The following is a 72,089-nucleotide window of genomic DNA, read 5'->3' on the forward strand; positions in this document are numbered from 1 at the left end:
TCATACACCTACCATATACCTTCCTCAAAACAGCCACCATACCTACCTATTATGGCATTTCCATAGCCATTCCGAGATATATTGCCATGCAACTTTCCACCGTTCCGTTTATGACACATTCCATCATTGTCATATTGCTTAGCATGATCATGTAGTTGACATAGTATTCATGGCAAAGCCACCGTTCATAATTCTTTCTTGTCACTCATGCATCATTGCATATCCCGGTACACCGCCGGAGGCATTCATATAGAGTCATATCTTGTTCTAAGTATCGAGTTGTAATTATTGAGTTGTAAGAAAAATAAAAGTGCAATGATCCTAATTATTAGAGCATTGTCCTAAGTGAGGAAAGGATGATGTAGACTATGATTCCCCCACAAGTCGGGATGAGACTCCGGACGAAAAAAAGAGAAAGAAAAGAGGCCATAGAAAAAGAGAAAAGGCCCAAATCAAAAAAATGAGAGAAAAAGAGAGAAGGGACATTGTTACTATCCTTTTACCACACTTGTGCTTCAAAGTAGCACCACGATCTTCATAGTAGAGAGTCTCTCATGTTATCACTTTCATATACTAGTGGGAATTTTTCATTATAGAACTTGGCTTGTATATTCCAATGATGGGCTTCCTCAAAATTGCCCTAGGTCTTCATGAGCAAGCAAGTTGGATGCACACCCACTTAGTTTCTTTTTGAGCTTTCGTATACTTATAGGTCTAGGGCATCCGTTGCATGGCAATCCCTACTCACTCACATTAATATCTATTGATCGGCATCTCCATAGCCCGTTGATACGCCTAGTTGATGTGGGACTACCCCTTTTTGTCTTCTCCACAACCACCACTCTATTCCACCTATAGTGCTATATCCATGGCTCACGCTCATGTATTACGTGAAGATTGAAAAAGTTTTGAGAATGTCAAAAGTATGAAACAACTGCTTGGCTTGTCATCGGAGTTGTGCATGATTTAAATATTTTGTGTGGTGAAGATAGAGCATAGCCAGACTATATGATTTTGTAGAACTTTCTTTAGCCATGTTATTTTGAGAAGACATAATTGCTTTGTTAGTATGCTTGAAGTATTATTATTTTCTATGTCAATACGAACTTTTGTCTTGAATCTTTTGGATCTAAATATTCATACCACAATTAAGAAGAATTACATTAAAATTATGCCAAGTAGCAGTCCGCATCAAAAATTCTGTTTTTATCATTTACCTACTCGAGGACGAGCAGGAATTAAGCTTGGGGATGCTTGATACGTCTCCAACATATCTATAATTTTTGATTGCTCCATGCTATATTATCTACTATTTTGGACATTATTGGGCTTTATTATCCACTTTTATATTATTTTTGGGACTAACCTATTAACCGGAGGCCCAGCCCAGAATTGCTGTTTTTTTGCCTGTTTAGGGTTTCGAAGAAAAGGAATATCAAACGGAGTCCAAACGGAATGAAACCTTCGGGAACATGATTTTCTCGCCGAATACAACTCAGGAGACTTGGACCCTACATCAAGCCAACTAACAGGAGGCCATGAGGTAGGGGTGTTGGAAATATGCCCTAGAGGCAATAATAAATTGATTATTATTATATTTCCTTGTTCATGATAATCGTTTATTATCCATGCTAGAATTGTATTGATAGGAAACTCAGATACATGTGTGGATACATAGACAACACCATGTCCCTAGTAAGCCTCTAGTTTACTAGCTCGTTGATCAATAGATGGTTACGGTTTCCTGACCATGGACATTGGATGTCGTTGATAACGGGATCACATCATTAGGAGAATGATGTGATGGACAAGACCCAATCCTAAGCCTAGCACAAAGATCGTGTAGTTCGTATGCTAAAGCTTTTGTAAATGTCAAGTATCATTTCCTTAGACCATGAGATTGTGCAACTCCCGGATACCGTAGGAATACTTTGGGTGTGCCAAACGTCACAACGTAACTGGGTGGCTATAAAGGTACACTACGGGTATCTCCGAAAGTGTCTGTTGGGTTGGCACGAATCGAGACTGGGATTTGTCACTCCGTGTGACGGAGAGGTATCTCTGGGCCCACTCGGTAGGACATCATCATAATGTGCACAATGTGATCAAGGAGTTGATCACGGGATGATGTGTTACGGAACGAGTAAAGAGACTTGTCGGTAACGAGATTGAACAAGGTATCGGGATACCGACGATCGAATCTCGGGCAAGTATCGTACCGATAGACAAAGGAATTGCATACGGGATTGATTAAAGTCCTTGACATCGTGGTTCATCCGATGAGATCATCGTGGAGCATGTGGGAGCCAACATGGGTATCCAGATCCCGCTGTTGGTTATTGACCGGAGAACGTCTCGGTCATGTCTGCATGGTTCCCAAACCCGTAGGGTCTACACACTTAAGGTTCGGTGACGCTAGGGTTATAGAGATATTAGTATGCGGTAACCCGAAAGTTGTTCGGAGTCCCGGATGAGATCCCGGACGTCACGAGGAGTTCCGGAATGGTCCGGAGGTAAAGAATTATATATAGGAAGTGCTATTTCGGCCATCGGGACAAGTTTCGGGGTCACCGGTATTGTATCGGGACCACCGGAAGGGTTCCGGGGGTCCACCGGGTGGGGCCACCTGTCCCGGGGGCCACATGGGCTGTAGGGGTGTGCGCCTTGGCCTATATGGGCCAAGGGCACCAGCCCCAAGAGGCCCATGCGCCAAGAGATAAGGAAAGGAAGAGTCCTAAAGGGGGAAGGCACCTCCTAGGTGCCTTGGGGAGGAGGGACTCCTCCCTAGCCGCACCCTTCCTTGGAGGTGAAGGAAATATGCCCTAGAGGCAATAATAAAGTTATTATTTATTTCCTTATATCATGATAAATGTTTATTATTCATGCTAGAATTGTATTAACCGGAAACATAATACATGTGTGAATACATAGACAAACAGAGTGTCACTAGTATGCCTCTACTAGACTAGCTTGTTAATCAAAGATGGTTATGTTTCCTAACCATAGACAAAGGAATTGTTATTTGATTAACGAGGTCACATCATTAGTTGAATGATCTGATTGACATGACCCATTCCATTAGCTTAGCACCCGATCATTTAGTATGTTGCTATTGCTTTCTTCATGACTTATACATGTTCCTATGACTATGAGATTATGCAACTCCCGTTTGCCGGAGGAACACTTTGGGTGCTACCAAACGTCACAACGTAACTGGGGGATTATAAAGGAGCATTACAGGTGTCTCCAAAGATAGATGTTGGGTTGGCGTATTTCGAGATTAGGATTTGTCACTCCGATTATCGGAGAGGTATCTCTGGGCCCTCTCGGTAATACACATCACATAAGCCTTGCAAGCATTACAACTAATATGTTAGTTGCGAGATGATGTATTACGGAACGAGTAAAGAGACTTGCCGGTAACGAGATTGAACTAGGTATTGGATACCGACGATCGAATCTCGGGCAAGTAACATACCGATGAAAAGGGAACAACGTATGTTGTTATGCGGTCTGACCGATAAAGATCTTCGTAGAATATGTAGGAGCCAATATGGGCATCCAGGTCCCGCTATTGGTTATTGACCGGAGACGTGTCTCGGTCATGTCTACATTGTTCTCAAACCCGTAGGGTCCGCACGCTTAAGGTTACGATGACAGTTATATTATGAGTTTATGCATTTTGATGTACCTAAGGTTGTTCGGAGTCCCGGATGTGATCACGGACATGACGAGGAGTCTCGAAATGATCGAGACGTAAAGATTGATATATTGGAAGCCTATATTTGGATATCGGAAGTGTTCCGGGTGAAATCGGGATTTTACCGGGTTACCGGGAGGTTACCGGAACCCCCCGGGAGCCATATGGGCCTTCACGGGCCTTAGTGGAAAGGAGAAAGGGGCAGCCCAAGGTGGCTGCGCCACTTCCCCCTCCCCTAGTCCTATTAGGACTAGGAGAAGGTGGCCGGACCCCCTCTCCCTCTTTCCCCCTTTGGGGAATCCTAGTTGGAATAGGATTGGGGGGGAATCCTACTCCCGGAAGGAGTAGGACTCCTCCTGCGCCCTCCTCCTTGGCCGGCGCCCCCTCCCCCCTTGGCTCCTTTATATACTGAGGTAGAGGCACCCCAAAGACACACAAGTTGATCCACGTGATCTATTCCTTAGCCGTGTGCGGTGCCCCCTGCCACCATATTCCTCGATAATACTGTAGCGGAGTTTAGGCGAAGCCCTGCTGCTGTAGTACATCAAGATCGTCACCACGCCGTCGTGCTGACGGAACTCTTCCCCGACACTTTGCTGGATCGGAGTCCGGGGATCGTCATCGAGCTGAACGTGTGCTCGAACCCGGAGGTGCCGTAGTTTCGGTGCTTGATCGGTTGGATCGTGAAGACGTACGACTACTTCCTCTACGTCGTGTCAGTGCTTCCGCAGTCGGTCTGCGTTGGGTACGTAGACAACACTCTCCCATCTCGTTGCTATGCATCACATGATCTTGCGTGTGCGTAGGAATTTTTTTGAAATTACTACGAAACCCAACAGTGGCATCCGAGCCTAGGTTATTTATGTTGATGTTATTTGCACGAGTAGAGCACAAGTGAGTTGTGGACGATACAAGTCATACTGCCTACCAGCATGTCATACTTTGGTTCGGCGGTATTGTTGGACGAGACGACCCGGACCAACCTTACGCGTACACTTACGTGAGACCGGTTCCCTCGACGTGCTTTGCACATAGATGGCTTGCGGGCAACTGTCTCTCCAACTTTAGTTGAACCGAGTATGGCTACGCCCGGTCCTTGCGAAGGTTAAAACGGAGTCTATTTGACAAACTATCGTTGTGGTTTTGATGCGTAGGTGAGATTGGTTCTTACTTAAGCCCGTAGCAGCCACATAAAACATGCAACAACAAAGTAGAGGACGTCTAACTTGTTTTTGCAGGGCATGTTGTGATGTGATATGGTCAAGGCATGATGCTGAATTTTATTGTATGAGATGATCATGTTTTGTAATCGAGTTATCGGCAACTGGCAGGAGCCATATGGTTGTCGCTTTATTGTATGCAATGCAATCGCGATGTAATGCTTTACTTTATTACTAAACGGTAGTGATAGTCGTGGAAGCATAAGATTGGCGAGACGACAACAATGCTACGATGGAGATCAAGGTGTCGCGCCGATGACGATGGTGATCATGACGGTGCTTCGGAGATGGAGATCACAAGCACAAGATGATGATGGCCATATCATATTACTTAAATTGATTGCATGTGATGTTTATCCTTTTATGCATCTTATCTTGCTTTGATTGACGGTAGCATTATAAGATGATCTCTCACTAAATTATCAAGAAGTGTTCTCCCTGAGTATGCACCGTTGCCAAAGTTCGTCGTGCCCAGACACCACGTGATGATCGGGTGTGATAAGCTCTACGTCCATCTACAACGGGTGCAAGCCAGTTTTTGCACACGCAGAATACTCAGGTTAAACTTGACGAGCCTAGCATATGCAGATATGACCTCGGAACACGGAGACTGAAAGGTCGAGCGTGAATCATATAGTAGATATGATCAACATAACGATGTTCACCATTGAAAACTACTCCATCTCACGTGATGATCGGTCATGGTTTAGTTGATTTGGATCACGTAATCACTTAGAAGATTAGAGGGATGTCTATCTAAGTGGGAGTTCTTAAGTAATATGATTAATTGAACTTAAATTTATCATGAACTTAGTACCTGATAGTATCTTGCTTGTTTATGTTGATTGTAGATAGATGGCTCGTGTTGTTGTTCCGTTGAATTTTAATGCGTTCCTTGAGAAAGCAAAGTTGAAAGATGATGGTAGCAATTACACGGACTGGGTCCGTAACTTGAGGATTATCCTCATTGCTGCTCAGAAGAATTACGTCCTGGAAGCACCGCTGGGTGCCAGGCCTGCTGCTGGAGCAACACCAGATGTTATGAACGTCTGGCAGAGCAAAGCTAATGACTACTCGATAGTTCAGTGTGCCATGCTTTACGGCTTAGAATCGGGACTTCAACGACGTTTTGAACGTCATGGAGCATATGAGATGTTCCAGGAGTTGAAGTTAATATTTCAAGCAAATGCCCGAATTGAGAGATATGAAGTCTCCAATAAGTTCTATAGCTGCAAGATGGAGGAGAACAGTTCTGTTAGTGAGCATATACTCAAAATGTCTGGGTATAATAATCACTTGATTCAATTGGGAGTTAATCTTCTGGATGATTGCGTCATTGACAGAATTCTCCAATCACTACCACCAAGCTAAAAAAGCTTCGTGATGAACTATAATATGCAAGGGATGAACAAGACTATTCCTGAGCTCTTCGCAATGCTGAAAGCTGCGGAGGTAGAAATCAAGAAGGAGCATCAAGTGTTCATGGTTAACAAGACTACTAGTTTCAAGAAAAAGGGCAAAGGGAAGAAGAAGGGGAACTTCAAGAAGAACGGCAAGCAAGTTGCTGCTCAAGAGAAGAAACCCAAGTCTGGACCTAAGCCTGAAATTGAGTGCTTCTACTGCAAGCAGACTGGTCACTAGAAGCGGAACTGCCCCAAGTATTTGGCGGATAAGAAGGATGGCAAGGTGAACAAAGGTATATGTGATATACATGTTATTGATGTGTACCTTACTAGAGCTCGCAGTAGCACCTGGGTATTTGATACTGGTTCTATTGCTAATATTTGCAACTCGAAACAGGGACTACGGAATAAGCGGGCACTGGCAAAGGACGAGGTGACGATGCGCGTGGGAAACGGTTCCAAAGTCGATGTGATCGCAGTCGGCACGCTACCTCTACATCTACCTTCGGGATTAATATTTGACCTAAATAATTGTTATTTGGTGCCAGCGTTGAGCATGAACATTATATCTGGATCTTGTTTAATGTGAGACGGTTATTCATTTAAATCAGAGAATAATTGTTGTTCTATTTATATGAGTAATATCTTTTATGGTCATGCACCCTTGAAGAGTGGTCTATTCTTATTGAATCTCGATAGTAGTAATACACATATTCATAATGTTGAAGCCAAAAGATGCAGAGTTGATAATGAAAGTGCAACTTATTTGTGGCACTGTTGTTTAGGTCATATCAGTATAAAGCGCATGAAGAAACTCCATACTGATGGACTTTTGGAACCACTTGATTATGAATCACTTGGTACTTGCGAACCGTGCCTCATGGGCAAGATGACTAAAACACCATTCTCCGGTACTATGGAGAGAGCAACAGATTTGTTGGAAATCATACATACCGATGTATGTGGTCCGATGAATATTGAGGCTCATGGCGGATATCGTTATTTTCTCACCTTCACAGATGATTTAAGTAGATATGGATATATCTACTTAATGAAACATAAGTCTGAAACATTTGAAAAGTTCAAAGAATTTCAGAGTGAAGTTGAAAATCATCGTAACAAGAAAATAAAGTTTCTACGATCTGATCGTGGAGGAGAATATTTGAGTTACGAGTTTGGTGTACATTTGAAAAACTATGGAATAGTTTCGCAACTCACGCCACCCGGAACACCACAGCGTAATGGTGTGTCCGAACGTCGTAATCGTACTTTACTAGATATGGTGCGATCTATGATGTCTCTTACTGATTTACCGCTATCGTTTTGGGGTTATGCTCTAGAGACGGCCGCATTCACGTTAAACAGGGCACCATCAAAATCCGTTGAGACGACGCCTTATGAACTGTGGTTTGGCAAGAAACCAAAGTTGTCGTTTCTTAAAATTTGGGGCTGCGATGCTTATGTGAAAAAGCTTCAACCTGATAAGCTCGAACCCAAATCGGAGAAATGTGTCTTCATAGGATACCCAAAGGAAACTATTGGGTACACCTTCTATCACAGATCCGAAGGCAAGACATTCGTTGCTAAGAATGGATCCTTTCTAGAGAAGGAGTTTCTCTCGAAAGAAGTGAGTGGGAGGAAAGTAGAACTTGACGAGGTAACTGTACCTGCTCCCTTACTGGAAAGTAGTTCATCACAGAAAACTGTTTCAGTGACACCTACACCAGTTAGTGAGGAAGCCAACGATAATGATCATGAAACTTCAGATCAAGATACTACTGAACCTCGTAGATCAACCAGAGTAAGATCCGCACCAGAGTGGTACGGTAATCCTGTTCTGGAAGTCATGCTACTAGATCATGATGAACCTACGAACTATGAAGAAGCGATGGTGAGCCCAGATTCCGCAAAGTGGCTTGAAGCCATGAAATCTGAGATGGGATCCATGTATGAGAACAAAGTATGGACTTTGGTTGACTTGCCCGATGATCGGCAAGCAATTGAGAATAAATGGATCTTTAAGAAGAAGACTGACGCTGATGGTAATGTTACTGTCTACAAAGCTCGACTTGTCGCAAAAGGTTTTCGGCAAGTTCAAGGGATTGACTACGATGAGACCTTCTCACCCGTAGCGATGCTTAAGTCCGTCTGAATCATGTTAGCGATTGCCGCATTTTATGATTATGAAATTTGGCAGATGGATGTCAAAACTGCATTCCTGAATGGATTTCTGGAAGAGGAGTTGTATATGATGCAACCGGAAGGTTTTGTCGATCCAAAGGGAGCTAACAAAGTGTGCAAGCTCCAGCGATCCATTTATGGACTGGTGCAAGCCTCTCGGAGTTGGAATAAACGTTTTGATAGTATGATCAAAGCATTTGGTTTTATACAGACTTTCGGAGAAGCCTGTATTTACAAGAAAGTGAGTGGGAGCTCTGTAGCATTTCTAATATTATATGTGGATGACATATTGCTGATTGGAAATGATATAGAATTTCTGGATAGCATAAAGGGATACTTGAATAAAAGTTTTTCAATGAAAGACCTCGGTGAAGCTGCTTACATATTATGCATTAAGATCTATAGAGATAGATCAAGACGCTTAATTGGACTTTCACAAAGCACATACCTTGACAAAATTTTGAAGAAGTTCAAAATGGATCAAGCAAAGAAAGGGTTCTTGCCTGTGTTACAAGGTGTGAAGTTGAGTAAGACTCAATGCCCGACCACTGCAGAAGGTAGAGAGAATATGAAAGATGTTCCCTATGCATCAGCCATACGATCTATCATGTATGCAATGCTGTGTACCAGACCTGATGTGTGCCTTGCTATAAGTTTAGCAGGGAGGTACCAAAGTAATCCAGGAGTGGATCACTGGACAACGGTCAAGAACATCCTGAAATACCTGAAAAGGACTAAGGATATGTTTCTCGTATATGGAGGTGACAAAGAGCTCACCGTAAAAGGTTACGTTGATGCAAGCTTTGACACTAATCCGTACGATTCTAAATCGCAAACCGGATACGTGTTTACATTAAACGGTGGAGCTGTCAGTTGGTGCAGTTCTAAACAAAGCGTCGTAGCGAGATCTACATGTGAAGCGGAGTACATAGCTGCTTCGGAAGCAGCGAACGAAGGAGTCTGGATGAAGGAGTTCATATCCGATCTAGGTGTCATACCTAATGCATCGGGTCCAATGAAAATCTTTTGTGACAATACTGGTGCAATTGCCTTGGCAAAGGAATCCAGATTTCACAAAAGGACCAAACACATCAAGAGACGCTTCAACTCCATCCGGGATCTAGTCCAGGTGGGAGACATAGAGATTTGCAAGATACATACGGATCTGAATGTTGCAGACCCGTTGACTAAGCCTCTTCCACGAGCAAAACATGATCAGCACAAAAGCTCCATGGGTGTTAGAATCATTACAGTGTAATCTAGATTATTGACTCTAGTGCAAGTGGGAGACTGAAGGAAATATGCCCTAGAGGCAATAATAAAGTTATTATTTATTTCCTTATATCATGATAAATGTTTATTATTCATGCTAGAATTGTATTAACCGGAAACATAATACATGTGTGAATACATAGACAAACAGAGTGTCACTAGTATGCCTCTACTAGACTAGCTCGTTAATCAAAGATGGTTATGTTTCCTAACCATAGACAAAGGAGTTGTTATTTGATTAACGAGGTCACATCATTAGTTGAATGATCTGATTGACATGACCCATTCCATTAGCTTAGCACCCGATCATTTAGTATGTTGCTATTGCTTTCTTCATGACTTATACATGTTCCTATGACTATGAGATTATGCAACTCCCGTTTGCCGGAGGAACACTTTGGGTGCTACCAAACGTCACAACGTAACTGGGTGATTATAAAGGAGCATTACAGGTGTCTCCAAAGATAGATGTTGGGTTGGCGTATTTCGAGATTAGGATTTGTCACTCCGATTGTCGGAGAGGTATCTCTGGGCCCTCTCGGTAATACACATCACATAAGCCTTGCAAGCATTACAACTAATATGTTAGTTGCGAGATGATGTATTACGGAACGAGTAAAGAGACTTGCCGGTAACGAGATTGAACTAGGTATTGGATACCGACGATCGAATCTCGGGCAAGTAACATACCGATGACAAAGGGAACAACGTATGTTGTTATGCGGTCTGACCGATAAAGATCTTCGTAGAATATGTAGGAGCCAATATGGGCATCCAGGTCCCGCTATTGGTTATTGACCGGAGATGTGTCTCGGTCATGTCTACATTGTTCTCGAACCCGTAGGGTCCGCACGCTTAAGGTTACGATGACAGTTATATTATGAGTTTATGCATTTTGATGTACCGAAGGTTGTTCGGAGTCCCGGATGTGATCACGGACATGACGAGGAGTCTCGAAATGGTCGAGACGTAAAGATTGATATATTGGAAGCCTATATTTGGAATATCGTAAGTGTTCCGGGTGAAATCGGGATTTTACCGGGTTACCGGGAGGTTACCGGAACCCCCCGGGAGCCATATGGGCCTTCATGGGCCTTAGTGGAAAGGAGAAAGGGCAGCCCAAGGTGGCTGCGCCCACTTCCCCCTCCCTAGTCCTATTAGGACTAGGAGAAGGTGGCCGGCCCCCCTCTCCCTCTTTCCCCTTTGGGGAATCCTAGTTGGGAATAGGATTGGGGGGGAATCCTACTCCCGGAAGGAGTAGGACTCCTCCTGCCGCCCTCCTCCTTGGCCGGCGCCCCCTCCCCCCTTGGCTCCTTTATATACTGAGGTAGAGGCACCCCAAAGACACACAAGTTGATCCACGTGATCTATTCCTTAGCCGTGTGCGGTGCCCCCTGCCACCATATTCCTCGATAATACTGTAGCAGAGTTTAGGCGAAGCCCTGCTGCTGTAGTACATCAAGATCGTCACCACGCCGTCGTGCTGACGGAACTCTTCCCCGACACTTTGCTGGATCGGAGTCCGGGGATCGTCATCGAGCTGAATGTGTGCTCGAACTCGGAGGTGCCGTAGTTTCGGTGCTTGATCGGTTGGATCGTGACGACGTACGACTACTTCCTCTACGTTGGGTACGTAGACAACACTCTCCCATCTCGTTGCTATGCATCACATGATCTTGCGTGTGCGTAGGAAATTTTTTGAAATTACTACAAAACCCAACAGGAGGAAGGGACAAGGCTGCGCCCCCCCTCTCCCTTGGCCCTATATATAGTGGGGGGAAGGGAGGGCAGCCCCATCTAAGCCCTGGCGCCTCCCTCTCCCTCCCGTGACACATCTCCCTCCTCCCGCAGCGCTTGGCGAAGCCCTGTTGGAATCCCGCTACTTCCACCACCACGCCGTCGTGCTGCTGGATCTCCATCAACCTCTCCTTCCCCCTTGCTGGATCAAGAAGGAGGAGACGTCGCTGCTCCGTATGTGTGTTGAACGCGGAGGTGCCGTCCGTTCGGCGCTAGGATCATCGGTGACTTGGATCACGACGAGTACGACTCCTTCAACCCCGTTCTCTTGAACGCTTCCGCATAGCGATCTACAAGGGTATGTAGATGCACTCTCCTTCCCCTCGTTGCTAGTCTCTCCATAGATAGATCTTGGTGACACGTAGGAAATTTTTTGAATTTCTACTACGTTCCCCAATAGTGGCATCATGAGCTAGGTCTATTGCGTAGATTCTATGCACGAGTAGAACACAAAGTAGTTGTGGGCATTGATTTTGTTCAATATGCTTACCGTTACTAGTCCAATCTTGATTCGGCGGCATTGTGGGATGAAGCAGCCCGGACCAACCTTACACATACACTTACGTGAGACCGGTTCCACCGACTAACATGCACTAGTTGCATAAGGTGGCTGGCGGGTGTCTGTCTCTCCCACTTTAGTCGGATCGGATTCGATGAAAAGGGTCCTTATGAAGGGTAAATAGCAATTGGCATATCACGTTGTGGTCTTTGCGTAGGTAAGAAACGCACTTGCTAGAAACCCATAGCAGCCACGTAAAACATGCAAACAACAATTAGAGGACGTCTAACTTGTTTTTGCAGGGTATGCTATGTGATGTGATATGGCCAAAGGATGTGATGAATGATATATGTGATGTATGAGATGATCATGTTCTTGTAATAGGAATCACGACTTGCATGTCGATGAGTATGACAACCGGCAGGAGCCATAGGAGTTGTCTTTATTTATTTATGACCTGCGTGTCAACATAAACGTCATGTAATTACTTTACTTTATTGCTAACCGTTAGCCATAGTAGTAGAAGTAATAGTTGGCGAGACAACTTCATGAAGACACGATGATGGAGATCATGATGATGGAGATCATGGTGTCATGCCGGTGACGATGATGATCATGGAGCCCCGAAGATGGAGATCAAGAGGAGCAAAGTGATGATGGCCATATCATGTCACTATTTGATTGCATGTGATGTTTATCATGTTTTTGCATCTTGTTTACTTAGAACGACGGTAGTAAATAAGATGATCCCTCATAATAATTTCAAGAAAGTGTTCCCCCTAACTGTGCACCGTTGTGACAGTTCGTTGTTTCGAAGCACCACGTGATGATCGGGTGTGATAGATTCTAACGTTCACATACAACGGGTGTAAGACAGATTTACACACGCGAAACACTTAGGTTGACTTGATGAGCCTAGCATGTGTACAGACATGGCCTCGGAACACAGAAGACCGAAAGGTCGAGCATGAGTCGTATGGTAGATACGATCAGCATGAAGATGTTCACCGATGTTGACTAGTCCGTCTCACGTGATGATCGGACACGGCCTAGTTGACTCGGATCATGTAATCACTTAGATGACTGGAGGGATGTCTATCTGAGTGGGAGTTCATAAGATGAACTTGTTTATCCTGAACTTAGTCAAAAAGGATTTTGCAAATTATGTCGTAGCTCGCGCTTTAGTTCTACTGTTTAGATATGTTCCTAGAGAAAAATAAGTTAAAAGTTGATAGTAGCAATTATGCGGACTAGGTCCGTAAACTGAGGATTGTCCTCATTGCTTCTTAGAAGGCTTATGTCCTTAATGCACCGCTCAGTGTGCTGAACCTCGAACGTTGTCTGTGGATGTTGCGAACATCTGACATACACGTTTTGATAACTACATGATAGTTCAGTTAAACGGTTTAGAGTTGAGGCACCGAAGACGGTTTATGAAACGTCACGAAACATATGAGATGTTTCGAGGGCTGAAATTGGAATTTCAGGCTCATGCCCACGTCAAGAGGTATAAGACCTCCGACGATTTTCTTAGCCTGCAAACTAAGGGAGAAAAGCTCAATTGTTGAGCTTGTGCTCAGATTGTCTGAGTACAACAATCATTTGAATCGAGTGGGAGTTGATCTTCCAGATAAGATAGTGATGTTTCTCAGAAGTCATTACCACCAAGCTGCTAGAGCTTCATGATGAACTATAATATATCAGGGACATATATGATGATCCTTGAGATATTCCCGATGTTTGACACCAAAGTAGAAATCAAGAAGGAGCATCAATTGTTGATGGTTGGTGAAACCACTAGTTTCAAGAAGGGCAAGGGCAAGAAGGGATACTTCATGAAACGGCAATTCAGCTGCTGCTCTAGTGAAGACACCCAAGGTTGAACCCAAACCCGAGACTAAGTGCTTCTGTAATAAGGGGAACAACCACTGGAGCAGAATTACCCTAGATACTTGGTAGATTAGAAGGCTGGCAAGGTCAATAGAAGTATATTGGATATACATTGTGTTGATGTGTACTTTACTAGTACTCCTAGTAGCACTAGGGCATTGGATACCGGTTCGGTTGCTAAGTGTTAGTAACTCGAAATAAAAGCTACGGAATAAACGGAGACTAGCTAAAGGTGAGATGACGATATGTGTTGGAAGTATTTCCAAGGTTGATCAAATATCGTACGCTCCCTCTACCATCGAGATTGGTGTTTGCGTTGAGCATAGACATGATTGGATTATGTCTATCGCAATACGGTTATTCATTTAAGGAGAATAATGGTTACTCTGTTTATTTGAATAATACCTTCAATGGCCTTACACCTAAAATGAATGGTTTATTGAATCTCGATCGTAATGATACACATGTTCATGCCAAAAGATAGTAATGATAGTACCACCTACTTGTGGCACTGCCACGTAAGTCATATCGGTATAAAACGCATGAAGAAGCTCCATGTTGATGGATCTTTGGGCTCACTCGTTTTTGAAAGGTTTGAGACATGCGAACCATGTCTATTGGTGTATATGCATGAACAAACTCCATGCAAATGGACCATTTGGACTCACTTGATTTTGAATCACTTGAGACATGCAAATCATACCACATGGGCAAGATGACTGAAAGCCTCGGTTTCAGTAAAATGGAACTAGAAAGCAACTTGTTGGAAGTAATACATTTTGATGTGTGCAGTCCAATGAGTGCTGAGGCGTGTAGTGGATATCGTTATGTTCTTACTTCACAGATGATTTGAGTAGATGCTGAGTATATTTACTTGATGAATCACGAGTCTAAATTATTGAAAGGTTCAAGTAATTTCAGGGTGAAGTTGAAAGATCGTCGTGACAAGAGGATAAAATATCTATGATATGATCATAGAGATGAATATCTGAATTACGAGTTTGGCACAGAATTAAGACATTGTGGAAATTGTTTCACAACTGATACAGCCTGGAACACCATAGTGTGATGGTGTGTCCGAACATCATAACTGCACCCTATTGGATATGATGCATACCATGATGTCTCTTATCGAATTACCACGATAGTTTATGGGTTAGGCATTAGAGACAACAGCATTCACTTTAAATAGGGCACCACGTAATACCGATGAGATGACACCGTATGAACTATGGTTTAGAGAAACCTAAGCTGTCATTTCTTAAAAGTTTGGGGATGCGACGTTTATGCGAAAAAGTTTCAGGCTGATAAGCTCGAACCCAAAGCGGATAAATGCATCTTCATAGGACACCCAAAACATTTGGGTATACCTCCTGTCTCAGAACTGAAAGCAATAAGGGATTGTTTCTAGAATCGGGTCCTTTCTCGAGGAAAAGTTTCTCTCGAAATAATTGAGTGGGAGGATGGTGGAGACTTGATGAGGTTATTGAACCGTCACTACAACTAGTGTATAGAAGGGCACAAAGAGTTGTTCCTGTGGCACCTACACCAATTGAAGTGGAAGCTTATGATAGTGATCATGAGACTTCAGATCAAGCCACTCCCAAACCTCGTAGGATGACAAGGATGCGTACTACTTCAGAGTGGTACGTAATCCTGTCTTGGAAGTCATGTTGCTAGACAACAATGAACCTACAAGCTATGGAGAATCGATGGTGGGCCTGGATTCCAATAAATGGCTCAAGGCCATAAAATCCGAGAGAGGATCCATGTATGAAAACAAAGTGTAGACTTTGGAAGAACTACTTGATGGTCGTAAGGCTGTTGGGTACATATGGATTTTAAAAGGAAGACGGACAATGATGGTAAGTATCACCATTAAGAAAGCTCGACTTGTCGTTAAGATGGTTTCCAACAAGTTCAAGGAGTTGACTACGATGAGACTTTCTCACCCGTAGCGATGCTAAGAGTCTGTTGGAATTATGTTAGCGATTACTGCATTATTTATGAAATCTTGCAGATAGGATGTCAAAACATTGTTTCCTCGACGATTTTCTTGAGAAAAGGTTGTATGTGATACAATTGGAAGGTTTTGTCAATCCTGAAATATGCTAATAAGTATGCAAAGCTCCAACGATCCTTCTAAAGACTGGAGTAAGCATCTCGGAGTTGGAATGTATGCTTTGATGAAATGATCAAAGATTTTGGGTGTATACAAAGTTTATGAGAAACTTGTATTTCCAAAGAAGTGAGTGGGAGCACTATAGAATTTCTGACGAATATATGTTGTTGACATATTGTTGATCAGAAATGATGTAGAATTTCTGGAAAGCATATAGGGTTATTTGGAAAGCGTTTTTTCAATGGAAAGCCTGGATTAAGCTACTTGAACATTGAGCATCAAGATCTATAAGGATAGATCAAAACGCTTAATGGTACTTTCAAATGAGCACATACCTTGACGTGATCTTGAAGGTGTTCAAGATGGATCAGTCAAAGAAGGAGTTCTTGCCTGAGTTGTAAGGTATGAAGTTAAGACTTAAAGCTCGACCACGACAGAATAGAGAGAAAGGACGAAGGTCGTCCCCTATGCTTAAGACATAGGCTCTACAGTATGCTATGCTGTGTACCGCACCTAAAGTGTGCCTTGCCATGAGTTAGTCAAGGGGTACAAGAGTGATCCAAGAATGGATCACAGGACAACGGTCAAAGTTATCCTTAGTAACTAGTGGACTAAGGAATTTTCTCGATTATGGAGGTGGTAAAAGAGTTCGTCGTAAAGGGTTACGCCGATGCAAACTTTGACACTAATCCAGATTATTCTGAGTAGTAAACTGGATTCGTATAGTAGAACAGTTATTTGGAATAGCTCCAAATAGAGCGTGGTAGCTGCATCTAGGAGATGACATAGAGATTTGTAAAGCACACACGGATCTAAAAGGTTCAGACCCGTTGACTATAGCCTCTCTCACAAGCATAACATGATCAAACCCAGATCTCATCGAGTGTTAATCACATGGTAAATGTGAACTAGATTATTGACTCTAGTAAACTCTTTGGGTGTTAGTCACATGGGGATGTGACCTTGAGTGTTAATCACGTATCGATGTGAACTAGATTATTGACTCTAGTGCAAGTGGGAGACTGTTAGAAATATGCCCTAGAGGCAATAATAAATTGATTATTATTATATTTCCTTGTTCATGATAATCGTTTATTATCCATGCTAGAATTGTATTGATAGGAAACTCAGATACATGTGTGGATACATAGACAACACCATGTCCCTAGTAAGCCTCTAGTTGACTAGCTCGTTGATCAATAGATGGTTACGGTTTCCTGACCATGGACATTGGATGTCGTTGATAACGGGATCACATCATTAGGATAATGATGTGATGGACAAGACCCAATCCTAAGCCTAGCACAAAGATCGTGTAGTTCGTATGCTAAAGCTTTTCTAAATGTCAAGTATCATTTCCTTAGACCATGAGATTGTGCAACTCCCGGATACCGTAGGAATACTTTGGGTGTGCCAAATGTCACAACATAACTGGGTGGCTATAAAGGTACACTACGGGTATCTCCGAAAGTGTCTGTTGGGTTGGCATGAATCGAGACTGGGATTTGTCACTCCGTGTGACGGAGAGGTATCTCTGGGCCCACTCGGTAGGACATCATCATAATGTGCACAATGTGATCAAGGAGTTGATCACGAGATGATGTGTTACGGAACGAGTAAAGAGACTTGCCGGTAATGAGATTGAACAAGGTATAGGGATACCGACGATCGAATCTCGGGCAAGTATCGTACCGATAGACAAAGGAATTGCATACGGGATTGATTAAAGTCCTTGACATCATGGTTCATTCGATGAGATCATCGTGGAGCATGTGGGAGCCAACATGGGTATCCAGATCCCGCTGTTGGTTATTGACCGGAGAACGTCTCAGTCATGTCTGCATGGTTCCCGAACCCATAGGGTCTACACACTTAAGGTTCGGTGACGCTAGGGTTATAGAGATATTAGTATGCGGTAACCCGAAAGTTGTTCGGAGTCCCGGATGAGATCCCGGACGTCACGAGGAGTTCCGAAATGGTCCAGAGGTAAAGAATTATATATAGGAAGTGCTATTTCGGCCATCGGGACAAGTTTTGGGGTCACCGATATTGTATCGGGACCACCGGAAGGGTCCCGGGGGTCCACCGGGTGGGGCCACCTGTCCCGGGGGCCACATGGGCTGTAGGGGTGTGCGCCTTGGCCTATATGGGCCAAGGGCACCAGCCCCAAGAGGCCCATCTGCCAAGAGATAAGGAAAGGAAGAGTCCTAAAGGGGGAAGGCACCTCCTAGGTGCCTCGGGGAGGAGGGACTCCTCCCTAGCCGCACCCTTCCTTGGAGGAAGGGCCAAGGCTGCGCCCCCCCCCCTCTCCCTTGGCCCTATATATAGTGGGGGGAAGGGAGGGCAGCCCCATCTAAGCCCTGGCGCCTCCCTCTCCCTCCCGTGACACATCTCCCTCCTCCCACAGCGCTTGGCGAAGCCCTGTTGGAATCCCGCTACTTCCACCACCACGCCGTCGTGCTGCTGGATCTCCATCAACCTCTCCTTCCCCCTTGCTGGATCAAGAAGGAGGAGACGTCGCTTCTCCGTATGTGTGTTGAACGCGGAGGTGCCGTCCGTTCGGCGCTAGGATCATCGGTGACTTGGATCACGACGAGTACGACTCCTTCAACCCCGTTCTCTTGAACGCTTCCGCATAGCGATCTACAAGGGTATGTAGGTGCACTCTCCTTCCCCTCGTTGCTAGTCTCTCCATAGATAGATCTTGGTGACACGTAGGAATTTTTTTGAATTTCTGCTACATTCCCCAACAAGGGGGCGCGCCCTCCACCCTCGTGGGCCCCCTGTTGCTCCACCGCCGTACTTCTTCCTCCTATATATACCCACGTACCCCCAAACGATCAGACACGGAGCCAAAACCCTAATTCCACCGCAGCAACTTTCTGTATCCACGAGATCCCATCTTGGGGCATGTTCCGGAGCTCCGCCGGAGGGGGCATCGATCATGGAGGGCTTCTACATCAACACCATAGCCTCTCCGATGAAGTGTGAGTAGTTTACTTCAGACCTATGGGTCCATAGTTAGTAGCTAGATGGCTTCTTCTCTCTTTTTGGATCTCAATACAATGTTCTCCCCCTCTCTTGTGGAGATCTATTCGATGTAATCTTCTTTTTGCGGTGTGTTTGTTGAGACCAATGAATTGTGGGTTTATGATCAAGTCTATCTATGAATAATATTTGAATCTTCTCTGAATTCTTTTATGTATGATTGGTTATCTTTGCAAGTCTCTTCGAATTATCAGTTTGGTTTGGCCTACTTAATTGATCTTTCTTGCAATGGGAGAAGTGCTTAGCTTTGGGTTCAATCTTGCGGTGTCCTTTCCCGGTAATCGTAAGGGCAGCAAGGCACGTATTGTATTGTTGCCATCGAGGATAACAAGATGGGGTTTTCTTCATATTGCATGAGTCTATCCCTCTACATCATGTCATCTTGCTTAAGGCGTTACTCTATTTTTAACTTAATACTCTAGATGCATGCTGGATAGCGGTCGATGAGTGGAGTAATAGTAGTAGATGCAGGCAGGAGTCGGTCTACTTGTCTCGGACGTGATGCCTATATACATGATCATACCTAGATATTCTCATAACTATGCTCAATTCTGTCAATTGCTCAACAGTAATTTGTTCACCCACCGTAGAATACTTATGCTCTCGAGAGAAGCCACTAGTGAAATCTATGGCCCCCGGGTATATCTTTATCATATCAATCTCCTGCTACTTAGTTATTTACTTTGCTATTTGCTTTGCCTTTATTTTACTTTGCATCTTTATCATAAAAATACCAAAAATATTATCTTTATCATATCTATCAGATCTCACTCTCGTAAGTGGCCCTATAGGGATTGACAACCCCTATTTGCGTTGGTTGCGAGGATTTATTTGTTTGTGCAGGTACGAGGGACCTGCGTGTAGCCTCCTACTGGATTGATACCTTGATTCTCAAAAACTGAGGGAAATACTTACGCTACTTTGCTGCACCATCCCTTCCTCTTCGGGGAAAACCAACGCAGTGCTAAAAGAGGTAGCATTATCAGAGTAACCCGAAACAGCTGAATAGCGGGCAATACCACGTCTTCACCACAAGCTTGTGTAAGCAGGATCAGAAGCTTCATAAAAGGGCATTAAACTCCGTTGAACCGGCAGTACACCGTTACTTGCGCTGGTCTGAGCAGCCCATTGTGTGGAGTCGAGAGGATCATCCGCCCCGGGTTGATAATCCGGGTCATCTGGCATTGGTGGTTGCACCTCAGGTTGGAGGGTATAAGTTCACCAAGGTGCTCATGGACGGAGGGAGCATCATCAATATCCTCTATTATGAAACCTTCCGTCGTATGGGGTTGACGGATAAAAATCTTAAACCATCAAACACTGTTTTCCATGGTGTGGTGCCTGGTAAGTCAGCATATCCAGTTGGTAAAATAGCTCTGGAAGTTGTGTTTGGGGATGAGTATGACTCTCGATCAGAGACATTGACCTTTGAGGTGGTGAAGATCAAAAGCCCTTATCACGCTCTGTCTGGACGGCCGGCTTATGCTAAGTTTATGGCAAGACCCTGTTATGTTTATCTACAGCTCAAGATGCCAGGTCATAAGGGGACCATCACGGTACATGGGAGCCGAAAGATAGCCTTGGAATGTGAGGAAGGTGATGCGGCTTATGCTAAGTCGGTTTGTGTAACAGAGGAGTTGAAATTTTATAAGGACAATGTTGATCCGGCGGATATGACTTCTTTGAAAAAGCCAACTACAAAGCATGATCCAACATTGAAGTTTAAATCGGCTGAGGAAACCAAGTTAGTTGATATTGTTCCTGGCGATTCATCCAAGCAGTTTAGCATCAGTGCTAATCTGGATCCGAAATAGGAAAGTGCACTCATCGAGTTCATATGTGAGAACCGGAACATCTTTGCATGGAAACATTCTGACATGCCAGGTGTACCGAGGGAACTCGCTGAGCACACTCTTAATATTGATCCTAAGTTTAGATCGGCCAGGCAGTTTCTCTGCCGCTTCAATGAAGAAAGGCGTAAGGCTATTGGTGAGGAGGTAGCCCGGCTCTTGGCAGCAGGGTTTATTGTGGAGGTTGTTCACCCTGAGTGGTTAGCTAACCCGGTGCTAGTACTTAAGAAGAACGGCACTTGGCGTATGTGTGTGGATTACACAGATTTGAACAAGGCTTGTCTAGCTGATCCCTTTGCTCTCCCTCGTATTGATCAAATCATTGATGCTACGGTGGGTTGTGAGCATCCGAGCTTTCTGGATGCTTATTCTGGTTATCATCAGATCAAAATGGCAGTTAAGGACCAGGAGAAGACAGCTTTTATAACTCCCTTTGGAGCCTTCTGCTATGTATCTATGCCTTTTGGGATCAAGAGTGCCCAGGCGACTTATCAGCGTTGTGTGCAAAATTGTCTTCATAATCAGATTGGGTGGAATGTTCATTCTTGCGTGGATGATATTGTGGTGAAGTACATAAAGGAGGAGACATTAATAGATGACTTAAAGGAAACTTTTGATAATCTCTGGGTCTATAAGATGATGCTTAATCCGGCCAAGTGTGTTTTTGGTGTACCGGCAAGCAAGCTCTTGGGTTTTCTGGTGTCTAACAGGGGTATTGAGGCTAACCCGAAAAAAAATCAAGGCAATTACTTCTCTGGCTAAACCGGTGTGCATCAATGATGTTCAACGTCTAGCAGGTCGTATTGCAGCATTGAGCCGGTTTATCAGCCGGTTGGGGGAGAAAGCTATCCCTCTGTATCAGATGATGAAAAAGACAGATAATTTTGTCTGGAGTGATGCGGCTAATGCGGCGTTTGAGGACTTGAAGAAACAATTAGCCGAGCCTCCCGTCCTTGCCGCTCCCATTGATAAAGAGCCATTGCTGTTATATGTGGCTGCTAATGCCCGGGCTGTCGGTGTGGCTATTGTGGTAGAGTGGAAGGAGGCAAGCAAAGAATATCCGGTTTAATGGTCGGTTTATTATATCAGTGGGGTACTCATTGAGTCCAAGCAAAGATACCCACATTGGCAGAAGCTGGTGTATGGAGTTTTTATGGCAAGCCGGAAGCTTAAACAGTATTTTCAGGGTCACCCCATCACTGTGGTCAGCTCTGCCCATTTGGGGGATATAATTCAAAACAGGGAGGCAACTGGCTGGGTTGCCAAGTGGGCCATTGAGCTTGGACCTCATGGGTTAAAGTATATGCCTCGGACGACAATCAAATCCCAGACACTTGTGGATTTCATCAATGATTGGACAGAATTGCAGACACCAGAGGAAAAGCTGGATAACACATATTGGACTCTTCACTTTGATGGGTCCAGGAAATTGGAGGGCTCGGGGGCTGGAGTTGTGCTAGCTTCCCCTCGAGGTGATAAATTTTGTTATGTCCTCCGTTTATTGTTTCCTTGCACTAACAATGCAACTGAATATGAGGCTTTACTCCATGGTCTTCGAGTGGCTAAGGAGATGAACTTGAGCCGGGTTAGGTGTTTTGGTGACTCAGATTTGGTAGCTCAACAAGTATTAGGTACTTGGGACTCTAAGGATCCACTCATGGCGGCTTATCGATAGGAGGTGGATATTATCGCTGGTCATTTCAAGGGTTACCAGGTTGAGCATGTGGACCGGAGGAAGAATGAAGCGGTAGACGCTTTAAGCCGGCTGGGTTCTCAACGTAAACCGGTGCCGCCCAATGTTGTTCTTGATGTCCTTCATAACCCGTCGGTCAAGTTACCCACAGAGGAGGATTTGGCTATTCCTGATCCAGAGGTTCAATTGGTGGCAGCTCTTCATGTTATCCCGGATTGGACGGTTCCCTATTTGGCGTATATGACCCGGGGCAAGTTACCTGAGGATGAGGTTTTGGCCAGACAGATAATCCAGCGGTCCAAGTCAATGACTATTGTCAATGGAGAGTTGCATCATTGTAGTGTTACAGGGGCGTTTTAGCGTTGTATGTCTCCGGAAGAAGGCTGTGAGATCCTCCGTGAGATCCATGAAGGGGACTATGGACATCATGCCGGTTCAAAATCTCTGGTAGCCAAAGCTTTTCGTCACGGTTTTTATTGGCTGATGGCTCATGCTAATGCTGAGGACTTGGTCAGAAGGTGTGATGGTTGTCAGAAATTTGCACGTCGAGCTCATGTTTCGGCTCAGGAGTTAAGGATGATTCCAATTACTTTTCCATTTGCAGTCTGGGGGCTTGATATGGTGGGGCCCTTTAAAATATCCAAGGATAAGAAGACCCACCTCTTGGTGGCAGTTGACAAGTTTACTAAATGGATAGAGGCCGAGCCAGTGAGCAAATGTGATGCAACGACGGCGGTTCAATTCATGAAGAAGGTGATCTTCCGCTTTGGCTTTCCACATAGCATTATAACAGACATTGGTACTAACCTTTCAAAGGGAGCTATTGAAGATTTTTGTCAACGTGAGCATATCCGGCTTGACATATCGTCAGTAGCTCACCCCCAGTCTAATGGTCAAGCTGAGAGAGCCAATCAAGAGATCTTAAGAGGTATCAAACCCCGGCTTATGGTTCCTTTGCAGAGGATGCCGGGTTGTTGGGTCGAGGAGTTACCTTCCATGTTATGGAGCATTAATACCACCCTAACAGGTCTACGGGTTATACGCCCTTTTTCATGGCTTATGGAGCAGAGGAAGTTCTCCGTAGTGACATCCGTCATGACTCGCCCCGTGTGGCAGCTTATGTTGAAGCTGACAATGAAAAAACATGTCAGGAAGCACTTGACTTGTTGGATGAAGAGCGTGACATTGCAGTGGCCTGTTCGGTGATTTACCAGCAAGACCTGCGCCGTTACCACAGCCGCCAGGTTAAAACCAGAACTTTTCAAGAAGGCGATCTGGTGCTCCGGCTCATCCAGGATCAGACTGATATGCACAAGTTATCCCCACCTTGGGAAGGACCCTTTGTGGTCAGCAAGAATCTAAACAATGGGTCATATTACCTTATCGATGTTCGAGACCACAAGGACTCACGCACATCGGAGGAGGAGACCCACTGACCCTGGAATATTGCTCAGCTTAGGCCATATTACACCTGAGCCACAGGCTCTCCGTATGTACATATTTAAACAATCTATATATTATGATTGATATAATAAACCGACATCCTTGCTGAAGCGGGGCTTCTGTCGTTCCCATACATGAGTCTCTGTTACCTTGGTAATCCGGCTATCAAGCCCATATTATAAGAGCACAGCTCTGTTACCTTGGTAATCCGGCTATCAAGCCCATATTATAAGAGCACAGCTCTGTTACCTTGGTAATTCGGCTATCAAGCCCATATTATAAGAGCACAACTCTGTTACCTTGGTAATCCGGCTATCAAGCCCATATTATAAGAGCACAGCTCTGTTACCTTGGTAATCCGGCTATCAAGCCAATATCACAACTTCATATGAGCAGGGCTCTGATCTACTTAAGGCTTAATGCGCGGATTAAAGGGACCAAAGAGAGTCTGATGCATAGCACAGCTCAAACATAGGTATCCCTTGGGCACAACCCACATAATCACTTGGGGGCTTGGTCGTATTCGAACCATAGCTACGCCTCTTGATAGACATAAGGCCACCAGGGAAATCACTTGGGGGCTTTGGTCGTATTCGAACCATCACTTCAACCCTCTTGATCATTGCAACACCACAATTATAACTATTTCAAACTTTTTTTTGATTTTTTTGGTTTATAATGCTTTATGAGTGTAATTTATCTATGCTATTTAAACCTGGTCTGGGCCTGTTCATAAACGAGCAACAGCTGAGGAATATCAATACTCAAGGTTTGGGTTATCACCCTTACTACAAAAAGTTGGTAAACCAACGATGTGATTCAATGTCATAGGTATGATATATTTCATATTTGGTTATTCTTAAGTACAACCTTGGTTATAAACCCGAGTTATATGTTGGGCGTTATGACCCGTCCGACGGTAAACCACCAGGACACTTTTTATATGCAGAAACAGGTTGAATAAAGGTGCTAAGGATCATAAGCAAACATAGCATAATCATGACGGATTAACAGTGTCATGCAAAGCGAACATGCACGATGGCATAGTAGACCAAGTATTTAAACTAGCCTATTACAAGGCACTTTGATGCCCAAAAGGATAATTGTTTTCAACAAGTGTTGCAGTATGCAGAAGGCTAAACCGGCCTCCGGATCATGATTCTTCGCCGGGCTGACTTGACGGCTGTGGATCATCTTCCGCCGCTTCATCATCCTTCTCTCCACCCAGCGGCTGGAAGTCAATGGTTGCCCAGTCGATTCCAGTTAGGGCCTTGAATACAACTTCGTCGCTTATAAGTGTGGAGGGTTCAATATCAGGGGAGTAGATATGCTTACGGATTGGCGGGATAAGATTTTCCACATCATGAGTTGGCGCATTAACCCGTTTGTTGTCGGTGTCATAAATTGACTGGTAATGAGAAAGATCTGTCTCATCTGATTGGTCATCAGCCGCTTTGACTGGGCTCGGCGGTTTATCTGCAGTTTTAGCCGGGCTTGGCGGGTCAGTAGCATGGCCTGTAGGATCATCTTCCATCTGTTCAGCAAAGGTTTCATGATGTTGTGTTGGCGGATCATCAAGAATAGCGTCAGCATTTGGCTCAAACTGTTCTGGGATCTTTTCCAGTTCAGTGTTCGGGTTATCATCAGCCAATTTATTCAATTTGGCCTTTTTGCGGGGCCTAGCTTTAGCTCTGAAATAAATGTAAATAAAGGTTAGTATATTAAACAGGTGCAAGGGATAAAGAGTTAAGTGTAGTATGCTTACCCAGGAACAGTCTTAAGGGGTGGAAGCTGTGTCCATGTTGATTCGCCAGAGGATGAATGGGAAGTTCCCTGGTAGTTTGAGTCAGATGGATTAAGAGGTTGCCGAAAATAACCAGCCTTGGGATAAGATGTGTCAGGAATATGGATGAAACCTCTGGTCGGCGTTTACGAACCGATGTGTTCGGTAAACCGGATGAAGCAACCACCTGGCCACTATGCCAGGTTGTGCGGCGAGCTTCATACTGTTGTTTCTTCAAAAGAAAGTTTGGATCTAGATAAGCTAGAGGGTGTGAAAATTTTACTTTCCGGTTTGCTTGACAGGTTTTCTGTGCTGGCTGAGGATCTGAACCGGAGGAAAGAATAATTACCTCTACATCATCAGCCCGGCTAGCTTCGGCGTCATCCTGATAATGGTCATTGTCAATGAGGTGTATGAAAAATGAACCAAGAGAATCAAGTTCTACCTTTGATTCCGGGTTGTCAAGATCCTCGTCGAGGTTCAGCTCGGTGGACTCAGCTGTTTTCTTCTTGGCAGGCTTTTTGACGACCTTTGTCTTGGGTCGAGGGGTCTTGGCCGGTTTATCCCAAGCGTTCTTCTTCCAAAATGGGTCGTCACCCTGTTAAAAGATTGATAAAGGTTATAAGGAAGAGTTAAGAATATCAGGTTCGAACAGGGGTTAGGCAATTCTTACAGCTGGTGGTTTATTTGAAACGTAGAAGGGGCTTAGCCCTGTTTTGCTGCAGACAGCCACCGATTCATCCAGTATCTTTTTGACAGCTTCAGTGATTTCAGCATCAGTTAACTGAATGTTAGTGTGCCATTGAGGGTCTTTCAAGTCCCCTGTGTACTCGCACATTAAACCTGGGCGACAGCTTAAAGGCAAAATACCCCAAGATATCCAGCAACGAACAAAGTCAATTCCTGTTAACCCATTAGCCACAAAGGCTCTGAGCTTTGCAAGTTGTGGTGCATATTTGGCCCGTTCTTTTGCGGTCAACCTTTGGGGAAATGGATGTGTATTGGTAAGTCGGTGAGCACGGTAACCCGACAGAGGGTTCTCGTCATCTGGGGAAGTATCTTTGCAATAGAACCAAGTCTGGTTCCAATCCTTAGGGTGACTATGATGCTTGGCGTGAGGGAAGCTCGCGTCTTTCCTTTTCTGAATTGAAACGCCGCCAAGTTTAGTGTTGGGCCCGTCTGTAAATTCAGTACGGCGGTTTAAATAGAAAAAGTCCCTGAACAGTTCAACGGTCCGTTCTTCTTGCAGATAAGCCTCGCAAAACACTTGAAAATTACAAATATTGGACACAGAATTAGGTCCAATATCTTGAGGGTGGATCTGGAAGCTAGCAAGCACATCACGGATTTTTTTTCATCCGGGAGGTTTAAAACCACGGCTCAGATGATCAACAAACACAACTATCTCGCCATCCTTGGGCTCAGGAGGATTTTGTGGACCGGCAGCTCACCAGTGGATTTCACTCTGTTTCGGTAAAGCGCCAGTTATAACGCATTCGTTCAGATCTTCTTCCGTAATCCGGGATGGAACCCAGTTACAAGCGTAAAAAAGACTTGGCCATTTCTTTGACAACTTGAAGGAAGATTTGTGCCGGTTTAAGATTCATGGTGGATAAGCATGAAGCGTTGCAGGTTAAGGGACGAAAGGTATTCAAGCATGCAAAATTATTAAACCGAAGGATGATGATATCAGGACTACAATGATAAAGCGATTGGCGGTTTACGAGGGACTAATGGTACCTGACGGGTTATCATTTTCTAAAGTTAAACCGCCTACATTGGTATGGAAGGTACAGATCTGAAATAGCTAAGTAAGGGGAAAACAGGTTTCACAAGTTGGCATTACAAATTTGGATCTATCACGGGTCGGAAAATGAAAATATATTAAGACCTAAACATGGAAACTGAAGCAGTGGATTAAGGTTCACCTTGAAGTTTTTGCTTAAACGCGATGCGCTGATGAAAAAAGGACTATGGCCATTGCTGTGCAGGCTGAATATGGAGGTTTCAATCGAAGGAACTACATCGCTGATACGAGCACCGACGAACATCGACGAACACCGAGGAATGTTCAAACCCTAAAACTGAATCTACGGTGGAGGAAAGAGAAGCTTACTGGTGCAAAAGGAACAGTGGAGAGGCGCCGCGATTCTTTGGTACGTTTAGGGTGATGCAGCAGCCAAGGTTGAGGCAGAGGCGAAGTTCGACGGCGCTAACGGAGCTTGAGGTGCTGGGGCGATGCGAGGAATACGATGAGGCTGAGAGGCACGAGGGGAAAAGTGAAAATGATCCCCGGCCCTATTTATAAGGTGAAGGGATAAGCGGCAGACACATGAATCGAGGAGGTCGCAAAACGGATCTATAGACATGCAGACGCCTCGATTTTTGGAAATTCATTAAAGAAGATACATTTAAAGATTTGGGATCTGCACAAAGCTAATGGCAGATGACGTCACGATGGATTATTATGCTCTCGGAGATGACGTCACAGCGGTTTACAAGGTTTTTCAGCTGGTGTTGAAGAATGAATTTTTCTAAGTACTGAAAATTGACATGAACCAGTTCAAATCAATTTGGGGCCTAATGTTGGGGATATAACTATTAAGTATAAACCGCCCAGGAGGGGCCGGATTATACTTATAGTAAGCTATTCCTATTTCAAGCCCACGAAGGCAAGGCGCTTTATGAAGGATGTTTAACAAGAAGGCCCAAGGCCCAAAGGCGGATTAGGGACTGTAGATGTAAACCGCCATAAGATGTATAACTTGTATTGTAAGATAAGAAAGGGTAGAAACCGAGCCAGGCACGAATATGAGCCGGCCGGGATTCTATAAACCGCCAGGCGCCAACCTGTGTATATAAAGGGACGACCCGGAGGCGGTTTAAGGACAAGAAAACAACAGATCGACAGCCAGGCAAAGCGGATTCGCTCCCTGGTCATCGAAACCCTAGCAATTTCATCACAACTGGATTAGGCTTTTACCTTCACCGTAAGGGGCCGAACCAGTATAAACTCCTTGCGTCCTTTGTCCCGCTTTAACCCCTTTAAGCTAACTACGTTGCAATGGCTCAACGACTAAGCCCTCACACTAGGACATCTGCCGTGACAAAACCACGACAATATGTGTAGGATAAAATTTGTTTGTTGCCTTCTCTAGATCTTCTAACAAGAAAATCTTTGTATTCTCATTAGCAGTTTCATCAAACGATATCAACATTTCTAGGAGAAGACCTTATTTCTTTTGGAAATAGTTCTTCTGTAGTTGCTTTTGAATATTTATTTTCCATCTATGATGGATAAATACTACGCTAAACCTCAGAAGAAGAGTGTCGGAACCACATGCCAACCCAATAATTATACATGCATGCATTAATTAAGCTCTTTTAAGTTTTGCTCTATTTTTTCTATCATAAATGTAACAAGAATATGGTCTTACCTAACTTTAGAGGTTCTTGCTTATCTTGGTATAGTGCATTTTTATTGGATTATACTTAGTCTTGTGAGGACATTCAGTACAACTAAAGCTTCATATGGTATTATGGCAGATCCCTTTACAAAGCTCCATAAAAAACAACCCAGGGAAAAACAAAGTGGTGTTCATCGGTGGCGGAAGGAGAAATGAACTTATACTTTTCTCTTTGTGAATTCATGGTGCAATTTTTGTGTTTGCATCTTTTCCAAGCAGCCCAATTGGTATTTTTTAGAAAAGTTTGTTAAGGTAACTTGTCTTGAAGTGCTGGCATGCTATCATGTGAGAAAATGTAATTTGGACAGATGACCGCCTTTGAGATATCACAGGTCCATCAAAGTGGACATTAAGGATGAGAAACATAGTAGTAACTTCCCAAATATGATATTTTAGTCAACACATACAAATTAAATTAAGTTAGAAAAACTACGAAATGGATTTTAGAATTAATGATAGTTTGACAAAGATAAGTTTAAAATGAAGGAAAATCATTGGAAATCGATGAATTTTATTTTTTTGGTCGTTCTTGATAGCTTTCGATTTTTTTCCCTTTTCATAAAAAAATTCTTGTTTTTTATTATATATTGAAATTTTCTATTATAAACAAGATCCATTTTGGAATCTAGGGAAATCAAAATAAAATCATGTTTTATTTTCTAATTTATATTGTTGTTATTAATATATATTCATGCTTTTAAGTGTCATTCGTCTTCCACTTTTTAATGAATATAGTGTGGGTGGGTTTGCCATGAGTTGGAAACCACCACCATGTTGTCGGTCAAACCACTCAGAGTTGGGTGAGGGGTCAAATTTATCTGGTTTTTGGTGTTAAGGATGCTAATGGCCACTCCCTCTATTATAAAATATTTGAAGTTCTAGGTTTATCTTAAATAACATTTCATTAAGTTTGACCAACTTTATGAGAAAACTTACTAATAAACACAACATCAAATGTATATAGTATGACCATATATTTTAGGACCCTGATAACCACAAAATGTGTGGTGGTTAAGCTTAAACACCTCCATCCTCCCCATTTGTTACATGCATGCATGCATTAGAATAATCCTCTGCTCCTCCCACATGCATTTCTCTCTCTAATTATAATTTGAAAATTCAAAATGTTTTGTAGCACAAACTGTCAATTCGATTCAAAATTGTTTTCACATAAAGAATTCATCATGACGAGACCTTTGATACTATATCTCATGTTGATATGTTCCGACAACTTTTTTGGGGGGCTCAAAAGGTATCACGCATGGGCTACATAATTTACAACACATATTATATGTAATTTATCGTGCTATTTTCAGATAAGTTGTTGGGGTATGTTTGTCAACAACTTTTCCCCCTTGGTCAATGTTATCGTGGTGTTTGCACGTAAGTCAACTGGTATGTGGTTCGTATATTAACATATTATTTTCACATAAGTTGCTGGGGTACATTTTTCAACAATCCCCCCTTGTCAATCTTACCACGGTGTTTGTATGTAAGTTATCACATATTCGGTTCATATATTACCATGCTATTTTCACATAATTTACCAGCGGTATGTTTTTCAACAACCTTTTCCCCTTGGTCAATGTCATCACGATGTTTGTACGTAAGTTATCAGGTAGGCGGTTCCTCAGCGTTAGTTCAAGCCACGGTAACCAACTCGAAAAGTTCTTTTTTGTGCAAACTTGCTTCCCTTTCCACTTCTCGTAAGGTAAATGTAACGCTAAAAATAAAAGCAGTGCGTTTCTAGTTTTTTTTCTCTTTGGTCGATTTTTCTTCATTTTTTTCATTTCTCTTTCTAATTTCTTTCTTTTCTATCTTTTATTAATTCACAAATATTGTCCAAATCCATGTTTTGTTTTTACAATTTGTGAGTTTTTTTGATTATGTGAATTTTTTTCAAATCCATTTTTGGTCAAATTCATGAACTATTTTCAAATTCTTTTTCCTCTTCTTTTACAAACGCGCAAACTATTTTCAAATGAAAAACATTCTTAAAATTCGTGAACTTTTGTTTCAAAATCGATGAATTTTTTTCCAAATCTATGGTTATTTTCTTTGAAATCCATTAAGTTTTTTTCAACTTCGCGAACTTTTTTCATACTTCCAAAATCAACGGTTTTCTTTTCAAAATCGATGTTTTTTTAAATCCATGAACTATTTTTGAACCCTTGAACTTTTACAAGTTTGCGAACTTTTTGTCAAATACATGATTTTTTGAGTTTGTTAACTTGTTTCAAACCCACGAACAATTTTCAAAATCATGATTGAAATTTGTGAAGTTTTTTCAAATTCACAATTTTTTTGAACCCTTTAACTTTTTGAAGTTTGTGAACTCTTTTTAAAATCCATGAACTTTTTCTAAATCCTGCATACTTTTTTGAACTTGTGAAGTTTTAAGAGTTCATGAACTTGTTTTCACATCCGTGAACTTTTCTCAAGCCCATGACATTGTTTTAAAATTTATGATCTTTTTCAATCTGGTGAACTTTTTTCAAAGTCTCAACTTTTAAAATTTTAAAATTCTTGATTTTCCAAATTTCATGAATATTTTTAAAATTCAACAACTTTTTTAAAATTCATGACATTTTTAAGATCCACAATCATGAACATTTATTCAAATCCACAATCATGAACTTTTTAAAATCCACTAATTGAGGAACATTTATTCAATTTTGTGAACTTTTTTTAAATTCACAAACTTTTCTCTATATTTTTGATTTGTTTTCAAATCTTTCGACATTTTTCATCTTACAATTATTTTGAAAGTACTACAAAAAACCGAAACGAATTTTTCGACCAACTACCGAAGAAAAATCAGAAGAAAACTACTTGCTCCATCCCATAATATAACATTGTTTGGTAAGCCGTCTTTGGTTGCAAAACAATCTTATATTATGGGATGGAGGGAGTAGCTTCTTTTAAATAGACAAACAAAGAGAAAACCTAGCTGGTGAAAGCAAGCGAGCGGGTGAGCCAGGTGGCTCAATATTGGGCCGCCGCCCACTAGCATCAAGCTTAAGGTACACACATGTGGGCTAGCCCATTTAGAGTACTTTTAAAATTTTAAAATTCTTGAATTTTCCAAATTTCATGAATATTTTTAAAATTCAAAAACTTTTTTAAAATTCATGACATTTTTAAGATCCACAATCATGAACATTTATTCAAACCCACGAACTTTTTTCAAATGCTTGAACTTTTTAAAATCCACTAATTGAGGAACATTTATTCAATTCTGTGAACTTTTTTTAAATTCACAAACTTTTCTCTATATTTTTGATTTGTTTTCAAATCTTTCGACATTTTTCATCTTACAATTATTTTGAAAGTACTATAAAAAACCGAAAGGAATTTTTTGACCAACTACCGAAAATAAATCAGAAGAAAACTACTTGCTCCATCCCATAATATAACATTGTTTGGCAAGCCGTCTTTGGTTGCAAAACGATCTTATATTATGGGATGGAGGGAGTAGCTTCTTTTAGATAGACAAACAAAGAGAAAACCTAGCTGGTGAAAGCAAGCGAGCGGGTGAGCCAGGTGGCTCAATATTGGGCTGCCGCCCACTAGCATCAAGCTTAAGGTACACACATGTGGGCTAGCCCATTTAGAGGTTAAGTACTCGAGCACGTAAAAAAATGGCCTAAAAGACCCGAGCCAGCGAGAGATCGAACTCGTGACGCTCCGCTCGTGAAGTGAAGAACCTGACCAATCAAGCTGGCAAAATCTAGTGATTTGTATGCAGTGCAAGAGTTTAAAGTATCGAACATCTTTCAAGTTTTCACGAATAATTCAATAAAATAAATGGAAAATTCTGCACAAAAATTGACAGACGCAAATACATTTTTAAAACCATGAACATTTTTTGGAAAAAATGTGAACACATTTTGAAATTCGAACAAACTTTTGAAACTTGAGCAATTATTGAAAAGATGAACAAAATTTTTGAAATTCCTAAAAAAATATTTTTTTGAAAATATACATCGAACATTTTGTAATACATGCAAAACAATTTTTAAATACATATAATATACGCACAACGATTTTGAACTCCACAGTGAATATTTTTGTGATATACCCAGAACAAAATTTTAATATATGTTGAATTTTTTTGTAATATACTCTGAACAATTTTTAACTACACATTGAACATTTTTGTGATATACGTTGAACATTATTTCAATACACAATGAACATTTGTGTGATATAGGCCGAATTTGTTTGAGTTGTGAACAAAATTTAAAAACCTTGACTTTTTCTAAAATCACTACCAAAATTTGGAATTTTAAACATTTTTTGAAAACAAAGGATATAAAATAAAAACAAAATGATAAAATAAAAATATAAGAAAAAAAATGAAACTGAATCAGAATCAGAAAAGAAACCGAAACAAAAAAAGCAAACAGAAAAAAATTTGGAAATTTGGTTAAAAAATACCGTTTAAAGGAACCTGCTAGAAGGTGAAGTCGGCCGGCCCGTCGCGTGGCAGACGACGTGCATCAGGAGGCGAGCAGATAGAGTTTTGATCATGCCATGTCACACTTTCTGGCCCCAAAACCGCCTAAAATTGATGCAAAACCACCTAAGGGGGAGATTTACCCGGTTTTAAGGAATTGGGGGTTAAGATCATACCAAATTTGAGTTCAGGGGGGTATTTGTCCCTCAGGCTACATTTGAAGGTGAAAAATAGACTTCTTTCAGAAAAAAGGGACATCAACGAAACGGCCCGCTTCGTTCGCTTGTGCGTGCGACTGAGTTCCTGGCCCAATGAGCCGCCCCTTCTAGTTTATTGCCCTTCTAGCGTCTGTGGCCCAATGAGACGGTATAATATTGAGTCTGTCGCCCTTCCTTCCTCCCCCTCCACTAGTTCCTCCACCAAAAACTAGGGTTAGGGTTAGGGCGGCGGCGGCGGCTTTATTTCCGATCGCGATCGCCATGGCCACCGGAGGCGCCCCAAAGCCGGAGGAGGAGACCGTCGTCTTCCCCGATTGGGTGATGCTGGAACGCATCTTCCGCAAACGGTGCCACGACGACCTAGACGCTGCTGGTGAGGCCGTCAACAAGAACAAGACCGCCGCTCCAGTCAAGATTGACAGCGGCCACTCCTGCTTCGTCTCCTTCACCCTCGCAGCTCCTCCAGGGTCCTCCTACTTCAACCTCCATTGGCCGGAGAGACAAGGCTCAGAAGAACTCCTTGCCTTCGTCCGGGCAGTCGACAAGAACCTTGTCCTCTTCGACATCTCGATCCCCGACCGGATTCGCTACTTCGACGCTCCGCCAGATCTGTTCGTCTACACGGCCTCTGCTCCTCCCCCCCCGGTGCAGCAGCTTCCTCGGCGCAGCACAAAGCAGTTCCTGGCTCATCAGTTCACCACCGGCATTCTGCAGCTCAAAGCGGAGCACTGCTACATCGTTGCCGACCTCAATGTCCACCTCAAGAAAGAGGGCGCTAGTGCTGAACTCTGTGTCTTCAACTCCGGCGCCACCGATTGGAGAATCATCACCGAGGTGCTTGCTGATAAGCTCCCTGACCTCTGGTTTACCGATGATGTGTTTGCTTTCGATGGCCGTTTCCTTTGCTGGGTGGACTACTTCAGCGGCGTTGTGCTATGCGACTTCTCCAAAAATGTGGACTCCCAGGTGCTCCACTTCGTGCCTTTTCCTGGAGGAATCAAATACCCTGATGACGCACGGTTCCCGAGGTACTTCCCAGGGAGGTTCCGAAGTGTGTCCATCAGCCAAGGCATGATGCGCTATGTCCATATTGACAATGACTTTCATCAGACAGTCCACAGTGGCTGGCGAGGGATTGCTCCTAAGAGAAGCAACCGGCGGCAGAAGCAGCTAACCCACAAAATCACCATTTGGACGTTGAACTCCAATTTCGAGTGGGAGGTGCATTGTGAGATCAACCTGGATTGTCTCTGGGCACAACCTAGTTACCAAGGTCTGGGCTTACCTCGGCGTCTTCCTGAGTTCCCAGTCATCAGCATGGATGACCCGGGTGTTCTGTGCTGCCTGCTGAGGGCGAAGGAATTTGCTGGCAAGGAGTGGATGATCATGGTTGACATGAACCATGCGGATCTGCAGTCATGTACTGATGTGAATGTAGAAGACAAGTTCTCTAATACCACCCAACTTTCAACTGTCTTCTCCAAATACCTTCAAAAGGCGAACAGGTAACTGGCTACAAGAAGCTCCCTTAATATTCAAATGACATCTTTCACGTACGTTCTTACATATTATATAACATGGTTGCCTTTGCTTAGCTTTCTGTTGGATACGGTACTGGTAAACACTGGTGTTTTTCCTTACTTATCGTACCTATGGTGCAATAGACATGCTGCCTGGTTTTTCATTCCATGTAGGATTCTCAAAGAACTTCTTTCTTAATTGATGTCATTCACGCACATTCTTACATACATACAACCTCCGTCCCAAATTAATTGTCTTAGATTGATTGGACAAATCTAAGACAAGTAATTTGGGATGGAGGGAGTATTATATAACATGGTTGCCTTTGCTTAGCTTTCTGTTGGATATTGTAGTGGTAAACACTGGTGTTTTTCCTTATTCATCGTACCTATGGTGCAATAGACATGCTGCCCGGTTGCATTCGGTGTAGGATTCTCAAAGAACTTTGGCTTTGGTGCACGCTTTATAGCTTACTGCATGTTGTCTGCTCCCTGTATGAATCACTTTGAAGTGTCCCCTTCTTTCATTGTCAACTCTCTGCACAGTGACTGACCCATACCATCCTACTAATCAGGGTTGTTTTCCCTATGTTATTCTCTGTTGCTTTACTCCTGCCCCAAAGTTTCTATTTTGCTGCCTTCTGCCGTTGCATGTCCTCTCTCTCTCTCTCTCTATATATATATATATATATATATATAGATTAATTGAAGCATTTAATATGTTGTTGCCTTGAATCTTCTGTTGGGCTGTTCCAGTGTTTGAGTTGTAGCTGCTTCAGTTGTGTAGAGATTCCAATATGGACTCCCTCCGTTCGTAAATATAAGTCCTTTTTAGAGATTCCAATATGGACTACGTACAGAGCGAAATGAGTGAGTATAAGCTTTGGTCCTTCTGCCATCAAGTTTTCCTTAAGAGTCTAGAGTCCTCTATTTCTCCTTATTGGATCTTTTGCTCTTTACATGGGATTGTCCATTATCTGTACAAATGGGACTGTAATTCTTTCAGCAGCCTTCTGTCGCCACTAGCATGGTGCTATTTTGAAGTGAATTCTTGGAACCACATTATTTTGATTGCTGTTGTAAAGCATAAAACTATATTGTCCTCTAATTTCTGTAGGGGGGACAAGCGTCTATGAAGCTTTATTAGCACATACTTCTCTGTTGGCAAAATTTCTTTGGTTTACTTTGGGTCAATCAGGTCACATCTCTGGCTGTTTCTGTTAGAATCCTTTTGTTTGAGATAGCGTATACCATGGTTTTTAAGGCAGTAAAGTGTCCTAAGGCGTTCTACCCCTGCTCTGACGCCTAAGCGGGCACCTGAGCACTAAGGCAGACTAAGCGCCTAAAGCGGGCAGATTTCCAAGGCGCTGCCAGGGCGCCTAAGCGTCCTAACGCAGACGCCTTAAAAACCATGGCATATACTTTTATATCGTCTGAGTGCTGGCCATGGTGGAGCTTAGTGTAGACCAACAGGGCCCATGCCCCCCTCCCCCCTTAATTTTTCCATCCATCGAAGAAAATGCTATTAATTTGGTTCAATGGCCCCCTCTTGAATTATGCTCAAGCTCTGCCAGTACTGGGCCAGTGAGCCATTCTCTTTACACGGGAGTGCCATTAGCTAAAACCCCTGTAGTATTAGCTTTGCTGGCCTTCTCATGTTACTGTCTTACTCTTGATTCTGGCTACAACCCTTCTGATTGTTTTCTCTATCCTCTCATGCCTCATTTCATTCTCTCACGCCTAATCCGACATTGGTACGGCTGGACTGTGGTGAGGACTCCAATTTTTCTCGAGTATGCTGCCCTGTCGCCGCGTTCAGCCTCTTGTTACACCTGAACACACACACACACCATGCCTGGCTGCAGCATGTTTGCTACCAGTCCCTGCATGTCAGTTGTAGTCCTTACCAGAGGCTGTGCCTGCTCATTGAGGCCACACCGCAACGCCATGGCTATGTGGTGTTCTGAATATTATGTCAAGCTAGGCGATGACATTACCATCTGAATCCATGTCAAATATATGATGCAATTGCATTTGCATTAATATTGAGTGCAGAACTATTTTCTTTACCAATATACTCCACTGCAATGCCATTTGTCTTTCTTGTTTGTCTTTTTTTAAACTACCCTTTTCAAGTGACAATTCATCTTATCTGTTTATACTGTTCGCAAACAATATACTCAGATGTTCAGATGGTGTATATATCTGAGTTATTTTTATTTCTATTTTTAAAGGGATGGCATGGGACAACATTGAGCTAACTTCATTGAAATGCAAGTCTGCAATATGAAGACCTGTAATCTGGTGACTGAAGGTGAACACTTTGCGGATGCTCAAATCAAAGATGTTGTTTGTCAATGACGCGGTGCAGGCAGAACAGTTTGATGATGTACTGATGAATATCTATTGGAGTAACGCTACATGTTCTGGATCATTTAATCATATGTTTTAGCGTTAAAAGTATGAGATTGAATATCTTTTCTTTCATGAAAATTGAATTGAGGGCAAGCACAAGGAAAAAAAATAGTGCTAGACATTATTTTTGTTTTTCTTATCGAGGCCAAAATGTCTTAATTACAGAGATCTTCCAATATTTTTCTAGTGGGGGTTCTTCCATTCCTTTTTTTTGAGGAATTATGACAGTGAGGGAAGCTCCCCACTGACCTTTATATTTCTCATTCCTTTTATTGAGCACAATGATGTGAATCAGGCTTTAATAAGTTCTAATACGCAGCGGCACAATTCATGCTCACTTGTACTCCCTCCGTTCCTAAATATAAGTTTTTCTACATATGGAGCAAAATGAGTGAATTTACACTCTAAAATATGTCTATATACATCCGTATGTTTCGTTCCTAAATATAAGTAGTCAATTGTTGGAATATCAGCTCTTCCTCAATCTCGCTACAATAAAATATGGGTCTCACTTAATCCTAATAGCGTTCTTATTTTCTCTAAAATTATTCGCTTGCTTACTCCTAACAAATGGGGTCCACACTTATCATTGTGAGATAGATAGAGTTGACATGTGGGTATAGGGGTATTTTGTCATATAACATGGTCAATGAGTTTGACCTGACAATAACAATGTCTAATGGCATTTCTGAGCAAACATCTAATGGAATGATGGCAATTTTCAGATATCTAATGGCATTTTTGAGAAAACATCTCATGGAACGATGGCATTTTTGAGCGTTTGTAATTTTTAGTGGCAAAACTGAGCAGTGAGACACAATTAGTGGCATAAATGATAAAAACCCTTTAATCTATCCTCACTTAGCTCAAAAAAAAAAACATTCACCACACCTAATACCAAAATAACAGTTCCACTAGAGATGCAGTGTCATGTGCCGTTGAAATGAAATGCACCGAGCACATTCATATTTATCCTAGATCAGTTTTCAGCATGAACTTTTTCCATCCATCGCTGAATTAATTATGATTATCAGGATTTCCTGTACCACAAAAAACTCAATTAGAAAAACACAACTTTGTTTCTGCTATAAGGAAATTCATCATAATGGCAAAGGGTGCAAAATATGAGACCAAAAATGCGCATGAAAACCTGGCAATGATCTGTTCAAATAAACAATACAAGTTCTCAAAGAAACTATGTCGAACTTTCAAGAAACACTTGATGAAGAAACAACATGACAGCAGTATTAACAAAATCTTGAATAGGAAAGGATGTTCTAAACAACAGCAGGTTCCCATGAATTATGATTTTGAATGCAAAGAAGATAGCTACAAGAATTTCTTGTTCTCAATACAAGTCTATTGTGGATAATAACACACATGTCCAGGATATTTTGTTACAACAAAGGATATATGGTAGGCTGACCTGATATATGTATGGCAAGAAGAAATCAAGGATTTCTCAGAATTCAACCAGAAATGATCATCAATATTTTTCCCTGAAGAACGATGTCAACCGCGTCAATTCCTAAAAGATGTATAAAGAAGTTTGTTTGTTTACTTGGTTTAGAGGAAGAACCCAATAAACAGGGCAAGCTGTCATAGCCCTAGAATTTGGTTGCAGATAGTGGCATTGCATCCATGCATCATGTCTAAAGTTATGTGAAATTGAAATGGGGATTGATCCAAACCCTAGCACCAAAATTAAATCAACTAGGTTCAACTAAAAATTGCATTCAATGAACCCAAAATGCCTTCATTAATGTTTGATATTTTTGGCAAGGCTTCGAGTCCAAACAAAAAATGGTGAACATTTTTGTGGAATATTCTGGGCACTGAATTTAAATCATTACTGTATTTTGCATTTGGAATTATATTCATAATATATAAAAATATATTTTCAAAAGCCCTGAAATATTTTATGTGCATCTGGAAATGACCAATGTGCAACATAAAAATATTTAGAGGAATCTTTGGCACTAATTGAAGTCATTTTGATTTCAAACAGTGGCAAATAAATAAAAAGAAAACAGAACAAAATAAAACAGAGCAGAAACCTCACCTGGCTTACCTGGTCTGCTCCTGTAGCAGAGGCCCAGCCCACCAGGTGCCGTCGTCCTCCTGGCGCCAGTCGGCCAGGCGCGTGGGCGACGCGCGCACGCACGCACGCCACGCCACGCCACCAGGGTGCCTGCCTGCCTCCTCCTGCCAGCGAGACGTCGCGAGCACCGCCCGGAGCCGTCTGGCTCTTCCTCTCTCTTCCTGGAGCTCTTCCCCCTCCTCTGGTTCTCTCACCCTTGTTGTTCCCCACCTCAACGAACCGCGCCGCCGTGATCGGCGAGCTCCACCATGGCCGCAGCCACTCCCTCGCTCCCTCTCCGCGTCCTCGAGCTCCGCCCCGACCCCGTGGAGCAACACACCTGACACATGCGACCAGAAGAGGCCCAGTCGGCCGGAGCGTCTTCGTCTTCACCTCTGGTGCCCGGAGATCGAATCCGTCGATTCGCCTCGTCCAGAGCGTTCCCGAGGCCGCTGACCTACCCTGTCGCATCCCTGTGAGCTCCTGCTCCTTCCCCTTGCTCATCCCCTCCGTTTCCGTGCCCTAGCTGCCTCTCCCACCATGGCCGCAAGCTTCTCGCCGCCGGCCATGAGGTCGACGTGGCCAGAGCCCGAACCAGCCGCTCCCGCATGCGTCATCGTTCCCCTTGCCTCTCCAGGAGCCCGTAGCCACCACCAGATCTTCCCCACGTGCCCTATAGCCGCCACCCGAGCTCACCCGAGCTTCGGCCACCGCCACGAGCTCGTCTCCGGCGAGTACGACGCACCACAACCGCTGCTGCTTGCTCCGTTGGATGCGGATGAGCACCAGCTTCACGCAGAGCCCCTCTGCCACTCGTTTGGTCGCCGGAGGAGCAAACCCGACGCGCTCCGCCGTCTCTGGCTTCACCGGCGACGAGCCGCCGGCCTAATTCCGGTTTAGTTAGTACTAATGACTCCACTGAACACCCCAGAGCCACTGCTATGTGGGCCCTTGTGCCTGTTTAGGTTAGTTTAATTCCTGTTTAGATTAGTGCTAATCTTGCGGACCCTGTTGGAACCGCAACCCTCTAGCTACCTCTTCTCTCACTCGAACGAAGGTGGAAGAAAAAGAACAGTGAACAAAAGATTTTCCGGCCGGCGCACGAACGCCCCAATCCTTTTCTTCCTTACAGTAGCTACATGGCTACACATGGCTCATACCGACGCTCGGTGGCACATACCACACCGCAATCAGCAATACAGGGGGTCTTTTATGCCCCGGCACACACACACACACACTCTGGCACGGTGTGATCCGCTCGGCCCGGCCACCCCTCACAACGATATCACACGAAGGACTCGGTTGCTCTCAACAGCCCATGCATGCATGACTCAGCACGCAGCCACACCTCTAGCTAGCTTATCCATGCAAACTAACTAATTTCCTAGCCTGCAGCATGCGCCATACACACACACACGCTGGTCATCACACCTAGACATGGTTTAATCCTAACACTCCCCCTAAACCATGACTTGGCTTGCCATCGCCAGAGTTATCGCAGCTCTCGTCGTTGTGGTCACCACAGCCGTGACCCAGCCGGCGGACCCGACCCGGCGCACCGACGCCGGTCGCACCGCCACGGACCCGACCTGGCGCACTGACTTCGGTCGCACCGTGCTCCGTCATGACCCAGCGACATACACCGAGCTCCTTCTCCGCCGGCGACACACGCTTGGTGTCCCTCTGCGTCCCGCACGTCCCGCGCGCACTTGACGCGCCCGACGAGCCCGACCGCACCAATGCGTCCCGCACATCCCCAACCCGCCCGACGAGCCCGACCGCACCAGACGCTCATCGCGCGCCGCCTCCGCGTCCGCCATGGCAGCCACCAGCGACAAACGCCGGAAGGATGTAGCCGAACTCGAGCACGGACTCGAGCACAACAGCGACATACGCCTCCTCCCAACGTCAACCGCACGCTCGTAGGCGCGCCAGCGGTCCTGACGCGCCCGACGCGTCCAGTGCGCACCCATAACACACACCAGTCGCGCCCGGCTCGCCGCCACGGCCTATTGCCCTGCACCGCTACGGCCTCAACCGCAGCGCAACACCTCCATGCCTCCATGCCGCTGTGTGTCGTTGAAGCCGCCACCACGCAGGTCCTCCGCGGCCACCCCACTGTGCCGCTGCAGCCCCCCGCGGCCTCCTCGCCACGCCGCGCACCTCCATAGACCGACACATGGCCCGGAGCATCGCGCAGCCGCCGGCGAACTCCGCCACCGCCGGCACGCCTCCGACAAGGAGAACGCCACCCAAGATGAACCAGTTCATGATACCAATTGCCGGAACCGCAACCCTCTAGCTATCTCTTCTCTCACTCGAACGGAGGTGGAAGAAAAAGAACAGTGGACAAAAGATTTTCCGGCCAGTGCACGAACGCCGCCACGGGCGCACGAACGCCCCAATCCTTTTCTTCCTTACAGTGGCTACATGGCTGCTCATACCGACGCTTGGTGGCACATACCACACTGCAATCAGCAATACAGGGGGTCTTTTATGCCCCGGCACGCACACACACTCTGGCACGGTGTGATCCGCTTGGCCCGGCCACCCCTCACAACGATATCACGCGAAGGACTCGGCTGCTCTCAACAGCCCATGCATGCATGACTCAGCACGCAGCCACACCTCTAGCTAGCTTATCCATGCAAACTAACTAATTTCCTAGCCTGCAGCATGCACCATACACACACACGCTGGTCATCACACCTAGACGTGGTTTAATCCTAACAGACCCCACATGTCAGCTTTGATTTTGACCAAGTCAACGTTGACCGGTCCCACCCGTCATCCACCCAAACCAGCCCTGAGTCACTTACCAGTGTGCCCCACTGGTCAGGTTTGACCCAGACCAGCCCAGTTGACCTGCTGACGCCAGGCTTACATCATGCTGACCTCATAATCATTTTCTGGCGATTTTATATTTCAGAAATAAATTATAAAATCCAAAAAATTGTTTAAACTTCTAAAAATCATAGAAAATAAACCGTAACTCCAAATGATATAGTTTATATATGAAAAATTATTAGAAAAATTCAAAGAATCTGAATACGGAATTTTCATGCATGTTTGAACAAGTTAACCTCACTAAATAGGACAATTCATGATTATGGAATAAATGGTAATTAGTTTTGGAGTTGGAATTTGCTATAGGTTTTGCTATAGGTTTGATTATGGAATAAATGATTATGACTAACTGTTGCACTAGGTCAATTCAGTACCTTAATATGACATATCATTCATATGAATGTGCATTGCATTGATTGTGGTTCCTTTCGTGTTTGCCTGTGGTTGTTCCCTCTTAGTCGACGATGTTTCTGACGACGTGATCGATGACACCGATGAAGAGCTATACTATCTTCAGAAGTGCCAGGCAAGCAACCCCACCCCCCTTGTTCATCTCGATACAATCCCACTCTCTCGCTCCTGCTCTCTTTTACTGCATTAGGACAACAACGATTCAACTGTTACATGCTGCGGTAGTTGAACCCCTCTCCTCTGCATGACCTGTCATTGCCACAACAAATAGATGAAACCCACTAGCATGAGTAGGAGTTGTTTGAGCCCTGATGTGCCTACTCATACATGCTTGTTTGTCATGCCTGCTACTGCTTAGAGTTGAGTAAGGGCTGATTCATCGGGGATGAACTGGAATGTGTGAACATGTCCTACTATTGAGAGCTAAGTGTGTGAACATGATTTGGTAGAGGTATCGGTGAGAGGCCATGTAGGAGTACATGGTGGGTTGTCTCATTGAAGCCGTCCTCAGGAACTGAGTTCTGTGTTTGTGATCCATGAATAGCTACTACCACGTGTTGGGCCCGAAACCAATGGACCCTCTCGACTTATTAACTGCCCCTGTCATCTGTCCAGGAGTTGCAAGTAGTTTCTGGTGTTCGTAGTATGCTGGAGGCCGTGCGCAGCACTCACCCGAGGGGTGGGCTGTGAGGCGGTAGGCACGTGGCACGGTGTACCAGGTCGCCCGTTTGGTGTCTTGGGAACCCTGCACACAACTTTCGGGGCCGTAAGTGGAAACCTCGGCCGGACTCCCTTCAGATGGAACCTGAATAGGCGATAAGCCCAGACTAGGGATTTGTGTGGTTAGTCAGGCCATGGCCGACACCCTCGTCGGGCTTCCGCTTGAAGGTTGCCGAGTACATGTCGTGTAAACGGCGATAAGTGGTGAGAGCATGTGTGAAGAAGTACACCCCTGCAGGGTTAACATCATCTATTCGAATAGCCGTGTCCGCGGTAAAGGACTTCTGGGTTGCCTGTACAGTTCATAGATAACTTGAAGTGGATACTCTAAAACTCGCAAGATAAGCGTGATTGCTATGGATGGCGTTCTCGTAGGTAGACGGGAGCGGATCCATAGTGGTGTATTGGTATGGTGAATATGTGGACTCGTGTGCACCACCTCAAAGAGTTAATTGCAGTCGTAGTTCAGGATAGCCACCGAGTCAAAGCTGGCTTGCTGCTGTCAAACTCCACCACCCCTTTGTTGATACCGATGCATATGTAGTTAGTTCTGATGTAAGTCTTGCTGGGTACATTTGTACTCACGTTTTCTTATTTTATGTTTTGTAGAGAGACTCCAGTCTCACTAGTAGTTCCGCATGGACTTCGATGTTTAGCTTGTTACCTCAGCTACGATCTTGTACCCTTGGGAGGGTCTTGTAGATAGTCAGGCTTCTCAGCCTTTTTCATTTGTAGTTGTCTGCACTCAGACATGTTTATGCTTCTGGTTGATACTTGTATGCTCTGTATGTTGGGTCATGAGACCCATGTTTGTCATACTTGGCTCCTCGGAGCCTAATCACTAGTGCAGAACCGGGAAATAGCACCGGTTCGTAAGGCCCTTTAGTGCCGGTTTAGTAACCGGCACTAAAGTGTGGGCACTAAAGCCCCCCCCCTTTAGTACCGGTTCAACACGAACCGGTGCTAAAGGGAAACCACGTGGCATGAGCCAGCTCCGGGGGCCGGGAGCCCTTTAGTACCAGTTGGTAACACCAACCGGTACTAAATGTTTGTGGGTTTTTGTTTTATTTTGTATTTTTCAATTAAATTTGTGTTATCAATTTAATTTAGGATTGTTTTACATTATAATGAGTTGTAGTCGTCATCATCATCATCATCATCGCATATTAATAAATAAATAAACTCTAGCTAGCTAAAAATCATCGTAGTCGTCTAATTACCACTATTTAATCATCATAGTCATTACCGCTAGCTATCTAATCATCACCAACACTGGCTAGCTTAAAGAGGAAACATTCACTTTGTAGCAGAAGCAAAGATATCATGGAGTTCAACATAATGATCACCAACATCGAAGTTCAGGACACGGACATGAGACAAGTACTAATTAATTAAGAGCATGAACTAGTAGCTACTCCTGATGCTCCCTCTCAGGTAGAATAGCATAGAGCATGTATAGCTCTCCTGATTCATCATACTGGAGCATGCAGATGAATCTGTCTCCTAATCTTGGGTTGCGCTTCTCCTTGCTGCCCCCTAGTACTTCTCTGCGATCGTTAACAATTTTGCTCCAATCTTTCACTATTAAGCATTCTTCGCTTTCAGAAATCCTGAATGCACTCATGTGCAATGTAGGATATCTTGGCCGTAAGCTAACTATTGACATGTCACCTTTAGTCTCGATCCACTGAGGCACAACTGTCATCGGAAGTCCCTGTTGAAGAACATCGTATAGTAATTAATATACTAAGCAATGAAAGTTTAGCTTCAAAAATAATGTATGCAAAAGATGCACTAATTAAGGACAAATAGTTAAAATCTTATCATCTTTCGATTATAGATGTGACCGTAGTTCAATACGATCACCATTGGTCGCACGTTTTGAGTACTAACATTTCTAAGTTCAGGAAAAAAATTTGTCTTGACAGTATTAAGATCCTCAAGCCATGAAACATAATGACTTATCTCCTCGCAGTTTAGTTGAGCCCCGGGGCAATAGTAGGTCCTGTCTACCAAGCGCCGGACATGTTTGCTTGAACCGAAATAAGCTGACAATACAAATTAGTTGTCAACTATTTTTGAATAAACTGTATCAAAGACATAAACATATGCATGCATGGTTGAGAAAAACTCACATAATGGTAGAACTGGAGGCGTTTGCACATTGACCCAGATGTCTATATTACCTTCAATATCATCTTCCGGACGAATATCAAAGGTGATAACCATATCAGGCTCAAATGCATAAGCTTTGCATAGTGCTTGCCAAGTTTTGCATTCAAAATGGGCGTATGTGTCTCCATTATATAATTTGACGTTGAAAGTATACCCATGCTCCGTCTTCAAGTAAACTCTCTTTACCTCCATATCATCTATAGCACTAAAACCTATCTTATCCAAGACAAAAATTCTTGCATGACAGGGGATGCGCTAGTAGAATAGTGAAAACTTAAAATTATAAGTTGAAGCAAATGAAGCATACGTTTTGCATTCAAATAATAATTGACAAAGTGACTTACTGTATCAACTTCGAATGTCTCATCCAGCTTGATGCTGAAGCGCCTACCATCAACAAGGAAATTTCTGTCGCACAGGCCGCGCTGGTCTTCACAGTGTTCGCACATAATGAAATCTTTTTCGTCGTCAGATGACATTTCCTATGTTCATATAGGTGAAACATTAAACACCTATTACTATCTAACATTAATTAATATCTAGCTAAATATATATTCATCTAACATTTGACATTAATATATCTAACTATATTCATCTCTAACAATTGGCATTACTATACATTTAATTTTTCTATCTAATTCATCTAACATTCGACATTAATCTAACATTTATATAAACTCAAAATATATAAAAAATTAAATAAACAGAAAAACTCATTAACAAATAATATTTTAATTAGATCATCAAATCTCAGATACCTAAATTTTCTTACTAAAAATAAACTAGTTATATTAATTATTGAACTAGTTCAAATCTCATATACCTAAATAAACTAGTTATATTAATTATTGAACTAGTTCAAATCTCATATACCTAAATAAACTAGTTCAACAATTTTCTTACTAAAAAATATGACCTCAAGCTCAACCCGGAAAAATGCGTTTTCGGCATTCCAGCTGGAAAGCTCTTGGGCTTCATTGTATCCGGTAGAGGAATTGAAGCAAATCCAGCCAAGATTCGAGCTCTGTCACAATTGGATATCCTGAAGGACCTCAAACAAATACACAAATTAACCGGATGCGTGGCAGCTCTAAGCCGCTTTATCTCCCGCTTAGGAGAAAAGGCCCTACCCCTTTACCGCCTCCTTCGGTGCACCGAACACTTCGAGTGGACGGATGCAGCCACGGCCGGACTCGACGAAATAAAAGCCATCCTGGCAACAAACCCAGTCCTGGCCGCGCCAAACATTGGCGAACCAATGCTGTTATACATTGCAGCAACCCATCAGGTCGTAAGCGCAGTGCTCGTCGTCGAACGAGAGAAACGGACAGACACAAATTCCCCCTTCAAAAGCCGGTCTACTATGTGTCCACTGTCCTTACTCCGTGCAAGTCACGGTACCCGCATTATCAAAAGATTGCGTACGCGGTATTTATGGCATCCCGGAAGCTGCGACACTACTTTCAAGAGTGTTCAATAACAGTAGCCTCGGAAGTGCCACTTAACGATATTATAAACAACCGTGACGCGACGGGCCGGATTGCAAAATGGGCCATTGAGTTCCTCCCATTCGACATAACTTACAAGCCACGGCGAGCTATCAAGTCGCAAGTTTTGGCCGACTTCGTCGCAGAATGGACGGAGGCCGAACTCCCTAAAGAGTACGACACATATTCAAATTGGGTCATGCACTTCGACGGCTCCAAAATGTTGGCCGGTCTAGGGGCTGGCGTCGTTTTGATGTCCCCCACAGGAGACACAGTTCAATACATACTCCAAATAATGTACACAGACTCCAACAATGCAGCCGAATACGAGGCCGTTTTACATGGTCTCCAGATGGCAGTATCCATGGGCATTCAACGCCTAGAGGTGCGCGGGGACTCGAACCTCGCAATATCCCAAATAAATGGAGACTTTGATGCCAAGGATCCAAAAATGTCAGCTTATCGCAACGCCGTCCTAAAAATGTCAGCTCGGTTCGAAGGGCTTGAATTTCACCATATAGCCCGGGAAAATAATCAGGTGGCAGATGTCCTGGCACGCATCGGCGCAAAACGCGATGTAGTCCCCCCCAACATCTTCCTGGAAAGGCTGTTCAAGCCATTCGTAGTATGGGAAGGGGAACCCGGCAATAACAGCCCGGACCCAACCGCACTGCCCGACACCGAACACTCTGACATAATTGGAGGCTCTGCCAATGAAATAACACTTTCAGCCCAGGTAATAATGGCCGTCATTGCTCTGTGGACAGAACCATTCCTCGCCTACCTTACTAGGCAGGAACTCCCCGAGGACCAAAATGAGGCACGCTGCATAGTGCGGCGATCTAAAGCCTATAAAGTCCATGAGGGAGAGCTTTATAAGAAAAGCACTACCGGAGTCCTTCAAAGGTGCATCTCCGAAGAGGAAGGGAGGAACCTCCTGGCTGAAATTCATGCCGGACTCGGCGGTCATCATGCTGCAGCTTGGTCCCTTGTAAGCAAGGACTTCCGCACAGGCTTTTATTGGCCGACGGCCCGAGCAGACGCCCAGGACTTAGTCCAACGATGCGTCGGTTGCCAGCTTTTTGCAAACCAAAGCCATATGCCACCCACCGCCCTCCAAACTATCCCCATCACTTGGCCCTTCGCGGTCTTGGGGCTTGACATGGTTGGACCCCTTAAAGGCGGAACCCACAAGAAAAAAATACTTACTGGTCATGGTGGATAAGTTCACCAAATGGATAGAAGCCAAGCCTGTTAAGACGGCCGAATCCGGACCGGTGATAGACTTTATATCCGGGGTTGTACACCGTTACGGCGTCCCCCACAGCATCATCACTGATAACGTCACGAACTTTACGGTCGACAAGGTAAAACTCTGGTGCAAAAGCATGGGCATCAAGCTCGATTATGATTCCGTCTATCACCCACAAACTAACGGCCAGGTCGAACGTGAAAATGGTCTTATCATGAGCGGCATCAAACCCAGATTAGTGCGGTCCCTTAAGGAATCTAATACGCACTGGGTAGAGGAGCCCGACTCCGTACTCTAGGGGCTGCGGACCACGCCGAATCGCACCACCGGATACACACCATTCTTCATGGTGTACGGCGCAAAGGCAGTTCTGCCCTGCGACATAATTCATGACTCACCTCAAGTGCGCATGTACGAAGAAAGAGAAGCCGAGCTCGATCGGCAGGACAGTTTGGACGCCTTGGAGGAAGAGCGTGACGTGGCAAAAGCCCGTTCCGCATTCTATCAACAGCAGGCTCGAAGATACCAAAGCGGAGAAGTACGGGCCAAAAATTACAACATTGGCAAACTAGTTCTACGTCTGCCGGACAAGAAAAAGGACAAACTCAAGCCCAAGTGGGAAGGTCCCTTCATAATTGACCAAGTCCTGACTGGTGGAGCGTACCGCCTGCGAGATGCATCGGATAACCGACTCGAGCCGAACCCATGGAACGCAGCCCGCCTCCGAAGATTCTATGCCTAGCGCCGGACTCTGTGTTCGTTTCCTTACTCTGTCCATTTTTATATACTTTCTGTCTTACATTTCTCTCCTTCTCCTCTTTCTCTCTCCTATAGCCTTTAAAGGCTCATACAGTGACGCGCTATCCGCGCTCATTAAACCTGTGGGCTTCTTTACACAGAAGCTTATACGGGCTTTCATGCCCAACACATGCGTCACACTTCCGCATGTACCTTTTATTCGCCAGTATATGCATCAATATGACTTAAGTTTTGGCCAAGCTGGGTTGCCTGGCTCCTGTGCTTACCCCTACGTTCTCGATTGTTCGGCTAGGTGGTAAAGGGAGCACCTCTGCGATTGTTACTGCCGGGTCAGCCGGATGTGTACCTCAGACTGGGTGAAGCCGAAAGCTAGCGTTCTTAAGGGAATATTCGGTCGGTGAACTAAAGATGATCTTTTTTTATTTATCTATACGCCCCCAGATGTTTTTCCTGCGTCTCTTTTCGCAGAATGGACATGCACTTTAGGGCATGCCTCCCAGGGAAAGGAACCCCTAACGGAACTATTCTCCCTGGAAGATGTTTCTTACTAACCATGTAATATAACATAACTAGTTGGGCACTTGTCTGTTCAAGCACTAATGACCCCTACGCCTGGTCTCCATGCATACCCCGGTTCTTATATAACCGCGAGGGTATTTGGACACACTCCGGACCATCAGGTCCCGAGGTTGAAGCGAAAAGGTCGGCCATGAAAAACGATCTACAATCCGGCTAGAAGGCATTACACATGTCAATTATAATTACATAGTCAATCTGACTGATTGTATTCCTCTTCAATACCATCTAACAGGCTATCTAGTTTACATTTCTGTTGGGAATACTTTGCGGCCAATTCTACTTGGCCGTATACTAAGCTCACAGGCATCTCCTTCCCATCGGGCCCCACGGGTCCGACCTCGGCCATGTGGTTTGGGTCAGCCTTCGTGTACCGCGTCTTCACCATGGCCCAGGCCTCCCTGGCGCCTTGACGGCAGGCCGACATCTTCCACAATCGGAAGCGCCGCTGCGCTCCCTTCAGCTTCTCTACAAGCTCTCCAAGGCCTTCGGGCATGGAGACGGATGGCCATAGGGCCTGGGCGACGCTTTGCATCACCTGCCGAACTCGCTCGTGCAGTTGTGAGAGCTCGGGAAGAAGGTCACCCGTAGAACCGGGCATTTCCTCTGCAGGATGACCTGTTAGCATACCTACAGACATTACTCTTTTAGTCGACTTCCTTGCCGAACTCTTTTTTCAAAAGTTCGTTTAAGCACTTACTATATTGTTGGGTTTCGTAGTAATTTCAAAAATTTTCCTACGCGCACACAGGATCATGTGATGCATAGCAACGAGAGGAGAGTGTTGTCTACGTACCCAACGCAGACCGACTGCGGAAGCAATGACACGACGTAGAGGAAGTAGCCGTACGTCTTCACGATCCAACCGATCAAGCACCGAAACTACGGCACCTCCGAGTTCGAGCACACGTTCAGCTCAATGACGATCCCCGGACTCCGATCCAGCAAAGTGTCGGGGAAGAGTTTCGTCAGCACGACGGCGTGGTGACGATCTTGATGAACTACAGCAGCAGGGCTTCGCCTAAACTCCGCTACAGTATTATCGAGGAATATGGTGGCAGGGGGCACCGCACACGGCTAAGGAATCGATCACGTGGATCAACTTGTGTCAACTTGTGTGTCTATGGGGTGCCCCCTGCCCCTGTATATAAAGGATGGAGGAGGAGGAGGCCGGCCAAGGCAAAGGTGCGGCCAGGATAGGGAGTCCTACTAGGACTCCAAGTCCTAGTAGGAGTCCACCAAGAGGGGAGGAAGGGAGAAGGAATAGGAGGAGAAGGAGAGGTGGCCGGCCCCCTTTTCCCTAGTCCAATTCGGACCAAAGGGGAGGGGGGGCGCAGCAGCCTTTTTCCTCTTCCCACTAAAGCCCATTAAGGCCCATTACTTCTCCCGTAACTACCCGGTACTCCGAAAAATACCCGAATCACTCGGAACCTTTCCGATGTCCGAATATAGTCGTCCAATATATCGATCTTTACGTCTCGACCATTTCGAGACTCCTCGTCATGTCCCCGATCTCATCCGGGACTCCGAACTCCTTCGGTACATCAAAACTCATAAACTCATAATATAACTGTCATCAAAACCTTAAGCGTGCGGACCCTACGGGTTCGAGAACAATGTAGACATGACCGAGACATGTCTCCGGTCAATAACCAATAGCGGGACCTGGATGCCCATATTGGCTCCTACATATTCTACGAAGATCTTTATCGGTCAGACCGCATAACAACATACGTTGTTCCCTTTGTCATCGGTATGTTACTTGCCCGAGATTCGATCGTCGGTATCCAATACCTAGTTCAATCTCGTTAACGGCAAGTCTCTTTACTCGTTCCGTAATACATCATCTCACAACTAACATATTAGTTGTAATGCTTGCAAGGCTTATGTGATGTGTATTACCGAGAGGGCCCAGAGATACCTCTCCGACAATCGGAGTGACAAATCCTAATCTCGAAATACGCCAACCCAACATCAACCATTGGAGACACCTGTAGTACTCCTTTATAATCACCCATTTACGTTGTGACGTTTGGTAGTACCCAAAGTGTTCCTCCGGTAAACGGGAGTTGCATAATCTCATAGTCGTAGGAACATGTATAAGTCATGAAGAAAGCAATAGCAACATACTAAACGATCAGGTGCTAAGCTAATGGAATGGGTCATGTCAATCAGATCATTCTACTAATGATGTGACCTCGTTAATCAAATAACAACTCATTGTTCATGGTTAGGAAACATAACCATCTTTGATTAACGAGCTAGTCAAGTAGAGGCATACTAGTGACACTCTGTTTGTCTATGTATTCACACATGTATTATGTTTCCGGAAAATACAATTCTAGCATGAATAATAAACATTTATCATGATTATAAGGAAATAAATAATAACTTTATTATTGCCTCTAGGGCATATTTCCTTCATATATATGCCGCGTCGAAGCCGCTGATTCTCCTTCACGGAGTCCAACAGCTGGGCACGAACATCCTTCAGTTCAACGCCTAGCTTGGTGTTGGCATCTTGGAGATTGTTCTTCTCCCGCCTCACCTTTGTCGGCACGCTCTCACCAGCCTTCAGCTGGCGTCGGAGTTGTTGCTCTTCTGGATTTAATCCGGCGCCATCTACAATTTCATTTGTCAGATTTGCACCCACGCCGCACTTCGCAAAATACTTATCTTTCGAAGCGTATATTACCAGAGGGGGTCTCCTTGGGCTCCCCTGCCGCGACTAGTGCGGCCTCAAGTTGGGCTTTGCACTCTTCCAGCTCCTGGGACAGTAGGGTATTCTTTTCTGTAAGAACCTGCATAACAAATGATCCTTAAATCAGTTATTCTAACTATTTCAAGTCTCGGGGGCTACTGGTATATATATAATTACCAAAATTTTCTTACCCGTATGTCTTTTACATACTGCTCCGTGGCTTTGGCTAGACCATTTTGAGCGGCACGGAGGTACGCATCTCCCGAATTGAAGGCATCCAATGCCTCTTGGGAGAAACAAGCGTCGCGAAGAACTGTCCGGCGACGCCTGTGGTTCATGGCGCTCTCCACCTTGGAATTGGTGGCAGACAACCTGTCCACATCCTCTGTCGGAGGAGCATCCGGTGCGCGCCTTGTGTTCGCCTCCACTTCCGGACCAGGCTTTGGAGCCTAGCTGGTGGAGGCGCGATTGGCAGCCCCTCCGGATATAGTCCGGCGAGGTCTCTTCGTCCTGAAGAGAGCACAAGCGTTAATATGCCTTGAAGGAATAACACCTGGGAATAAGATGGCGCGCTATACCTTTGCGCCGGCGTCTCAGTCTGGAACGCACTTCTTTTCAGCCTGCGGGGCCTTGCCGCCCCTCATTGGCTAGTCGCCACAGGCTCGGCCTCCCGTCTCAAGGACCTCCCCTGCAAAACACGGTTGTCATACGGCAATCGGAAACACGTGAGGATAGATCCCTTTTCAAAGTGCTGGGACTTCGGTCTCAATTACCTGTGAGGCTGGGAGTAGCCCTGGGTAGTCGGCCGTAATGGCCACCAAGGCGTTGTCCTTGCTCAATTGATGAAACACCCCATCAATCAGCTCCATAGATAAGTCCGGATCCTCTTGAGAGGCCGGGTCGAGGGACCATCCCGGATCCTCGGGTTGTGGAGGAGGGTTGTTTATTTCTTTAACAGCATGGCGCAGTTCCTGCGTTGAAGTCGTTAGACTGAATATTTAACGATGGGAATATAAAATGGATGGGCAAGTAAAAGTGTCCACTTACCCAACTTGGGGGATTGTACATAGAAAATCCACCCTGTGGGTTGACGTGGAGAAATTCCTCGTCTTCTCCCTTGTACAAAGCGGACAAGGTCTTTATTAGAGCGGCAGCCGAATCCGGCCCCTTACAGCCGTAGCGGGTGGCATCGTCCTCCCCGTTGAAGTCCCACATGGGGCGGCCTCTATACTGAAGCGGCTGCACCCCTCGCAGGATGCATGCGGCCATGACCCCGATCATGGTCAGTCCGGAATGAGCTAACAATCTTATCCGGCCCATCAGGTAAAGAACGTCCCTGTCACTTTCCCTCTGAGGGCTCCATGGACGCCAGCTTAGGCGCTTCTTTAGGGGAGCACTGTCGAACTCAGGGAGGCCGATCCGGACAGGATCCGGCAGCGGGACGTCCTCTATATAAAACCATTCCGAGGGCTAGTCCTCGGACGCCTTCTTTGGGGTTCCGGATAGATATCCGGTCCCGGCGATGCGCCACACTTCGGCTCCGCCCACTTGATACATTGACCCCTTCTTAGAGCGGGGCACGAGGCAGAATAGCCTTTTCCATAGCACGAAATGAGCCTCACAGCCCAAAAATAGCTCGCAAAGGGCCACGAAGCCCGTGATATGCAATATGGAGGCAGGCGTGAGGTTGTGCAGCTGGAGGCCGTAGAACTCCAGGAGCCCCCGGAGAAACAAATGAATTGGAAATCCGAGCCCTCTTATTAAGTAAGGGACAAGGCATACCCGCTCTCCTTTGGAGGGATTGGGGGCGCTCTCCGCTTGCTCTCCGCCATTATAGGTGGCAAGTCCGGCTCGAACCAGGACCATATAGGCCGGGGGGAGAAATCCCTTGGTCTGGAGCGTCACTAGCTCGCTGTGCGGGATGGAGCACCTCTTCCAATCTCTAGGCTGAGGACTGGAAGGGCGAGAGGAGGAACTGCGGCGGTCGGCCATGATAGAATGGACCTCTGTCGGATACGCTCTGATGAATACTCGCGGAGGGGAGAAGGTGTGGTTTGGATCTAAATCCTCGTCCCCTTAAATAGGTGGCTCATTCACGCGGCTAGGGGTGTAAATATAAAAAACACCCTGACTTTTCGTATTCGTTTGACACATGGAAGACGGCCATTATTGGGCGTAGAAGCCAAGGAGCGCTACAAGAAACCGGACATTATTTAACAGGTACACGGAATTTGGAGAACCCGCCTTGCAATGCCGAAGACAATTTGCACGCCGGACTCATCGTCATTGAAGCCTGGTTCGGGGGCTACTGAGGGAGTCCTGGATTAGGGGGTGTCCGGATAGCCGGACTATACCTTCGGCCGGACTCCTGGACTATGAAGATACAAGATTGAAGACTTCGTCCCGTGTCCGGAAGGGACTTTCCTTGGCGTGGAAGGCAAGCTTGGCGATACGTATATGTAGATCTCCTACCATTGTAACCGACTCTGTGTAACCCTAGCCCTCTCCGGTGTCTATATAAACCGGAGGGTTTTAGTCCGTAGGACGAACAACAATCATACCATAGGCTAGCTTCTAGGGTTTAGCCTCCTTAATCTCGTGGTAGATCTACTCTTGTACTACCCATATCATCAATATTAATCAAGCAGGACGTAGGGTTTTACCTCCATCAAGAGGGCCCAAACCTGGGTAAAACATTGTGTCCCTTGTCTCCTGTTACCATCCGCCTAGACGCACAGTTCGGGACCCCCTACCTGAGATTCGCCGGTTTTGACACTGACACCTATGTCAAGCTAACTAACAGGAGGCCACGAGGTAGGGGGCGCGCCTGCCCCCCCCCCCCAGGCGCGCCCTCCACCCTCATGGGACCCCTGTTGCTCCACCGACGTACTTCTTCCTCCTATATATACCCACGTACCCCCAAAAGATCAGACACGGAGCCAAAACCCTAATTCCACCACCGCAACTTTTTGTATCCATGAGATCCCATCTTGAGGCTTGTTTCGGAGCTCCGTCGAAGGGGGCACCGATCACGGAGGGCTTCTACATCAACACCATAGCCTCTCCGATGAAGTGTGAGTAGTTTACTTCAGACCTACGGGTCCATAGTTAGTAGCTAGATGGCTTCTTCTCTCTTTTTGGATCTCAATACAATGTTCTCCCCCTCTCTTGTGGAGATCTATTCGATGTAATCTTATTTTTGTGGTGTGTTTGTTGAGACTGATGAATTGTGGGTTTATGATCAAGTCTATCTATGAATAATATTTGAATCTTCTCTGAATTCTTTTATGTATGATTGGTTATCTTTGCAAGTCTCTTTGAATTATCAGTTTGGTTTGGCCTACTAGATTGATCTTTCTTGCAATGGGAGAAGTGCTTAGCTTTGGGTTCAATCTTGTGGTGTCCTTTCCCGGTGACAGTAAGGGCAGCAAGGCACGTATTGTATTGTTGCCATCGAGGATAACAAGATGGGGTTTTCTTCATATTGCATGAGTCTATCCCTCTACATCATGTCATCTTGCTTAAGGCGTTACTCCGTTTTTAACTTAATACTCTAGATGCATGCTGGATAGCAGTCGATAAGTGGAGTAATAGTAGTAGATGCAGGCAGGAGTCGGTCTACTTGTCTCGGACGTGATGCCTATATACATGATCATACCTAGATATTCTCATAAATATGCTCAATTCTGTCAATTGCTCAACAGTAATTTGTTCACCCACCATAGAATACTTATGCTCTCGAGAGAAGCCACTAGTGAAACCTATGGCCCCGGGGTCTATCTTTATCATATCAATCTCCTGCTACTTAGTTATTTACTTTGCTATTAACTTTGCCTTTATTTGGCTTTGCATCTTTATCATAAAAATACCAAAAATATTATCTTTATCATATCTATCAGATCTCACTCTCGTAAGTGGACCTATAGGGATTGACAACCCCTATTTGCGTTGGTTGCGAGGATTTATTTGTTTGTGCAGGCATGAGGGACTTGCGTGTAGCCTCCTACTGGATTGATACCTTGGTTCTCAAAAACTAAGGGAAATACTTATGCTACTTTGCTGTATCATCCCTTCCTCTTCGGGGAAAACCAACGCAGTGCTAAAAGAGGTAGCAAGAAGGATTTCTAGCGCCGTTGCCGGGGAGGTCTATGCAAAAGTCAACATACCAAGTACCCATCACATACCCTCATCTCCCGCATTACATTATTTTCCATTTGCCTCTTGTTTTCCTCTCCCCCCAATTCACCCTTGCCATTTTATTCGCCCTCTCTCTCTATCCTCCCTCTCTATTTGCACTTTTTGTCCGCTTGCTTTTTGTTTGCTTGTGTGTTAGTTTGCTTGTTTGTCGCAATGGCTCAAGATAATACTAAATTGTGTGACTTCACCAATACCAACAACAATGATTTTATTACCACTCCAATTGCTCCTCTTACCGATGCTGAATCTTGTGAAATTAATACTGCTTTACTGAATCTTGTCATGAAAGATCCGTTCTCCGGCCTTCCTAGTGAAGACGCCGCTACCCATCTAAATAGCTTCGTTGATTTGTGTGACATGCAAAAGAAGAAAAATGTGGATAATGATATTGTTAAATTGAAGCTATTTCCTTTTTCGCTTAGAGATCCTGCTAAAGCTTGGTTTTCGTCTTTGCCTAAAAATAGTATTGATTCATGGAACAAGTGCAAAGATGCTTTTATCTCTAAGTATTTTCCTCTCGCTAAAATCATATCTCTTAGAAACGATATTATGAACTTTAAGCAACTTGATCATGAACATGTTGCACAAGCTTGGGAGAGAATGAAATTAATGATACGTAATTGCCCTACTCATGGTTTAAATGTGTGGATGATTATACAAATTTTTTATGCCTGATTGAATTTTTCTTCTAGAGATCTTTTGGATTCGGCCACGGGAGGCACTTTTATGGAAATCACTTTAGGAGAAGCTACTAAACTCCTAGATAATATTATGGTTAATTATTCTCAATGGCACACTGAAAGATCTACTAATAAAAAGGTGCATGCGATAGAAGAAAATAATGTTTTGAGTGGAAAGATGGATGAACTTATGAAATTATTTGCTAATAAGAGTGTTTCTTCAGATCCTAATGATATGCCCTTGTCTACTTTGATTGAGAATAATAATGAATCTATGGATGTGAATTTTGTTGGTAGGAACAATTTTGGTAACACTGCATATAGAGGAAATTTCAATCCTAGGCCTTATCCTAGTAATCCCTCTAATAATTATGGTAATTCCTACAACAATTCTTATGGAAATTATAATAATATGCCCTCTGATTTTGATTCTAATATTAAAGAATTTATTACTTCATAAAAGAATTTTAATGCTATCATTGAAGAAAAATTGCTTAAGATTGATGATTTGGCTAGGAACGTTGATAGAATTGCTCTTGATGTTGATTCTTTGAAACTTAGATCTATTCCACCTAAGCATGATATCAATGAGTCTCTCAAAGCCATGAGAATTTCCATTGACGAGTGCAAATAAAGAACCGCTAGGATGCGTGCTAAGAAAGATGCCTTTATAAAAGCGTGTTCTTCTAGTTCCTATGAAAATAATGATGAAGATCTAAAAGTTATTGATGTGTCCCCTGTTAAATCTGTGTTTTGCAATATGAATCTTGATAATGATGGGACTGAATATGATCCACCTTTACCTAGAAGGCATTCTAAGAATTCGGAATTTGTTGATCTTGATGCTAAATTTGATTAAAGTGGGATTGAAGAAATTAAAACCCTAGATGGTGCTAAACCCACCATTATGGATTTCAAGGAATTTAACTATGAAAATTGCTCTTTAATTGATTGAATTTCCTTATTGCAATTTGTGCTAAATTCTCCTCATGCTTATAGTCAAAATAAAGCGTTTACTAAACATATCGTTGATGCCTTGATGCAATCTTATGAAGAAAAACTTGAATTGGAAGTTTCTATCCCTAGAAAACTTTATGATGAGTGGGAACCAATTATTAAAATTAAAATTAAAGATCATGAATGCTATGCTTTATGTGATCTGGGTGCTAGTGTTTCCATGATTCCAAAGACTTTGTGTGATTTGTTAGGTTTCCGTGATTTTGATGATTGCTCTCTAAACTTGCACCTTGCGGATTCCCTATTAAGAAACCTATGGGAAGAATTAATGATGTTATTATTGTTGCAAATAGGAATTATGTGCCCGTAGATTTTATTGTTCTTGACATAGATTACAATCCTTCATGTCCTATTATTCTTGGTAGACCTTTCCTTAGAACGATTGGTGCAATTATTGATATGAAGGAAGGAAATATTAGATTCCAATTTCCGTTAAGGAAAGGCATGTAACACTTTCCTAGGAACAAAATTAAATTACCTTATGAATCTATTATGAGAGCCACTTATGGATTGCCTACCAAAGATGGCAATACCTAGATCTATTCTTGCTTGTTATGCCTAGCTAGTGGCGTTAAACGATAGCGCTTGTTGGGAGCAACCCAATTTTATTTTTATTCCTTGATTTTTGCTCCTTCTTAGTAATAAATAAATTATTTAGCCTCTTTTTTGGTTGTGTTTTTTGTGTTTAACTAGTGTTTGTTCCAAGTAGAACCGTTGGGAAGACTTGGGGAAAGTCTTGTTGAACTTGCTGTAAAAAACAGAAACTTTAGCGCTCACGAGAACTACTGTCATTTTTATTTGGGAAGTGCTATTTAGTTAATTCTTTTTGAAGATGATTAATAGATAAATTCCTCACGTCCAGAAATTTATTTTAGAATTTTTGGGGTTCCAGATCTTGCGCTAGCTACAGATTACTACAGACTGTTCTGTTTTTGACAGATTCTGTTTTTCGTGTGTTGTTTGCTTATTTTGATGAATCTATGGCTAGTAAATTAGTTTATAAACCATCGAGAAGTTGGAATACAGTAGGTATAACACCCATACAAATAATTAATGAGTTAATTACATTACCTTGAAGTGGTCTTTTGTTTTCTTTCGCTAACGGAGCTCACGAGATTTTCTACTTTAAGTTTTGTGTTGTGAAGTTTTCAAGTTTTGGGTAAAGATTTGATGGATTATGGAACAAGGAGTGGCAAGATACTAAGCTTGGGGATGCCCATGGAACCCCCAAGATAATCTAAGGACACCTAAAAGCCAAAGCTTGGGGATGCCCCGGAAGGCATCCCCTCTTTCGTCTACTTCTATCGGTAACTTTACTTGGAGCTATATTTTTATTTACCACATGATATGTGTTTTGCTTGGAGCGTCTTGTATTATTTGAGTCTTTGCTTATTATTTTACCACAATCATCCTTGCTGTACACACCTTTTGAGAGAGCCATATATGATTTGGAATTTGTTAGAATACTCTATGTGCTTCGCTTATATCTTTTGAGTTATATAATTTTACTCTGGTGCTTCACTTATATCTTTTAGAGCACGGTGGTGGATTTGTTTTATAGAAACTATTGATCTCTCATGCTTCACTTAGATTATTTTGAGAGTCTTAAATAGCATGGTAATTTGCTTAAAATCCTAATATGCTTGGTATGCAAGATTAATAATAAAAATTCTCTTATGAGTGTGTTGAATACTATGATAAGTTTGATACTTGATAATTGTTTTGAGACATGGAGATGGTGATATTAAAGTCATGCTAGTTGAGTAGTTGTGAATTTGAGAAATACTTGTGTTGAAGCTTGTGATTCCCGTAGCATGCACGTATGGTGAACCGTTATGTGATGAAGTCGGAGCATTATGAGTGGCGGTCGGGGACGAGCGATGGTCTTTTCCTACCAATCTATCCCCCTAGGAGCATGCGCGTAATACTTTGCTTTGATAACCTGTAGATTTTTGCAATAAGTATATGAGTTCTTTATGACTAATGTTGAGTCCATGGATTATACGCACTCTCACCCTTCCACCTTTGCTAGCCTCTCTAATACCGTGCACCTTTCGCCGGTATCATACACCTACCATATACCTTCCTCAAAACAGCCACCATACCTACCTATTATGGCATTTCCATAGCCATTCCGAGATATATTGCCATGCAACTTTCCACTGTTCCGTTTATGACACATTCCATCATTGTCATATTGCTTAGCATGATCATGTAGTTGACATAGTATTCATGGCAAAGCCACCGTTCATAATTCTTTCTTGTCACTCATGCATCATTGCATATCCCGGTACACCGCCGGAGGCATTCATATAGAGTCATATCTTGTTCTAAGTATCGAGTTGTAATTATTGAGTTGTAAGAAAAATAAAAGTGCGATGATCCTAATTATTAGAGCATTGTCCCAAGTGAGGAAAGGATGATGTAGACTATGATTCCCCCACAAGTCGGGATGAGACTCCGGACGAAAAAAAAGAGAAAGAAAAGAGGCCATAAAAAAAGAGAAAAGGCCCAAATCAAAAAAAATGAGAGAAAAAGAGAGAAGGGACATTGTTACTATCCTTTTACCACACTTGTGCTTCAAAGTAGCACCATGATCTTCATAGTAGAGAGTCTCTCATGTTATCACTTTCATATACTAGTGGGAATTTTTCATTATAGAACTTGGCTTGTATATTCCAATGATGGGCTTCCTCAAAATTGCCCTAGGTCTTCATGAGCAAGCAAGTTGGATGCACACCCACTTAGTTTCTTTTTGAGCTTTCATATACTTATAGGTCTAGGGCATCCGTTGCATGGCAATCCCTACTCACTCACATTAATATCTATTGATCGACATCTCCATAGCCCGTTGATACGCCTAGTTGATGTGGGACTACCCCTTTTTGTCTTCTCCACAACCACCACTCTATTCCACCTATAGTGATATATCCATGGCTCACGCTCATGTATTGCGTGAAGATTGAAAAAGTTTTGAGAATGTCAAAAGTATGAAACAATTGCTTGGCTTGTCATCGGAGTTGTGCATGATTTAAATATTTTGTGTGGTGAAGATAGAGCATAGCCAGACTATATGATTTTGTAGAACTTTCTTTAGCCATGTTATTTTGAGAAGACATAATTGCTTTGTTAGTATGCTTGAAGTATTATTATTTTCTATGTCAATACGAACTTTTGTCTTGAATCTTTTGGATCTAAATATTCATACCACAATTAAGAAGAATTACATTAAAATTATGCCAAGTAGCAGTCCGCATCAAAAATTCTGTTTTTATCATTTACCTACTCGAGGACGAGCAGGAATTAAGCTTGGGGATGCTTGATACGTCTCCAACGTATCTATAATTTTTGATTGCTCCATGCTATATTATCTACTATTTTGGACATTATTGGGCTTTATTATCCACTTTTATATTATTTTTGGGACTAACCTATTAACCGGAGGCCCAACCCAGAATTGATGTTTTTTGCCTATTTTAGGGTTTCGAAGAAAAGGAATATCAAACAGAGTCCAAATGGAATGAAACCTTCGGGAACATGATTTTCTCGCCGAATACAACTCAGGAGACTTGGACCCTACATCAAGCCAACTAACAGGAGGCCACGAGGTAGGGGTGTTGGAAATATGCCCTAGAGGCAATAATAAATTGATTATTATTATATTTCCTTGTTCATGATAATCGTTTATTATCCATTCTAGAATTGTATTGATAGGAAACTCAGATACATGTGTGGATACATAGACAACACCATGTCCCTAGTAAGCCTCTAGTTGACTAGCTCGTTGATCAATAGATGGTTACGGTTTCCTGACCATGGACATTGGATGTCGTTGATAACGGGATCACATCATTAGGAGAATTATGTGATGGACAAGACCCAATCCTAAGCCTAGCACAAAGATCGTGTAGTTCGTATGCTAAAGCTTTTCTAAATGTCAAGTATCATTTCCTTAGACCATGAGATTGTGCAAATCCCGGATACCGTAGGAATACTTTGGGTGTGCCAAACGTCACAACGTAACTGGGTGGCTATAAAGGTACACTACGGGTATCTCCGAAAGTGTCTGTTGGGTTGGCACGAATCGAGACTGGGATTTGTCACTCCGTGTGACGGAGAGGTATCTCTGGGCCCACTCGGTAGGACATCATCATAATGTGCACAATGTGATCAAGGAGTTGATCACGGGATGATGTGTTACGGAACGAGTAAAGAGACTTGCCGGTAACGAGATTGAACAAGGTATCGGGATACCGACGATCGAATCTCGGGCAAGTATCGTACCGATAGACAAAGTAATTGCATACGGGATTGATTAAAGTCCTTGACATCGTGGTTCATTCAATGAGATCATCGTGGAGCATGTGGGAGCCAACATGGGTATCCAGATCCCGCTGTTGGTTATTGACCGGAGAACGTCTCGGTCATGTCTGCATGGTTCCCGAACCCGTAGGGTCTACACGCTTAAGGTTCGGTGATGCTAGGGTTATAGAGATATTAGTATGCGGTAACCCGAAAGTTGTTCGGAGTCCCGGATGAGATCCCGGATGTCACGAGGAGTTCCGGAATGGTCCGGAGGTAAAGAATTATATATAGGAAGTGCTATTTCGGCCATCGGGACAAGTTTCGGGGTCACCGGTATTGTACCGGGACCACCGGAAGGGTCCCGGGGGTCCACCGGGTGGGGCCACCTGCCCCGGGGGCCACATGGGCTGTAGGGGTGTGCGCCTTGGCCTATATGGGCCAAGGGCACAAGCCCCAAGAGGCCCATGCGCCAAGAGATAAGGAAAGGAAGAGTCCTAAAGGGGGAAGTCACCTCCTAGGTGCTTTGGGGAGGAGGGACTCCTCCCTAGCCGCACCCTTCCTTGGAGGAAGGGACAAGGCTGCGCCCCCCTCTCCCTTGGCCCTATATATAGTGGGGGGAAGGGAGGGTAGCCCCATCTAAGCCCTGGCGCCTCCCTCTCCCTCCCGTGACACATCTCCCTCCTCCCGCAGCGCTTGGCGAAGCCCTGTTGGAATCCTGCTACTTCCACCACCACGCTGTCGTGCTGCTGGATCTCCATCAACCTCTCCTTCCCCCTTGCTGGATCAAGAAGGAGGAGACGTCGCTGCTCCGTATGTGTGTTGAACGCGGAGGTGCCGTTCGTTCGGCGCTAGGATCATCGGTGACTTGGATCACGACGAGTACGACTCCTTCAACCCCGTTCTCTTGAACGCTTCCGCATAGCGATCTACAAGGGTATGTAGATGCACTCTCCTTCCCCTCGTTGCTAGTCTCTCCATAGATAGATCTTGGTGACACGTAGGAAATTTTTTGAATTTCTGCTACGTTCCCCAACAGTGGCATCATGAGCTAGGTCTATTGCGTAGATTCTATGCACGAGTAGAACACAAAGTAGTTGTGGGCGTTGATTTTGTTTAATATGCTTACCGTTACTAGTCCAATCTTGATTCGGCGGCATTGTGGTATGAAGCGGCCCGGACCAACCTTACACGTACGCTTACGTGAGACCGGTTCCACCAACTAACATGCACTAGTTGCATAAGGTGGCTGGCGGGTGTCTGTCTCTCCCACTTTAGTCGGATCGGATTCGATCAAAAGGGTCCTTATGATGGGTAAATAGCAATTGGCATATCACGTTGTGGTCTTTGCGTAGGTAAGAAACGTTCTTGCTAGAAACCCATAGCATCCACGTAAAACATGCAAACAACAATTAGAGGATGTCTAACTTGTTTTTTCAGGGTATGCTATGTGATGTGATATGGCCAAAGGATGTGATGAATGATATATGTGATGTATGAGATGATCATGTTCTTGTAATAGGAATCACGACTTGCATGTCGATGAGTATGACAACCGGCAGGAGCCATAGGAGTTGTCTTTATTTATTTATGACCTGCGTGTCAACATAAACGTCATGTAATTACTTTACTTTATTGCTAACCGTTAGCCATAGTAGTAGAAGTAATAGTTGGCGAGACAACTTCATGAAGACACGATGATGGAGATCATGATGATGGAGATCATGGTGTCATGCCGGTGACGATGATGATCATGAAGGAAATATGCCCTAGAGGCAATAATAAAGTTATTATTTATTTCCTTATATCATGATAAATGTTTATTATTCATGCTAGAATTGTATTAACCAGAAACATAATACATGTGTGAATACATAGACAAACAGAGTGTCACTAGTATGCCTCTACTAGACTAGCTCGTTAATCAAAGATGGTTATGTTTCCTAACCATAGACAAAGGAGTTGTTATTTGATTAACGAGGTCACATCATTAGTTGAATGATCTGATTGACATGACCCATTCCATTAGCTTAGCACCTGATCGTTTAGTATGTTGCTATTGCTTTCTTCATGACTTATACATGTTCCTATGACTATGAGATTATGCAACTCCCGTTTGCCGGAGGAACACTTTGGGTGCTACCAAACGTCACAACGTAACTGGGTGATTATAAAGGAGCATTACAGGTGTCTCCAAAGATAGATGTTGGGTTGGCGTATTTCGAGATTAGGATTTGTCACTCCGATTGTCGGAGAGGTATCTCTGGGTCCTCTCGGTAATACACATCACATAAGCCTTGCAAGCATTACAACTAATATGTTAGTTGCGAGATGATGTATTACGGAACGAGTAAAGAGACTTGCCGGTAACGAGATTGAACTAGGTATTGGATACCGACGATCGAATCTCGGGCAAGTAACATACCGATGACAAAGGGAACAACGTATGTTGTTATGCGGTCTGACCGATAAAGATCTTCGTAGAATATGTAGGAGCCAATATGGGCATCCAGGTCCCGCTACTGGTTATTGACCGGAGACGTGTCTCGGTCATGTCTACATTGTTCTCGAACCCGTAGGGTCCGCACGCTTAAGGTTACGATGACAGTTACATTATGAGTTTATGCATTTTGATGTACCGAAGGTTGTTCGGAGTCCCGGATGTGATCACGGACATGACGAGGAGTCTCGAAATGGTCTAGACGTAAATATTGATATATTGGAAGCCTATGTTTGGACATCGGAAGTGTTCCGGGTGAAATCGGGATTTTACTGGGTTACCGGGAGGTTACCGGAACCCCCCGGGAGCCATATGGGCCTTCATGGGCCTTAGTGGAAAGGAGAAAGGGGCAGCCCAAGGTGGCTGCGCCACTTCCCCCTCCCGTAGTCCTATTAGGACTAGGAGAAGGTGGCCGACCCCCCTCTCCCTCTTTCCCCCTTTGGGGAATCCTAGTTGGAATAGGATTGGGGGGGAGTCCTACTCCCGGAAGGAGTAGGACTCCTCCTGCGCCCTCCTCCTTGGTCGGCGCCCCCTCCCCCCTTGGCTCCTTTATATACTGAGGTAGAGGCACCCCAAAGTGACACAAGTTGATCCACGTGATCTATTCCTTAGCCGTGTGCGATTCCCCCTGCCACCATATTCCTCGATAATACTGTAGCGGAGTTTAGGCGAAGCCCTGCTGCTGTAGTACATCAAGATCGTCACCATGCCGTCATGCTGACGGAACTCTTCCCCGACACTTTGCTGGATCGGAGTCCGGGGATCGTCATCGAGCTGAACGTGTGCTTGAACTCGGAGGTGCCGTAGTTTCGGTGCTTGATCGGTTGGATCGTGAAGACGTACGACTACTTCCTCTACGTCGTGTCAGCGCTTCCGCAGTCGGTCTGCGTTGGGTTCGTAGACAACACTCTCCCATATCATTGCTATGCATCACATGATCTTGCGTGTGCGTAGGAATTTTTTTGAAATTACTACGAAACCCAACAGTGGCATCCGAGCCTAGGTTATTTATGTTGATGTTATTTGCACGAGTAGAACACAAGTGAGTTGTGGACGATACAAGTCATACTGCCTACCAGCATGTCATACTTTGGTTCGGCGGTATTGTTGGACGAGACGACCCGGACCAACCTTACGCGTACGCTTACGCGAGACCGGTTCCCTCGACGTGCTTTGCACATAGATGGCTTGCGGGCGACTATCTCTCCAACTTTAGTTGAACCGAGTATGGCTACGCCCGGTCCTTACGAAGGTTAAAACGGAGTCTATTTGACAAACTATCGTTGTGGTTTTGATGCGTAGGTGAGATTGGTTCTTACTTAAGCCCGTAGCAGCCACGTAAAACATGCAACAACAAAGTAGAGGACGTCTAACTTGTTTTTGCAGGGCATGTTGTGATGTGATATGGTCAAGGCATGATGCTGAATTTTATTGTATGAGATGATCATGTTTTGTAATCGAGTTATCGGCAACTGGCAGGAGCCATATGGTTGTCGCTTTATTGTATGCAATGCAATCGCGATGTAATGCTTTACTTTATTACTAAACGGTAGTGATAGTCGTGGAAGCATAAGATTGGCGAGACGACAACGATGCTACGATGGAGATCAAGGTGTCGCGCCGATGACGATGGTGATCATGACGGTGCTTCGGAGATGGAGATCACAAGCACAAGATGATGATGGCCATATCATATCACTTAAATTGATTGCATGTGATGTTTATCCTTTTATGCATCTTATCTTGCTTTGATTGACGGTAGCATTATAAGATGATCTCTCACTAAATTATCAAGAAGTGTTCTCCCTGAGTATGCACCGTTGCCAAAGTTCGTCGTGCCCAGACACCACGTGATGATCGGGTGTGATAAGCTCTACGTCCATCTACAATGGGTGCAAGCCAGTTTTTGCACACGCAGAATACTCAGGTTAAACTTGACGAGCCTAGCATATGCAGATATGGCCTCGGAACACGGAGACCGAAAGGTCGAGCGTGAATCATATAGTAGATATGATCAACATAACGATGTTCACCATTGAAAACTACTCCATCTCATGTGATGATCGGTCATGGTTTAGTTGATTTGGATCACGTAATCACTTAGAAGATTAGAGGGATGTCTATCTAAGTGGGAGTTCTTAAGTAATATGATTAATTGAACTTAAATTTATCATGAACTTAGTACCTGATAGTATCTTGCTTGTTTATGTTGATTGTAGATAGATGGCTTGTGCTGTTGTTCCGTTGAATTTTAATGCGTTCCTTGAGAAAGCAAAGTTGAAAGATGATGGTAGCAATTACACGGACTGGGTCCGTAACTTGAGGATTATCCTCATTGCTGCTCAGAAGAATTACGTCCTGGAAGCACCGCTGGGTGCCAGGCCTGCTGCTGGAGCAACACCAGATGTTATGAACGTCTGGCAGAGCAAAGCTGATGACTACTCGATAGTTCAGTGTGCCATGCTTTACGGCTTAGAATCGGGACTTCAACGACGTTTTGAACGTCATGGAGCATATGAGATGTTCCAGGAGTTGAAGTTAATATTTCAAGCAAATGCCCGAATTGAGAGATATGAAGTCTCCAATAAGTTCTATAGCTGCAAGATGGAGGAGAACAGTTCTGTTAGTGAGCATATACTCAAATGTCTGGGTATAATAATCACTTGATTCAATTGGGAGTTAATCTTCCGGATGATTGCGTCATTGACAGAATTCTCCAATCACTGCCACCAAGCTACAAAAGCTTCGTGATGAACTATAATATGCAAGGGATGAACAAGACTATTCTCGAGCTCTTCGCAATGCTGAAAGCTGCGGAGGTAGAAATCAAGAAGGAGCATCAAGTGTTGATGGTTAACAAGACCACTAGTTTCAAGAAAAAGGGCAAAGGGAAGAAGAAGGGGAACTTCAAGAAGAATGGCAAGCAAGTTGCTGCTCAAGAGAAGAAACCCAAGTCTGGACCTAAGCCTGAAACTGAGTGCTTCTACTGCAAGCAGACTGGTCACTGGAAGCGGATCTGCCCCAAGTATTTGGCGGATAAGAAGGATGGCAAGGTGAACAAAGGTATATGTGATATACATGTTATTGATGTGTACCTTACTAGAGCTCGCAGTAGTACCTGGGTATTTGATACTGGTTCTGTTGCTAATATTTGCAACTCGAAACAGGGACTACGGGTTAAGCGGGCACTGGCAAAGGACGAGGTGACGATGCGCGTGGGAAACGGTTTCAAAGTCGATGTGATCGCAGTCGGCACGCTACCTCTACATCTACCTTCGGGATTAATATTAGACCTAAATAATTGTTATTTGGTGCCAGCGTTGAGCATGAACATTATATCTGGATCTTGTTTAATGCGAGAAGGTTATTCATTTAAATCAGAGAATAATGGTTGTTCTATTTATATGAGTAATATCTTTTATGGTCATGCACCCTTGAAGAGTGGTCTATTCTTATTGAATCTCGATAGTAGTAATACACATATTCATAATGTTGAAGCCAAAAGATGCAGAGTTGATAATGAAAGTGCAACTTATTTGTGGCACTGTCGTTTAGGTCATATCAGTATAAAGCGCATGAAGAAACTCCATACTGATGGACTTTTGGAACCACTTGATTATGAATCACTTGGTACTTGCGAACCGTGCCTCATGGGCAAGATGACTAAAACACCGTTCTCCGGTACTATGGAGAGAGCAACAGATTTGTTGGAAATCATACATACCGATGTATGTGGTCCGATGAATATTGAGGCTCGTGGCGGATATCGTTATTTTCTCACCTTCACAGATGATTTAAGCAGATATGGATATATCTACTTAATGAAACATAAGTCTGAAACATTTGAAAAGTTCAAAGAATTTCAGAGTGAAGTTGAAAATCATCGTAACAAGAAAATAAAGTTTCTATGATCTGATCGTGGAGGAGAATATTTGAGTTACGAGTTTGGTGTACATTTGAAAAACTGTGGAATAGTTTAGCAACTCACGCCACCCGGAACACCACAGCGTAATGGTGTGTCCGAATGTCGTAATCGTACTTTACTAGATATGGTGCGATCTATGATGTCTCTTACTGATTTACCGCTATCGTTTTGGGGTTATGCTCTAGAGACGGCCGCATTCACGTTAAACAGGGCACCATCAAAATCCGTTGAGACGACGCCTTATGAACTGTGGTTTGGCAAGAAACCAAAGTTGTCGTTTCTTAAAATTTGGGGCTGCGATGCTTATGTGAAAAAGCTTCAACCTGATAAGCTCGAACCCAAATCGGAGAAATGTGTCTTCATAGGATACCCAAAGGAAACTGTTGGGTACACCTTCTATCACAGATCCGAAGGCAAGACATTCGTTGCTAAGAATGGATCCTTTCTAGAGAAGGAGTTTCTCTCGAAAGAAGTGAGTGGGAGGAAAGTAGAACTTGACGAGGTAACTGTACCTGCTCCCTTACTGGAAAGTAGTTCATCACAGAAAACTGTTTCAGTGACACCTACACCAGTTAGTGAGGAAGCCAATGATAATGATCATGAAACTTCAGATCAAGATACTACTGAACCTCGTAGATCAACCAGAGTAAGATCCGCACCAGAGTGGTACGGTAATCCTGTTCTGGAAGTCATGCTACTAGATCATGATGAACCTACGAACTATGAAGAAGCGATGGTGAGCCCAGATTCCGCAAAGTGGCTTGAAGCCATGAAATCTGAGATGGGATCCATGTATGAGAACAAAGTATGGACTTTGGTTGACTTGCCCGATGATCGGCAAGCAATTGAGAATAAATGGATCTTTAAGAAGAAGACTGACGCTGATGGTAATGTTACTGTCTACAAAGCTCGACTTGTCGCAAAAGGTTTTCGGCAAGTTCAAGGGATTGACTACGATGAGACCTTCTCACCCGTAGCGATGCTTAAGTCCGTCCGAATCATGTTAGCGATTGCCGCATTTTATGATTATGAAATTTGGCAGATGGATGTCAAAACTGCATTCCTGAATGGATTTCTGGAAGAGGAGTTGTATATGATGCAACTGGAAGGTTTTGTCGATCCAAAGGGAGCTAACAAAGTGTGCAAGCTCCAGCGATCCATTTATGGACTGGTGCAAGCCTCTCGGAGTTGGAATAAACGTTTTGATAGTGTGATCAAAGCATTTGGTTTTATACAGACTTTCGGAGAAGCCTGTATTTACAAGAAAGTGAGTGGGAGCTCTGTAGCATTTCTAATATTATATGTGGATGACATATTGATGATTGGAAATGATATAGAATTTCTGGATAGCATAAAGGGATACTTGAATAATAGTTTTTCAATGAAAGACCTCGGTGAAGCTGCTTACATATTAGGCATTAAGATCTATAGAGATAGATCAAGACGCTTAATTGGACTTTCACAAAGCACATACCTTGACAAAATTTTGAAGAAGTTCAAAATGGATCAAGCAAAGAAAGGGTTCTTGCCTGTGTTACAAGGTGTGAAGTTGAGTAAGACTCAATGCCCGACCACTGCAGAAGGTAGAGAGAATATGAAAGATGTTCCCTATGCATCAGCCATAGGATCTATCATGTATGCAATGCTGTGTACCAGACCTGATGTGTGCCTTGCTATAAGTTTAGCAGGGAGGTACCAAAGTAATCCAGGAGTGGATCACTGGACAGCGGTCAAGAACATCCTGAAATACCTGAAAAGGACTAAGGATATGTTTCTCGTATATGGAGGTGACAAAGAGCTCACCGTAAAAGGTTACGTTGATGCAAGCTTTGACACTAATCCGGACGATTCTAAATCGCAAACCGGATACGTGTTTACATTAAACGGTGGAGCTCTCAGTTGGTGCAGTTCTAAACAAAGCGTCGTAGCAGGATCTACATGTGAAGCGGAGTACATAGCTGCTTCGGAAGCAGCGAACGAAGGAGTCTGGATGAAGGAGTTCATATCCGATCTAGGTGTCATACCTAATGCATCGGGTCCAATGAAAATCTTTTGTGACAATACTGGTGCAATTGCCTTGGCAAAGGAATCCAGATTTCACAAAAGGACCAAACACATCAAGAGACGCTTCAACTCCATCCGGGATCTAGTCCAGGTGGGAGACATAGAGATTTGCAAGATACATACGGATCTGAATGTTGCAGACCCGTTGACTAAGCCTCTTCCACGAGCAAAACATGATCAGCACCAAAGCTCCATGGGTGTTAGAATCATTATAGTGTAATCTAGATTATTGACTCTAGTGCAAGTGGGAGACTGAAGGAAATATGCCCTAGAGGCAATAATAAAGTTATTATTTATTTCCTTATATCATGATAAATGTTTATTATTCATGCTAGAATTGTATTAACCAGAAACATAATACATGTGTGAATACATAGACAAACAGAGTGTCACTAGTATGCCTCTACTAGACTAGC

At 43.9% G+C, this 72,089-nt stretch overlaps 1 protein-coding gene across 1 annotated transcript; it reads left to right on the top strand.

Moving 5' to 3' along the window:
• Positions 1 to 34,213: 34,213 nt before the first annotated feature.
• LOC123105467 (uncharacterized) lies at positions 34,214 to 38,158 on the top strand. The gene is made up of 2 exons (XM_044527541.1): positions 34,214 to 35,550; positions 37,800 to 38,158. The coding sequence occupies exons 1-2, from the start codon at positions 34,307 to 34,309 to the stop codon at positions 37,819 to 37,821; spliced, it is 1,266 nt and encodes a 421-aa protein (XP_044383476.1). The 5' UTR covers positions 34,214 to 34,306; the 3' UTR covers positions 37,822 to 38,158.
• Positions 38,159 to 72,089: the final 33,931 nt, after the last annotated feature.

Source organism: Triticum aestivum, chromosome 5A (genome assembly GCF_018294505.1).
Source record: "Triticum aestivum cultivar Chinese Spring chromosome 5A, IWGSC CS RefSeq v2.1, whole genome shotgun sequence".
NCBI classification, from domain to species: Eukaryota; Viridiplantae; Streptophyta; class Magnoliopsida; order Poales; family Poaceae; genus Triticum; species Triticum aestivum.

Excerpts from the sequence above, each read along its gene's own strand:
- LOC123105467 (XM_044527541.1), top strand. The coding sequence starts at position 34,307 with ATGGCCACCGGAGGCGCCCCAAAGCCGGAGGAGGAGACCGTCGTCTTC. Across the intron at positions 35,551-37,799 it reads TACCTTCAAAAGGCGAACAG|GGATGGCATGGGACAACATT; the intron begins GTAACTGGCTAC and ends CTATTTTTAAAG.